Below are 63,461 nucleotides of genomic sequence, written 5' to 3' on the forward strand. Positions count from 1 at the left end.
TCCGGTCCCCCCTATTCCCCTCCCCCCCGCTTACCCCCCCTCCCCCCCTCTTCCCCCCTCTTCCCCCATCCCCCTCTTTCCCCCCTTCCCCCTCTTTCCCCCCGTCCCCCCCTTTTCTTCCCCCCGTCCCCCCCTCTTTCCTTTCCCCCCTCCCCCCCTCTTTCCCCCCTCCCCCCCTCTTCCCCCCTCCCCCCCCTCTTTCCCCATCCCCCCCTCTTTCCCCCCCTTCCCCCTCCCCCCCTCTTTCCCCCATCCCCCCTCTTTCCCCCCTTCCCCCCCTCTCCCCCCTCCCCCCTCTTCCCCCCCATCCCCCCCTCTTTCCCCCCATCCCCCCCTCTTTCCCCCCATCCCCCCCTCTTTCCCCCCATCCCCCCCTTCCCCATCCCTTCCTCTTTCCCCCATCCCCCGCTTTCCCCCCCCTCTTTCCCCATCCCTCCCTCTTTCCCCCCTCCCGTCCCCCTCTTCCCCCCTCCCCCCCACCCCCACCCCCCATCCCCCTCTCCCCCCATCCCCCCCACCCCCCCTCTTTCCCCCCACCCCCCCTCTTTCCCCCCACCCCCCCTCTTCCCCCCACCCCCCCTCTTTCCCCCCACCCCCCCTCTTTCCCCCCACCCCCCCCTCTTTCCCCCCAACCCCCCCCTTTCCCCCCAACCCCCCCTTTCCCCCCATCCCCCCCCCTTTCCCCCCAACCCCCCCCCTTTCCCCCCAACCCCCCCCTCTTCCCCCCACCCCCCCCTCTTTCCCCCCCACCCCACCCCTCTTTCCCCCCCACCCCACCCCTCTTTCCCCCCACCCCACCCCTCTTTCCCCCCACCCCACCCCTCTTTCCCCCACCCCACCCCTCTTTCCCCCCACCCCACCCCTCTTTCCCCCCACCCCACCCCTCTTTCCCCCCAACCCCCACCCCTCTTTCCCCCCACCCCACCCCTCTTTCCCCCCACCCCACCCTCTTCCCCCACCCCTCTTTCCCCCCACCCACCCCTCTTTCCCCCCCCACCCACCCACCCCTCTTTCCCCCCCACCCACCCCTCTCTCCCCCCCACCCACCCACCCCTCTTTCCCCCCCACCCACCCACCCCTCTTTCCCCCCCACCCACCCACCCCTCTTTCCCACCCACCCCTCTTTCCCCCCCACCCACCCACCCCTCTTTCCCCCCCACCCACCCACCCCTCTTTCCCCCCCACCCACCCACCCACCCCTCTTTCCCCCCCACCCACCCACCCACCCCTCTTTCCCCCCCACCCACCCACCCCTCTTTAGACCATAAGACCATAAGACATAGGAGCGGAAGTAAGGCCATTCGGCCCATCGAGTCCACTCCACCATTCAATCATGGTTGATTTCAACTCCATTTACCCGCTCTCTCCCCATAGCCCTTAATTTCCTCGAGAATCAAGAATTTATCAATTTATCAATTTTCCCCCCCACCCCACCCCTCTTTCCCCCCACCCCACCCTCTTCCCCCACCCCTCTTTCCCCCCACCCACCCCCTCTTTCCCCCCACCCACCCACCCCTCTTTCCCCCCCCACCCACCCACCCCTCTTTCCCCCCCACCCACCCACCCCTCTTTCCCCCCACCCACCCACCCCTCTTTCCCCCCCACCCACCCCTCTTTCCCACCCACCCACCCCTCTTTCCCCCCCACCCACCCACCCCTCTTTCCCCCCCACCCACCCACCCACCCCTCTTTCCCACCCACCCACCCACCCACCCCTCTTTCCCACCCACCCACCCACCCACCCCTCTTTCCCACCCACCCACCCACCCACCACCCACCCCTCTTTCCCACCCACCCACCCACCCACCCACCCCTCTTTCCCACCCACCCACCCCTTTCCCACCCACCCACCCACCCACCCCTCTTTCCCACCCACCCACCCACCCACCCCTCTTTCCCACCCACCCACCCACCCACCCACCCCTCTTTCCCACCCACCCACCCCTCTTTCCCACCCACCCACCCACCCCTCTTTCCCACCCACCCCTCTTTCCCCCCCACCCACCCACCCCTCTTTCCCACCCACCCACCCACCCACCCACCCACCCCTCTTTCCCACCCACCCACCCACCCACCCACCCCTCTTTCCCCCTCACCCACCCACCCACCCCTCTTTCCCCCCCACCCACCCACCCACCCCTCTTTCCCCCCCACCCACCCACCCCTCTTTCCCCCCCACCCACCCACCCCTCTTTCCCACCCACCCACCCCTCTTTCCCCCCCACCCACCCACCCCTCTTTCCCCCCCACCCACCCCCCCCTCTTCCACCCCCCCTCTTCCCCATAAATGCATGTAACAAGATCAGCCATTGATAGAGGACATAACTGCATAAATGTATTTACTCTATATACAATGATGTGATAACTGTCAATGTCTGTACTTATCTATGTATAACGATGTTAACTGTCGATGTCCGTACCTGTTTACTCAACTTGTAACGATGTGCTAACGGCTAATGTCCGTACTGTCTATTATCTAAAAAGTATAAAACATGCTCAACTACCATTGTGTAGTTGAGAAGGTGACTGCCTGTACTGCAGAGTGCCAGCACTTCTCCCAAAGATTTGTCCGAATAAAACTGTTTGTTGAACCTCCAAGTCTAACTCTGAAGTGGTGAATTTCCAACAACATTACCAATGTCTTATACAACTTCAACAAGACGTCCCAACTCCTGTATTCAATGTTCTGACCGATGAAAACAAGCATGCCGAATGCCTTCTTCACCACTCTGTCCACCTGTGACTCCACTTTCAAGGAGCTATGAACATGTACCCCATGATCTCTTTGTTCTGTAACTCTCCCCAATGCCCTACCATTAACTGAGTAAGTCCTGCCCTGGTTCAATCTAGCAAAATGCATCACCTTGCATTTATCTAAATTAAACTCCATCTGCCATTCATCAGCCCTCTGGCCCAATTGATTAAGATCCCGTTACAATCCGAGATAACCTTCTTCGATGTCCACTATGCCACCAATCTTGGTGTCATCTGCAAACTTACTAACCATGCCTCCTATATTCTCATCCAAATCATTAATATAAATGACAAATAACTGTGGACTCAGCACTGATCCCTGAGGCACACCGCTGGTCACAGGTCTCCAGTTTGAAAAACAACCCTCTAAAACCACCCTCTGGCTTCTGTCATCAAGCCAATTTTATATCCATTTAGCTACCTCACCCTGGATCCCGTGAGATTTAACTTTATGCAACAACCTACCATGAGGTACCTTGTCAAAGGCCTTGCTAAAGTCCATGTAGACGACATCAACTGCACTGCCCTCATCTACCTTCTTGGTGACCCCTTCAAATAGCTCAATCAAATTTGTGAGACATGATTTTCCACTCACAAAGCTATGCTGACTGTCCCTAATCAGTCCTTGTCTCTCTAAATGTCTGTAGATCCTGTCTCTCAAAATACCTTCCAACAACTTACCCACACAGATGTGAGGCTCACTGGCCTGTAGTTCCCAGGCTTTTCCCTGCAGCCCTTTTTAAATAAAGGCACAACATTTGCCACCCTCCAATCTTCAGGCACCTCACCCGTGACTATCGATTATTCAAATATCCACACTAGAGGACCCACAATTTCCTCCCTAGCTCCCACAACATCCTGGGATACACTTCATCAGGCCCCGTGGATTTATCTACCTTGATGTGCTTTCAGACTTCCAGCGCCTCCTTCTCTGTAATATGTACACTCTTCAAGACATCACTATTTATTTCCCCAAGTTTTGCCCAAGTTTTACCAAAGTTTATTTAAGGATACAGTTAACATAGAAAGAAAATGAGCAAAAACTTTTACCAATTACAAACAAGAAAAAAAACCCATGTTATTGTATAAACATTAACAACCATATGAAATGTTCCAGCCAAACAAACTTCCCTATAAATATACCCCTGTCACAGGTTTATAATAGAAAACAAGGATGCTCAAGCGATGCTGGAACTTAGTCCTTTGGTTGGATTCTGCAACTTTCTTGACACACACACAGACAAGCTTGAAATCAGAACTGCTTCCCAAAACACCAGAGAGAGAGAGAGAGAGACACTCTAGTTACCAGCTCACAAACCACCAACAGCAGAAATTTCATTCCAGGAAGGCAAGAAGACCTGCTTCCAACTAGCCCGCAGAATTTACAATACCAGGGAGAGAGAGAGAGAGAGAACATTGCATTCAGCTTGAAGCGAAACCACCTTCTAACTAAAACAGCAGCCAGGTTTAACACAGAAAACAAGGATGGTGACAGGAATTCTTTCACTTCCAGTTTTGGATTACAGTTCAGTGACATTTTGCCACTGCCTCCTGTTATAATCCAGGTCAGAAACTCCATGCATCACATGAGCATCCTTGCTTTGTGTTAAACCTACCATCCCAGGAATCAGCCTGGTAAACCTTCGCTGCACTCCCTCTATAGCAAGGACATCCTTCCTCAGAAAAGGAAACCAAAACTGCACACAACACTGTGGCTTCACCAGTGGCCAATAAAATTGCGGTAAAACATCTCTATTCCTGTACTCATATCCTCTCGCTATGAAGGCCAACATACCATTTGCCTTCTTTACTGCCTGCTGTACCTGCGCGCTTACTTGCAGCAACTGATGCACAAGGATCTCGCTGAGTATTTACCTCTCTCCATTTATACCCATTCCAGTAATAATCTGCCTTCCTATTATTGCTACCAAAGTGGATGACCTCACATTGATCCACATTATACTTCATCTGCCATGCACATGCCCACTCACTCAGCCTGTCCAAATCACGCTGAGGGTCATTAGGGCTGCAGATAAAGACATTACTGAGTATGTATCGCAACACACCACACGCGGCAACTCGGTGCGCGCTGGCTTCATTGATGTTCAACCGAAAATTGAGAACCATGTTCGGCCTGCTGTGGCCAGAGGAGAGCCAAGAGGTGGCTGAATGGAATCAAGAGGGACGGATGGCCAGAAGTGCGAAGTCGAAGACTTTTCAGAGAGGGTGCTTGTTCTGGCCAGGAATTATACTTCTGGACAGAAGTGGGTGCTGACTAACATTATTGCACAACAGGACCTGTGCCCGAAGCAGGGATGGGCTAGTCTGGAGAAGACAAGAGGACCAGTTGGTCGCAACACCACATCAGAGATGGGAAGCCCCACAAATGATAGAACCCAGTGGGGTTGCCTAAACCTAGTATTTCAGAGTTGATCACCCCAAGGGAGGATACAGCATCCGTCAGAAAGGGACCCTCATGCTGAACAACAGGGTCTTCCAGAATCTTGGGAAACGACTCTGGAAGAGGTTCCAGCAACAAGGGAACAACCCAGATGAAACTGCCATCTCCCTGACAGTTGTCAGAAGGTACTTTACATTAGGGACTATGCTACTTTGCAATGCTCTGTATAAATAATAGTCATTATATGTAAATGTGTTCTTCCCTGTTTGTATATATATATATTTATATATGTTTTCAATTGGGAAGTTTTGGATTTAAGGGGGAGGGGTGTGATGTATAAAGTTTCAAGTTTATTTTATTCGTGTCACAAGTAGGCTTACATTAACACTGCAATGAAGTTACTGTGAAAATTCCCTAGTTGCCACACTTCGGCGTCTGTTTGGGTACACCGAGGGAGAACTTAGCATGGCCAATGCATCAAACCAGCACGTCTTTCGGACTGTGGGAGGAAGAAGTTTATTTATTAGTCACAAGTAGGCTTACAGTCACACTGGAATGAAGTTACTGTGAAAATCCTCTAGTTGCCACAGTCCGGCGCCTGTTCGGGTACACTGAGGGAGAATTTAGCAGGGCCAATGCACCTAACCTGCACATTTTTGGACTGTGGGAGGAAACAGAGAGCACACGGAGGAAACCCATGCACCCACGTGCAGACTCCATGCAGAAGTGACTCAAGCCGGGAATCGAACCCGGGTCCCTGGCGCTGTGAGGCAGCAGTGCTAACCACTGTACCAATTTTATCAGTTTCTATGAGATCCTCCCTCATTCTTCTGAACTCCAGCGAATACAATCCTAACCAACTCAATCTCTCCTTATACGTTAGTCCCACCACCCCAATCACTCTGGTGAACCTTTTCTGTACTCCCTCCAGAGCAAGAACATCCTTCCTCAGATAAGGAGACCAAAACTGCACACAATGCTCCAGATGTGGCCTCACCAAAACACTATAATTGCATCAAGACATCCCTACTCCTGTACTTGAATCCTGTCACTATGAAAGCCAACATACCATTTGCCTTTTTACATCTGCTGCACCTGCATGCTCACCTTCAGTGATTGGTGTGCGAGGACACCCAGGTCTCATTGCACATTTCCCCCTCTAAATTTATGGCCATTCAGATAGTAAGCTGCCTTCCTGTTTTTCCTACCAAAGTGGATAACCTCGCATGTATCCACATCATACTGCACCTTCCATTCATTTGCCTGCCAACTCATTTTGTCCAAATCACCGCATCCTCCTCAGAGCTGACCCTCCCCTCAGCTTTGTATCATCTGCAAATTTGGAGGTATCAGATTTAGTTAGAATCATAGAATCCCTACAGTGCAGAAGGAAGCCCATCGAGCCTGCACCGACCACAATCCCACCCAGGCCTTATCCCCATAACCCCATGTATACTCTGCTAATCCCCCTGATACCAGGGCACAATTTAGCATGGTGAATCCACCTAATTTTTGGACTGTGGGAGGAAACTGGAGCATCCAGAAAAACCCACGCAGACACGGGGAGAACGTGCAAACTCCACACAGGCAATGGCCCGAGGCCGAAATTGAACCTGGGTCCCTGGCACTGAGAGGCAGCAGTGCTAACCATTGTGCCACACCATGAGTTCCCTCATTTAAATCATTAAAATACATTGTGAATAGTTGGGGTCCCAGCACTGATCCCTGCTGTACCCCACTAGTCAATGCCTGCCATTTGGAAAAAGACCCGCTTATTTCTCGTTTCCTGTCTGTCAACCAGTTTTCTATCCATCTCAATACACTACCCCCAATCCCATGCTAGAAATGTACACAAAACTCCAGCTGTGGCCTAACTCGTATTTTACATAATTTCAGCATTACATCCGTTTCTGTATTTAATAACTTGCTCATGTGTTCTTTCCCACTTTACCCACCTGTGCTGCCACCTTCAGGGACCTGTGGAAATGCACTTGAAAGTCTCACTTCCTCCACTCCTCTCAATATCTTCCCGTTTATTGCGTACTCCCCTGCTTTGTTTTCCTTCCCTAAATGCATTACCTCTCACTTTTTTGCATTGAATTCCATTTGTCGCTTTTACGCCCACTCGACTAAATCACTAATAGTTATGGACGCCAAAACGATATCCTTTTACTATCAATTACACAGCCAATTTTAGTGTCATCTGCAAATTTGCCACCCACGTTTAAGTCCAAATCATTTATACTCACCAGTTTTTAAAGTTTATTTATTCGTGTTACAAGTAGGTTTACACTAACACTGCAATGAAGTTACTGTGAAAATCCCCCAGTTGCCATGCTCCGACGCCTGTTCGGGTACACTGAGGGAGAATTCAGCATGGCTGATGCATCTAACCAGCACGTCTTTTGGACTGTGGGAGGAAACCAGAGCATCCGGAGGAAACCCACGCAGACGAGGGGAGAATGTGCAGACTCCGCACTGACAGTGACCCAAGTCAGGAATCGAACCAAGGTCCCTGGCGCTGTGAGGCAGCAGTGCTAACCACTGTGCCACCACAACAAAACAGCAATTTCCCTGTGGAACACCACTGGAAATCATTTTTCATTCGCAAAAACATCGATCATTACCCATTGTTTCCTGTTGCTGAACCAATTTTGGATCCAACTCGCCACATTCCCCTGTATCCCATGGGTTTTCACTTATAAACATAGAAACATAGAAAAACTACAGCACAAAACAGGCCCTTCGACCCCACAAATTGTGCTGAACATATCCCTACCTTTTAGGCCTACCTAATAGAAACACTTCTTTGACTAGTCAGCTATGTGGGACTTTGTTAAATGCCTCTCTAAAATCTATGTTGACAACATTCACTGCATTACTCTCAAGACAGGATGGGAGCTGCAAAGAGGCTGGCTTCCCAAAGAACTAGTTACTGTCCAGATAACCAGGAAATTAGGCAGAAATAATATCTTTAGATGACCAAAGTTAAGAGAACAGACCAAGGTATTGTTCAGAAGAATTCAGGAGTAAACAAAGTGTTCTGAATTAAACAGACAATTGCAGTAACCAGATTTAGAGTTGGAAAGCAGACTTCAGAAGTAATTCATAAGTTAGATTAGGGCGGCACGGTATTAATTCATAAGTTAGGGCGGCACGGTAGCACAGTGGTTAGCACTGCTGCTTCACAGGTTCGATTCCCGGCTTGGGTCACTGTCTGTGTGGAGTTTGCACATTCTCCTCATGTCTGCGTGGGTTTCCTCCGGGTGCTCCGGTTTCCTCCCACAGTCCAAAGATGTGCGGGTTAGGTTGATTGGCCATGGTAAAATTGCCCTTAGTGTCCTGAAATGCGTAGGTTAGAGGGATTAGTGGGTATGGGGGGTAGGGCCTGGGTGGGATTGTGGTCGGTGCAGACTTGATGGGCCGAATGGCCTTTTTCTGTGCTGTAGGGTTTCTATGATTAGGTGCCATTTTAAGAGCATCTGAGAATTATGAGTTAAAGTAATTGCGAACAGTTTGTACAGCAGTCAGGACAAAGAAATCCTAAAGGGGGTGGTGTAAAACCTGGATACTAGATTTGCTGTTAAAAGTGGAGCAGAAGCTTTGTTTAAAAGAATCAGTTGGAAAATCAGGACTGGATTTCAAAATTCAAGCCGCAAATGGAAAGCGTTATTGTGGAAAATAAGATTTTAAAGCGCACTCTGGGAATGTTTGGAAACTGTCACTTGACAATCATATTTGGGGGGAGGGGGAACCCACAAGCACAAACTTGGGTTCAGAGCAGAGTGTGTATTTTGACCACTGCAAATGTGTGTGCTTAAAGGGCCTCTGTATTACTGAGACCATTGTAGCTCAAGATGTACATTATAATACACATTAATCTTAAAACGTGTGTGCATGTGTTATCAGGGGCAGGGGGAGGTAAAGATATATTGTATAATTATCCAAATTTTCATGTTTAATAAATTATTTTTCACATTGTTAAAACAAATGAGTTGTCCTGTGACTCTGTTCCTCCACGTCTTGTTAAAAGCAAAAGTTATGGTCTTCTGAGCCAGAGTTCCATTCTGGGATCTTCATGCCCAGTTATAACACCAAGTGGGATTGTAACAGGATAGGTGCTAAGAGGATGTTTCCATTCTTGGGGAATCTAGAACTAGGGACAGTTGATGGAGGGGAGGAATTTCTTTTGTGAGGGGAGTTCTTCATCTTTGGAACTCTCTACCCAGGGAGGCATGGAGGTAGAGTTATTGAATATATTCAAAAGCAGAGTTATATGGACGTTTGATCTGTGAGGGAGGCAATGGTTATGGCAGGAAAGTGGAGTTAAGGCCACAATCAAATCAGCCATGATATAATCCAGCGGCGGAGCAGGCTTGAGGGGTCAAATGGCCTCAAATGTTCTCATTTCTTAAGTAGGGGAAGAAAAGGGAAATTTAGATTCCTTGGGGAAGCACATGTCTGAAAAGAGCAACATGGCTTCTGTTCCTTTTGGAGTTTGTTGTGTGACGAGATCATGGTTCCTTTATGTTGTGTTTTGTTCATGGAGCTCATTGTCGTACAGGAATGGATGCACTGATTATGAGTTGACTTATTCAGTTAGGAAAGTGGGTCCATTTCACATCAAACAGGAGATGCAAAAACCATCACACTATACAAACAGGCGACAGAGAAGACAGCAACAACCTACAGGGGGATCGGAGTGTCCCAGGCCAGGCCTTTGCTTGGGTCATACTTAAGAGACTTAAATTTGGGCAATTGTGTTTAAGAATTAAAAGTAAATAACTTTGCAGGCTAAAATTGAACCTTCTGAAGTTTTATAAAGCAACAATCTAATTCAAACCTGCATTTTACCAGATTCGCTAGGTTCTTTCTGTAACCATTCTTAATTCAATTTGAGTCATTTCTTTGGACAGCTTTCACAAGTCTACACAAGTGAATCTTCTGTGATGGCGCTCATGATAAAACTTAAAAAAAAATACAATCACAGAACCATATCAAAGATCCTTATATATGCTGTTGCTAAACTCTAGATGTGATTCCCTACAAGAATAGGTGTAGAAATATTACATTCTTGGAATTGTCTGTCAGTTACAGAGCTACATGTCATTCTTACTCTCAAAGGCAAGTGTCTGTTCCTTTAACAAGATTACTGTTAAGGTAACAATGATTTCATATGGAGCTTAATTAAGGGAGTTTGGAATGGGAGCAGGCCATTTAACTCCTCAAACAAGTTCGGCCATTCAACAAGATCATGGCAGGTCTGTAACCCCTAACTCCATCCGACAGATGCCAATGAAGAGATTCCAGATATCCTGAAATAAAAACAGAAAATGCTGGATACACCCAGTTCTTAAATGGACATTAGGTGGTGATTAAATGGCTAAAAACATTAGAAAGGTGGTTAAAAAGGCAGCACGGTGGCAGTGGTTGGCACTGCTGCCTCACAGTGCCAGGGACCTGGGATCAATTCCCAGCTTGGGTCACTATCTGTGTAGAATTTGCACCAGTTTCCTTCAGGTACTCCCACGGTCCAAAGATGTACAGGTTAGGTGCATTGGCCATATTAAATTCTTCCTCGGTGTACCTGAACAGGCACCGATGTGTGATGACCAGGGGATTTCCACAGTAACTTCATTCCAGTGTGAATGTAAGCCTACTTTGTGACTAATAAATAAACTTTTACTTTTAAAAGGGGAATAAAGGGAAAGAAGAACAGAAGAGGCCCCTGGGATTTGGGCTAGTGCTAGTGGAAGATAACCAACACCATGGAGTGGTTACGTTGAATAGCGTGTTACCATTTTGCAATTTCCACGGAAAGCCTTTATATTTATGAGAGAGAGAGATTATGATTTACAGAACAAAGTCTAATGCAAGAAAATACTTTTGACCAATGCAGTGTCTGTGTGATTATTCTATCATGGATGCTGGTTGCCAGTTAAAAAGTGCTCTGCTGGTTAAAGCAAAAAGGTATTGGTTATCTCAAATTCAAGAGCAGACAATGAAACAATCCCCATTCCACTTGCGCAATCATAGATACAACATAATTTAATTAACATGACCATTAAAATTTATTTAACAATATATTTACATGTATTTACATATTAATCAACAGGTAAATATTAAAATAAACAATTTACACTTTTAGAACTATAATTCAAAAAGCATTTGTGCTGAAAAAATAGGTTCTGCTGCAGATTTTTCTTCAGGGTGTGGGGAAAAGAAGGGAGAAGAACAGGACACTGAAGATAACCTGGTAATGCATGCATTGCATCGTAAGTGTAATCTCAAACAGTTGCTGCAATGTAAAAAAAGCAAACCCAAACACATGCCTAACAAACAAGGTCAAACCACAGCACACTACAATCAATATAAAACCAACTATCAATTGCAACTTTGGTCCATTGAAACATTAGACAATTAATGAGCTATACAATCAAAATAACTATATAATTTCTTTATACATACTTTAAACAATATTGTTAAATACAATGTTATTTACATCTGCGCAATGATATGTAAAAAATAACTTATTTTTAAAAAAAGACAAAATAATACATCTGTGCAGAATTTCCCCTGCCCCAAAAACAAAGACAATCTGTACAATATTTAAGATCAGAACAGATAACTGTGAAATGAAAAAGGTGGGACTATTCTTTTGTTACTAATTTGTCTATCCTTTCTAAAATTCAACTAAGTCTTTTTCAGAGTATAGTGCTTGCCTCTTCATGGCAGTAAAGCAACAAAAGCCCCAAGGTGTATTTTCTCAGGGTACAACTGCTCGGTGGGAAATATAACAGGGCCCAGCTATAATGTACTACTTGGGAGCCAGGCAAATAGGTTACAGTGAAGAACAATGTCAGCATGTCTACTAAGCTGCTTCTATATTGCTTTAGTTTGCTGGCAATGCCACTGACTCCTCATTTATCGATTGTGTACAACTGGTGGCAACATCAAAGCAAGCATATTGGATTAATTAAGGCCAATTAAAGAGAACACTTTTAATACCAGGCTCTTCCCAGTGGCCAGCCTTATCAAATGCAGTAAATTACTTTGGTGCTGGTGTTGGCTGCACAAAACGTATGCATTGGGAACTGGTGGTTCGACTTCAGTGTTAAATAAATGTAAAGGCAGCTTTAAAGAACCCCAGTCTTCTCTCTTCCAACCATTTCATTCTCTTTGACGAGAACAATACGGCTGACAAGAGATCAAGGCCACTCCTTCGTGAACTCAGTGAGGATAGTTTGAGCAGTATGGCAAGCTTGACACTTTGGTTCAGCTCTTCCCAGTCTTCTCAAGATTACCCAACTGAGAATGATAAACTCACATAGCTTCTCTAACCACCTTCAAACAGAAGCTGGAGTCAAGATCAGAACTTGAATTAGTGCCTTGCATTTAACAGGCATATGCTCTACCTTTAGTTATTGGGATAATATTTTTATAAAAATGATAGTGAGCAAAGTGGCAGAAGCAGAACAAGATACGGAAGAGAGCTGGGAGAAGTTTTTGTTTTAAAATCAGAGCCCTGCAACCATCATTGCAAAGTGAATTGGTGAACTGAGAAAATAATGAACATCTATAGCAGAGCAACTAGCTCAGGAAAGGTGCATCCAACCTGTAGTCCTCAGTCCACATATGGCTCCTGAGCCCCAGCAACTTAGTCCCATTTGTGATTTTTGGTGGTTGTACTGTCTGGAAGGTTGGAAGCCTGGACGTTTAGAAGGGATTGTTCTCAACAATGGCAGATGACTTGTAGATACAGTCTAACACTTGATCCGTTACCATCAGCATTTTGAGATTGGAGTAAATTAATCGCAACATGAATTTAAACTTCTTTTGAGCTTCCCCACCCAAGGTTCCTTCATATGAACCTACGTGGCCTACAAACACCTGGATAGCCCCCAAGATTAAGAGACATGGGAAAAAGATTGTTTTTTTAAGTAAGGTGATGAAAATAGTTTGAAGTGCTCAAAACAATAAGGTGAATAATTTTAACAAAGTGCAAGCATGTAAACAGAGAAAGTATTTAAATACCATTAATTTCTGAAACATTTACAAAACCAGCAAGTGCCTCTTAATGCAGTAGTTTTTGTTTTGAATTGAGAAAGATACAGTAAAGGATGGCATTTTCTTTGAAATTAGGTAAGACAAATTTGAGTTCTCGTTAAGAATGTTATCCAAAAACAGGTCTGTATATTTCAAGATGAAAAGTCTATGGTAGTTTTGAGCCATTGTGTATTATAAACGAGGCAGCACTCTACCCATGAGTGCCAATGTGAGGTTCTACTGTACCATGAATTCCTTCTTGGGGATAGAGTATCACTTGTCTACACCCCTATCACCTTGCAGCTGCCAGCGCTGCTGGTATGAACATAACATAGCATATGCAGCAAATGCCCCCATCTTGTAAACTTTAAAGTATAGGCAGATATTAAGAGTGAATGATACCTATATATCAGCTATGTATACTACTGAAATGTAGTAGTGGTTTCTGGTAAACAGCGATGGGAGGTCACAGTCCGTTAGTGCTGAATCTCACATCATTATGCAAGAATGATACTGCACCTTCGTTGCCACAAGCACCCATATCCTCAATTCTTCACTTATCTTCAAAGTGCTCTGGAGCCAAATATGCAAGCCTGTCTGTAACTGTCTTGTATCTTTCAGCAGTGACTGTAACCAAGTCATTTTATGCACTTGCTTAAAACCCCCAAAACACATGCACAATCATATTGGTGTCAAGTCAAAGTCATCATTGACATCAACAAGAGGGATGTAAAACTCAGGAATCTCAAAGATGCTCAAAGATTTGTGTGAAGAAGGATCAAGTTCTTGTAGTTTAAGCTGCCACTCTAATCTTTGCACTGCATTCATTGCTGCAGCTTCGTGCTGCTGTCTCATAAGAAGACATGTCTGTAATACATTAATGAGAAAATGTTAATTGCAAGGGGAAATTAAAAGGCATCATTTAAACTATTCAATTAACATTGTACTATTAGAAATAGGAGCAGTAGGTTCATTCGGTTTCTCGAACCTACTCCACCATTCTACAAAATCATGGCTGATCTTCTACCTCAATGGTATTTTCCTGTACTATCTTCATATCATTTAATGTCTTTAATAACTAGAAATCTATTCAAGCTACGTCTTGAATATACTCAATCATTGAGCCTCTGGGATGGAGGATTCCAAAGATTCACTACCTTTTGGGTGAAGAAATTCCTCTTCATCTCCGTGCTAAATGGCACTGTGTAAGACTGTGCCTCCTTGTTTTCGGCATCCCCCAAGTCGAGCACAACATGCTTCTTGCATCTACTCTGTTGAGCCCTATAAGAATTTTGTATGTTCCAATGAGATTGCCTCTCATTTTTCTAAACTCGAGAATACAGGTCCAGTCTCTTCAATCTCTCCTGAGAAGTCAATCCCACCATCACATGAATCTGGCAAAACTTTGTTGCACTTCCTCTATTGCAAGCATATCCGTCCATAGATAGAGACTAAACTGTTCACAATCCTCCAGGTGCAGTCTCACCAAGGGCCTATAGAATTGCTGCAAGTCATCTTTATTCCTGTACTCAGCAATAAAGGCCAACATGCCATTTACCTTCCTAATTGCTTTCTACACCTACATTAGCTTTTGCTGACTTATGAACATGGACACCCTTTGGATATTGACACATCCAACATCACACAAATTTGGAAATAGTCTGCATTTGTGTTTCTCGTACATGAGTGGACAATTTCACATTTTTCCACATTACATTCCATATGCCAAGTTCTCGCCCACTCACTTATCCTGCCTAAATCCTTCTTTGCATTCTCTTCACAATTCACATTCCCACCTAGTTTTGTATCATCAGCAAATGTGGAATAACCTTTGGTTCTCACATACAAGTTGAAATAGATTGCGAATAGGTTTTAAAAAAATTAATTCAAGGGATGTGGGCTTCACTTGCTAGGCCAGCATTCACTGTCGATCCCTAATTGCTCTTGAGAAGGTGGTGGCGAACTGTGTTCTATGCGGTGTTGGTACACTAGTGCTTTTAGGGAGGGAGTTCCAAGATTTTTACTCAGTGACAGTGAAGGAATAGGGATATATTTCCAATTCAGGATGGTCAGTGGCTTGGAGGGGAACTTCCAGATGGTGCTGTCCCCATGCATCTGCTGCTCTTGTCCTTTTAATTAGTAGTGGTTGAGTTTGGAAAGAGCTGTTGAAGGAGCCTTGGTTAATTCCCGCAGTGCATCTTGTAGATGGTACACACTGTTCCTATTGTTCTTATGATTCTTATAATTAGTAATGGTTTGAAGGGCTATGGTGAACAGGCAGGTAAGTGGAGTTGAGGCCGAGATGAGATCAGCCGTGATTGTATTAAATGGCGGAGCAGGGCTGAATTGCCTAGTCCTGGCTCCTAGTTATGATTATGATTCTTGTGTTGGTGGTAGAGGGATTGCATGTTTGTGGAATGGGTAGCGATCAAGTGGACTGCTTTGTCCTGGATGATGTCGAGCTACTTGAGTGTTGAGGATGTGATTGCAGCCCTAGCAAAACTGTAGTCAATGGGAATCAGGGGGAAAACCCATTGCTGACTCATACTTGGCAAAAAGGACGATGGTTGTGGTTGCTGGTGGGCAATCATCTCAGTCCCGAGACATCACTGCAAAAGTTCCTCAGGGTAGTGTCTTTGGTTCAACCATCTTCAACTGATTCATCAATAACCTTCCTTCCATCATAAGGTTAGAAGAGACGAAGTTCATGGAGACAATTTTCAGCACAATTCACGTCTCCTCAGACACTGAAGCAGTCCCTGTCCATATGTAGCAAGACCTGAATATTATTCAGGCCTGGGGTGATAAGTGACAAGTAACATTTGCTACACCGGAATAGATATTTCTTAAAGCTAAACATCTTTAGTGCTTACAACTCCTAAAAGCTGGTGCTTCACATATTGTCCCTCACACTACAACCTCCTTTGTTAGCTCTCCAAAGAATTCTAGCTGATTGACAAGTCAGGACTTTTGCTCCAATTCATGCTACTAGCCACGTGTTTTGTGCTTACATGAACAGCTCTCATAATAAGCAGCACTTTGTTATAGTGCATTTTTTCCACCTTATTTAAATACTTCTGGAAGAAAACTTACCTTTAATTTATCAAACTTATCATCTACATCCTGCAACCATGACATAAATTGGCGTGCATTGAATCGATCTCGCACTGATGTTTTGTTTTCATCACCCTAAAGCAAAGATTTTACAACATTAATTTGTAAAACGGCATTTTGGAGCATTTAATAAAAATATTCTTTCAATTATAGTTCAAAGCGAGAGACATCATTTTCCTCTTCACCTGAGGGTCCTGAGGCATATTGTAAACTTCGGCATCCAGAAGCACAGTACAGGCACTAAAAGGCAAAGTCTGATTTGCTAGTGTCCTTGCTGCACGGTAATGGACTCTCAGAACTTCCTGCTCATTTGACATAATGAGTTTCTCCTGAAATTAAACACAAAGAATATATTCAAATGTAGTACATTAACTGTGTATTTTGTATTACCAATAAGCTTTTAAACATTTTACTGTAGTGCAATTTCAACCAGCATTCAAGTAGTTAGTGCAAACATTTTGAACCAATCCAGCCTCTGACAAAAACAATTTACTCACAGGTTCGGCTAAAAATGTTGCGGTCCAGATTTTACTAAAGTAGTAACAGAGCTCACCACTAAGTGCGACCTGGACACCAAACTCTGGTGACTGCACATGTGCAGGTAAACATGGAAATCAAAAAGTTGCTCTCCAAGTTTCTCTGCACCTTCAAAGGTTGCACTATACTAGGATATCGTTGAGAGACTCAGCATTTAAACAGGTGTGAGAGAGACTGGAAGCCTGTGTCCAGTGGTGTACTGCAGAGATCGGTTTTTGCAGTGTACACTAATGATATAGACATGAACGTGGGAGTTATGATCAGTAAGTTTGCAGATGACATGAAAATTGGTGGTGTGCTAAATTGCGAGGAGGAAAGCCTTAGATTACAGGTGACATAGATGGGATGGTCAGGTGGGTAGTACAGTGGTAAATGGAATTTAACCCTGAATATTGTGAAGTGATACATTTTCGGAGGACTAACAAGACAAGGGAATAAACAATAATGATCGAACGCTAGGAAGTATAGAGGACCAGAGGGAACTTGGGGTGCATGTCCAAAGATCCCTGACAGCAGCAGGACAGGTAAATAAGGAGGTTAAGGCGGCATATCAGATATTTGCTTTTATTAGCCAAGAATATAAGAGCAGGGAGATTATGTTAGAGTTGTATAAAATATTTGTGAGGCTACGGGTAGAGTACTGTGTGTTGTTCTTGTCACCACATTGTAGGAAGGATGTGATTGCACTAGAAAAGGTGCAGAGGAGATTCTCCGGGATGTTGCCTGTGCAGGAGGGTTCTGCTATAAAAGAGGTTGGATAGGCTGGGGTTGTTTTACTTGGAGTAGGGAAGGCCGAGGGGGACCTCAATGAGGTGTAAAAAATTGAGGTGTAAAAAATTGAGGCAGAAAAAATTGAGGCATATAGATATGGTAGATAGAAAGAAACTTTTCTCCTTAGTAGATGGATCGATAACCAGGGGACATAGATTTAAGGTAAGGAGAAGGAGAATGAAGAAAAGCGTTTTCATCCAGAGGGTGGCGGGAATCTGGAACTCTCTGTCTGAAAGGGTGATAGAGGCAGGAACCCTCACAACATTTAAGAAGCATTTACACGAGCACTTGAAACGCCATAGCATACAAGGCAATGGATCAAGTGCTGGAAAATGAGATTAAAATAGATAGGCCCTTGATGGCCAGTGCAGACACGATGGGCTGAAAGGCCTCTTTCTGAACTGTAAAATTCTATCAAATTTGTAGGCATTACAAAGGCATGATTGTGCTGGATTGTGAGATGCAATGGCTTGATATTGCTGTAGTTGCAAGCTATTTATCAACTAACAATTGAAGAGAGGTTGTCAATGCTAAAAATTATTATTCATTTCAGGGATGTGGGCTTCACTGGCTAGGCCGATCCCTAATTGTCTTTGAAGGTGGTGGTGAGCTGCCTTCTTTTGTGGTGCAATAAGTCTTAATTATTGCCAAATGACCACACTGAAAATTAACTTCTCACTCCTTCAGCTTTTAATTACAGTTGGAGATTTAAAGGAATACTTGTTTTACTTTTTCTTTCAATACGCAGTCCTATATTCCTTACTCCCTCTTTGTTGTCAAATTTAAACAACGGCTGGTGCCATTCATTTCCTGCTGATTGCAAAATCCAGCCCCATCATACCTAACAAATTTGATAAAACTTTTCAAAAAAGGTGATCAAGTGTGTGGATGAGGGAAGTGCAGTTGATATAGTTTACATGGATTTTGGCAAAGCCTTTGACAAGGTCCCATATGGGAGACTGATTGAGAAGGTTGAAGCACATGGAATTCAGGGGAATCTGGCTAGATGGTTCCCAAACTGGCTTCATAATAGGACACAAAGGATGGTGGCAGAAGGTTGTTTGAATGACTGGAAGCCGGTGTCCAGTGGTGTACCACAAGGTTCAATGCTGGGTGCCTTTTTTGTTTATGTACATAAATGATATAGATGATAACATGGGGGGCATGATAAGCAAGATTGCAGATGACACCAAGATTGGTAGGGTGATTAATAGTGAAGAAGGTCGTAGGTTACAGGAAGATATAAATGGATTGGTCAAATGGGAAGAGCAGTGGCAGATAGTATTTAACCCTGTTAAGTGCAAAGTGATGCACCTTTGGAAGAAGTAAAAAGACAATGAGGTATTTGATGAATGGCAGGACATTAGGTAGCTTAGAGGAACAGATAGATCTTGGGGTACTTATTCACAGATCCCTGAAGTCGTGGAACACGTGAGTAGGATAGTTAAGACAACATATGGGACACTTGCTTTTATCAGTTGTGACATAGAGTATAAAAGCAAGGAGGTTATGTTGAAGCTGTACAAAACATTGGTTAGGCCACAGCTGGATTAGTGTGTGTAGTTCTGGTCACCTCACTATAGGAAGGATGTGATTGCACTAAAGGGGGTACAGAGGAGATTCACCAGGATGTTTCCTGGGATAGAGCATTTGAACTACAAGGAGAGACTGGACAGGCTTGGACTGTTTTCTTTAGAGCAGAGCAAGCTAGGGAGGATATGATTGAGATGTATAAGAATATGAGGGGTATGGGCAGGGTGAATAGGAAGCAACTGTTCCCATTGGTTGAGGGATGAATCACGAGGGGGCGTAGTTTTAGAATAAGGGGCAGGAGATTCAGAGGGGATTTGAGAAAAAAAAATTTCATTCAGAGGGTGGTAGGAATCTGGAATGCACTGCCTGGGAAAGTAGTGGAGGCTGGAAACCTTACAACCAAAGTATTTGGACGAGCACTTGAAACATCATAACAATCAAGGATATGGGACAAGTGCTGAAAAATGGCATTACTGCGACTTTAGTGGCAGTTATCATCAGTGCAGATTTGATGGGCCGAAGGGCCTTTTCTGCACTGTACAACTCTATAATGAGTCCACAATTTAGCCCAAATAATTCACAAGTTTACTGTTGGGCAGGTTTCAGCAGGTATAGTTTTACAGTTTCTAGCTCACTGACGGCATGTCAGAAGTTTAGAACACACTGACAATCTGTAAAAATGCTGTCATGTTTTAGAAAGACTTTTTACATTCAAGTTTAATGGACATGGTTCCAAGGGAATGTAGTTTATGGCTGGTTCTCAAAGCAAATTATAGTGGCGGGTTTCACTCTGAATCTTATAAGCCAAAAAGCTTCAATGTTCAAATTCATAGTCAGAAAAAGAAAGTACCCGTTCAATACTATGCTGTAATCGAAGCTTCATTCGTATGACTTCATGTTGCCTGAAGAGTTCTTTCAGTGCTTCAGACAATGATGGAGGAGGAGTTATCTAAAAAGACAGTGATCAGTATTAATGCAAAGTGCTGCAATTTAAAACCATTTTATTAGATTATGCTGGAAAAATCCACCAAAAGTGATGCATCTCGTTATTCTTCTCCTAATATGAAAAATCATATACACTCGAGGTTAAATCAGTCTCTTCACAATTTTGGTGTCATAGTTGACTCCAAGATGAGTTTTCAACCACAGTCATACCATCATCAAGACCACCTACTTTCACTTCCATATCATCTAACATCTGCTGCTGAAACGCTTATGCTTTCGTTACCTCCAGGCTTGACTATTTCAATGCACTCCCAGCTGGTTGTTCACATTTCACTCTCTGCAAATCTGAGGTCATCCAAAACACTGCTGACCATTTCTGAACTTGCACCAAGTCCCATTCCCCTATCACTCCTGTCCTTATTGGGATTGGAACCTGGTCAAGTAACGTCTTGATTTCAAAATTCTCATCCTGGCTTTCAAATCTAACTAGAGCCCTGCTCCCCTCACTAACTCTGTAATCACCAGCCTCTAAGATATATGCACTATCTAATTCTGATCTCTCAAGCATCACAATTTTATTGTCCCACCATTGGTGGCCATGTCTTCAACTGCTTAAGACCCAAACTCTGGAATTCCCACCTGACAACTACATTGTCCCCCCTCACTTTCCTCTTTTAAGATATTCCCTAAAACCTACCAAGCTTTTAATCACCTACCCTAATATCACCTCATTTAGCTTCACGTCACATTTTGTATTATAATGTTCCTCCTGTGAAGAGTTTTAGGATGTTTTGTTTTGCTAAACAGGCAATATACATCCAAATTGTTGTTGCTTCACATAACTATGAAAATTATAAAATGTATTATCTACTCCCATATCAGTGGCTTCCTGCTCGCCCATTGTAATATGATTTTCTTCTTAAAACTGCTCTATACATCCTGGGACCCAAGTTCCATAAAAGACCATGGAAGTGATTTCATGAAGTTCTATTCTAATAGCATCATTTAATGGAAGGGCTAAGTTGTTGACCAAACCCACCACTCAATGCCACTAAATATTGCCGTTCAAGTTACAAATATCATGCGATATTTTAGTACGATACATTAGATTTGTCCTTCATGCCCAACAGTTAAATTCTGGTAGTTGACTTCATGGTGACGATTCAGATACTATTAGTAAAACGTGACATTGGGCCTACTTTTTACTTTGAATAAACATCTCAAGAAACATCTTGTTTCTTTACTTCTGCCTGTCAAAACACTTCACAACTTTAAAGATCACTTTGGCCTTCTCTTTTATAGAGAAACGAGCCTAGCCTGCCCAATCTTGACTGAGATATAACCTTGCAGTTCTGATACTACCCTGGTAAAAGCTTTGCACTTTCTCCATTGCCTCAGTATGAACAGTGTACAGTACTCAGTCCGGTCTAATCAAGATTCTACAAAAGTTTCATAGCCATTCTTCTATTTAATTTTATTCCACTATAAAATGAACCTCAATCCTTTGGTTGTAATATAAAAACTAAAATTCAGAAGAATTTAGAAAAATTATTGACCCTCTGTCAAAGTATTTTAGTCCCTACTGCCTTCAATGTTCTACCCTAAATCATTCTCAAATACAACAAATCATGGCAGTTTATTATTTTACAAGCTTGAGCAGTTCTTTTCGAGCATCACAAGAGACCACTTACAAAGTGCAAACTTGAATAGCAAGGTATAGGGAGGGGGATTACTCAAATATGGCAACATCAGCAGCAAAACAGGAATCTGATATCTGCTGGTATCCACAAACATTGCCAGCAGAGGGTGCCTGCTCCCTCGGTATAAGTTGATGAAAGACAACTAACTCTCGCAACTGTGAAATTAACTAATTCAGTCCAGATCAGGTTTGGACTGGATACCTGCTAGGCTACAGTAGACAGTGCCCTGGAATTTTCTGTATTGCACTGCATCATTTAGCCACGTTAAGCACAGCATGTTTAAGAAAAGCAATAGTGCAGGTTTTTCTCTTTGAGGAAATAGGTTCTAATGAAAGCAATAGGAAGACCTGCGATTGATTATCTAGCACTTTTCAAGACCATCTATCACTAATTGCACCTTTGCTGTGTTGTATGCATATATAGGCGGTGGATCTGAAACAACGATAATTTGCAAAATGTCTACGATCAGATAATATACAAATAGCAGAATCAGCCCCAAAATCATTTTGGCTACATAATGAGATTTACAGTTTGAAAAAGAACAAAGAACAGTACAGCACAGGAAACAGGCCCTTCGGCCCTCCAAGCCTGTGCCGCTCCTTGGTCCAACTAGACCAATCGTTTGTATCCCTCCATTCCCAGGCTGCTCATGTGACTATCCAGGTAAGTCTTAAACGATGTCAGCGTGTCTGCTTCCACCACCCGACTTGGCAGCGCATTCCAGGCCCCCACCACCCTCTGTGTAAAAAACATCCCACTAATATCGGAGTTATACTTCGCCCCTCTCACCTTGAGCCCATAACCCCTCGTGATTGTCACTTCTGATCTGGGAAAAAGCTTCCCACCGTTCACCCTATCTATCCCCTTCATAATCTTGTACACCTCTATTAGATCTCCCCTCATTCTCCGTCTTTCCAGGGAGAACAACCCCAGTTTACCCAATCTCTCCTCATAGCTAAGACCCTCCATACCAGGCAACATCCTGGTAAACCTTCTCTGCACTCTCTCTAACACCTCCACGTCCTTCTGGTAGTGCGGCGACCAGAACTGGACGCAGTACTCCAAATGTGGCCTAACCAGCGTTCTATACAGCTGCAACATCAGACTCCAGCTTTTATACTCTATACCCCATCCTATAAAGGCAAGCATACCATATGTCTTCTTCACCACCTTCTCCACCTGTGTTGCCACCTTCAAGGATTTGTGGACTTGCACACCTAGGTCCCTCTGTGTTTCTATACTCTTGATGGCTCTGCCATTTATTGTGTAACTCCCTACATTATTTTTTCCAAAATGCATCACTTCGCATTTATCCGGATTAAATTCCATCTGCCACCTCTCCGCCCAATTTTCCAGCCTATCTATATCCTGCTGTATTGCCCGACAATGTCATTACTACTAGACTGACACAGGAAAGGTGCAATTTAGTGTTATAATGTTTATTCATCAGGTGATTTGAAGTAAGGAATTTTATGGCAAGAGAAGTCTAGAGCAGGAATGTTAACTGGGAATGGGATTTTGGGGAGTAAGGCAAGAACACAACCATAGTGGTTTAAACTCCCTGGCCTCATCTACATGCTGCTCACCAGGCACCCGGCAGCAGGAGTTTAACGTCAGGGCAGCAGCTAGCAATATTGGACAAGTAAAAATTTTCTCCAATTGATCATTGGGAAGACAATCATCAGTCCTTGGCATAAACTGCATTCCCAAATGGCGTCATCCCTTTCCCTGGGCTTGAGCTGAGTTTCTGACCTTTAATCCTCTCCATTTCCAGTACAGTGCATTTCTACCTTCATAAAATGACCCATCTCCACCCATCTCAGTTTTTCTGCTGCCGAAACCTTCATCCACGCATTTCCTGCTTCTAGACTTGACCATTCCAATGCTTTCCTGGCAGGCCTCCCCTATTCCATCATCTAAAACTCGCCAAAAGCTCTGCTACACAAATCCAACTTGTACCATGCACCTCTCTCTTTGATCAGTCTTTACAGTCACACCTGCCTTAGTACCTCTGTGTGTTGTCAAATTTTGAGTAACGCTCGTGAAACATTTTGCGACATTTGAAAATGCCAAATAAATGCAAATAGTTGAATTATGCACAAGAATATTCTACCCCATTGCCATCTGATTTCACTTACTAATTAAAAGGAGATTCTTAAAGCCATTCCTCACACCTTTACTAGTGTGTTCTCAAACCACATAACAGGTTTTATTTCACTTGTAACTTTGCATAGAGGTATAGCAAGTATTTTCCTATACCAATGGAAGGGAAGAATGTTATGTGAGGATGCTTCACATCTCTTAGGAGTTTTTAAGATTTCCCCTCAGGCTCTTTTAAGTTTTCAGAGGAACAATCCTTGCATCCCCCCCCACCAACCTCCAGGTGTTCCACTTACTGTCATATTAATGCAGCTAAATCACATTTATTCTCTGCACATCCCTCAACTGAGAAAAAAAACAGACTAGCACTACATTGGATTGCAAGTACAATTTCCAGTGAATGAAATGTTCATGCAGGATCTTCTCTGAAGTGCCTTAGGATGCTGGTGAAAAGATATGCAAATGTAGGTTTTCCTCCTTCCGTTAAAAGGCATCCTTCTTCCTTTATTATTATTTATTAGTGTCACAAAGTCGGCTTACTTTAACACTGCAATGAAGCTGCTGTGAAAATCCCCCCGTTGCCTGCTCAGGTACACCGAGGGAGAATTTGGCATGGTCAATGCACCCAACCAAGAAGCCTGCTTTATTACAAGAGCAGGTCTGAAGGTTTGAATGCTCCCAGTTTTATAGGCAGGGAATATGCTGCAATTGTTATTGTACGACAATAATGCAGAATGATAGCACTGCCTCATTATTTGCTCTCCAGTAAACTGTTGGAAAATTGGACACCCCACCAACTGACTGGGCATCCAATTTGCAGGTCAGCATCCGGTGCCTGCGAGACCCTATGCTGCCAGCTGGCGTTTGCAAGTAAAGGGCTACTGCATTCCATCATCAGAAAAATAAAGAAATGTACAATGAAACATTTATGACAATATTGCACTCTAATATGCTTCAATATTTATAACTACATAGCATCTTATGTCTCTTCTATATTGCTCTCACACCAATAGCAAAAGTGGCTTCAGAAGGAAATCTGTAATGTAACGATATTGCCGCCACATCATTATTAGCAATGTTCTTAATAACCGTTTCCCAATAGTAGCACATGATTGAGGCCAGCGTCTTGACGCCTGGCTCCAGGCAGAGAATGGTTTCAGTACAGGCAGATTGATTGGGTTTCAAGAAAACATAGAACATAGAACATAGAACATAGAAACCCTACAGTGCAGAAGGAGGCCATTCGGCCCATCGAGTCTGCACCGACCACAATCCCACCCAGGCCCTACCCCCACACATTTACCCGCTAATCCCTCTAACCTACGCATCTCAGGACTCTAAGGGGCAATTTTTAACCTGGCCAATCTACCTAACCTGCACATCTTTGGACTGTGGGAGGAAACCGGAGCACCCAGAGGAAACCCACGCAGACACGAGGAGAATGTGCAAACTCCACACAGACAGTGACCCGAGTCGGGAATCGAACCCGGGACCCTGGAGCTGTGAAGCAGCAGTGCTAACCACTGTGCTACCGTGCCGCCCCTGGTTAAATACAAAGCAAGAGGCTCCTTCAATTTGGCCCTTAAATTGGGGGTGGTCCACCTCAATTGCCTGATTAAAGTCATTACACAATCTTGAGGGCTGAGACAAAAAGCAATTACTCTTCAGATAATTACGGGAAGTAACTATCCACGGCAAAACGTCTACATTGTTGTTCCATCCCTCCCACCTCCAAACAATCTTCAGACCTACTTACCTACTCGCAGCTACAAACTGTACGGATTCCCTTCGATTGTATATTTCTTCCCAATGGAAGCAGTTGAATGCAAAACATTTATTAAAATTCTCCATTAAGGACTAAAGGGTTCACACTTTACTCGGGTACATTTTGAATAAATAATTCAAATGACATTCTTATAGACGGTATGCAAACTGAATAACTCCTTCGAGTCACTTAAATAACAAGCTCTATAAAATATTTTCATGGACAACCACTTACAGTTGGTATGCAAAGTTTGCTCAGAGGGTTTCCATCCAGCAGGTATGATCCAGTGAATGTAACAAATTCATCGTAAAACTGTGGTGCTTGAGGAGTGACACTACACAGCACTTTACGCTTCTCTTCTATCTTTTTTCTAATGTGGAGATATTCATAATAAGGGTTTGCCTTTTCTGAATGGTACGGTTGAATTTCTTCTAGTTTTAAAGAATCTACAATGGCTGCCAGTGATTGCTGAGTCTTTTCCTTAGCTTGCTGCAGTGTGGATTTTACTTGTGCAGGATGCGGAACTCGTGACATCTTTCGTTTATGTGGATGGTGCACTTGACCTTCCTCCTCCTCTGTAAACTTCGCCTTGCTTTTCACAGGTATGGAGGATTCTGTATCTTTGTCAGACACCTGTGCACAGTTGACAGCAGATTGTCTGCTTTGATTGGCTAGTAGGTTTGCTCTGTTACGAGTAATCCTCTGAGGAATATCTTGTTCTGTTCGGTCAGCTTCCATTTGCTCTTCCAGCTCCTCTTTTGACGACTCAGTGGACTGCCTTCGTTCATCAGGTGCTGCCTCATGCATCATTACAGCATCTTGAGTAGTAGTCGTAGAAAGTTGAGGAACTTCCATCTCCAATGAGGCATCTTGGCCTTGAGCCTTACTTTCCAAGGGCTGAGGCTCATCGCTTATGGAACTTGTGTGCACATGTTCAGTGGAAGGTGTTGCTTCAGGTAATTCTTCTGTTGGCTCAGACGGCATTTCATCAACTGTGGCTACCGGCACTTTGGCTAATGCTGAGCTCTCCTGATTACATGTTGGCTCCTGATCAGCTGAAGTGATATTTTGTGTATCCTCTTCGGTCTTTTCTTGAGATTCAGTTGATGTACTCTGTACAGGTCTTGTTTGGTCTACAAGGTTTTCATTCACATTATTGCATTCTGATAATGCTGTGGATGATGGAGAGAAATTTTCTTCCAAGTCCTGCATTTCATCTGATTTGCAATCATTGGAAGCATCTTCCACGGTCTTCTGACTAGCAAGGTCAGCAGTTGTTTCAACAGGAGGATATTTAGCATCCTTTTCATCAGCCATACCTACACTGTCCGAGTGTGGTTTGCATGGTAATGAAGTCTGATCTGTATTTTGCAAAGTTTGAGTTTGCGGTAGATCTTCTGGAGTTCCACATTTTGGCCAAAAGAGAACTCGAGGGGTAATATCATTATCTAATGATGACCTAATACAAGATGTATTGGAAGTATGTGTAGGTGAAAAATAAGACGGCGCTTCTTGGAGATTTGTCACTTGGGGAGGTTCACTGCAAGGTATCTGTGGAGACTTTGAGACCAATTCCGATGTCAACTGGTCTGAACATCCCCATTCTTGTGAAACATGTAATGGGCTAAAAATGCTTTTCTCACAAGCTGAAGATAAATACCCATCATTATTACTGTGCGAAGGAGGATCAAGCCTATCATAAGACACTTCCAATGGTTTATTTGGCTGAATGCTACCAATCACACAGTTTAGTTGTGGCTGTACCACAGTCATTTGCTGGGAAGTATTTTGAATTATGCTGCTGGGATTTGCATCCTGTGATAAATAATGAGTGCTGCTTGGCACAATGACAGCAGGTGGTGTGGAAACAGAAGGTTGTAAACAGGAATTACTATTAAATGTGCCCTCTTCAGTGCCACTGTCTGGAGTTGGTTCTGGTCGAGGAGAAGTACAGGCTTGATGTTGTACTGAGGGTGAAAAACTAAATTGTTTTTCACTTGAAAGTGGCAGGTTACCTTCAAGATGCTTGTGGGACAGTTTATCATGTTCACTTGCAGCAGCTGGTATACTGCATCTCCGAATATCACCTACCAACCGGCATTCGTTCTCATATCTAGCATTGTCAGCGGAGACTGATCGCAGGTAAGATCCTGGAAGTTTATTGGAGTACGGTGATTTAAGTCGATCTGGCAAATCAGCTAAAACATCAGAGTCTCGGTCATATACAGCAGGTGATTTGGCACTGGACAGAAATACTGATTGAGAAAAGGAAGACTGAGACTCAGAACCCTCGATAGTGAAATCTGAATCATAGTCTGTTAAAGGCCGCGGCGTCGCTACAGCTGAAGTTTGACAGGAATCTTCTGAACTCGCAACAGAAATCATCGATATAGATCTCGACGTTAGCCCTGCCCGATCACGTTCTTGTCTGGGAGATGCAGTTAAATTACTTTCACAACTTATGAAAGGTCTTGGTGTATCTGTCAAATTCTGTTTTGCATCAGTGGACAGTGATCGCATGTTGTTAACATCTTTCAGCTGCTTGTCTTTAGAGTGTGCCTCTGAAGGATCTGAACTTTTTGATCTAGTAAGTTCTTTGCTTGCTGTTGAACTCTTCAGTTTTTCTCGTTCTTTTATTTTTGTGAGCTCAATGCCAGATCGATGCCTCTGCCGTTCTTTTTCTTTAAGCTTTATCTTCTCTTTGTGCTTTTTGTGCCATTGTTCAATTTCTAGATCCTTTAGGCTTAGCATCCTTTCAAAACTAGTCTGCATCAAGTCATCATTTACTAACCTCTTCTCCTTTGGCCGCACATCCTTTGCCGAATTAGAGTCTTTCGACTTCAATTTTTCGGCTTCCACTTCTTTAAGCTTTGCTTTAACAGTGGCATTTACTGGTGTTCTTTCTTTTTGTCTGTCTTTTTCCTTCTTTTCTTTCTCTTTTGTTTCAGGAGTTTTAAGAAAGTCCTCCTTTATTTTATCCTTTGAGGAAAATAATTTATCGTGAGATGCTTTGCTACTCTCAATAGTGCTACGTTTCTTCTCATCTTGCAAGTGCTTGGAATTTGTTACGAGATCACCCTCTCTTTCCCTAGACTTTTCTTTCTTCTTCTCCTTTTCTGTATCTCGGTCTTTTTCTTTCACTTTGGCAGCTTTACTAGGAGTGACATCTTGCGAGTCTTTTTCTGATAATTTTACCTTCTTCTCCGCAGCATGCTTTTCTTTTTCCACTTTGTCCTTCATCCCACTAGAATGACGCTCCCTTTCACTTTTTTCTCTCTCGTGCTTTTTCTCCAATTTTTCCTTACTCTTTTCTTTCTCATCAGGTTTCCTAATTGAGAATATATTCTTCAATTTGTCATTTTCCCGGTGGATCTTCTCTGCAGGGGAATACAAGTTACTAGATCGATCTTTGTCTTTTGCTTTCTCTCCATGTTCTTGTAGTTTGCTAAATGTTTTTTCCTGTGTTTTCTCATGAAGCTCGGATTTATCTTTTTCCAACCTATTTTCATGCTTTACTTTTTTCTCTCTCTCAGAATATTTTTTCTCTAATTTTTCCAAGTCCCTCTCTTTGGTTGGGGACTTTTTTTCACTTTTCTCTTTGTTTTCCTTCTTCTCTCTATCTGGAGTGTCAGATTTGTCTCTCTCTTTCTCAAATAACTCAGTATGCTCTTTCTTCACAATGACACTTGAGTAAATTGAGTCATCTTTGTCTGCAAGCACAATTTCCTTTCTTTCTTCCAGATTGGTAAGTTTAATTTCTTTTTCTTCTTTAGAATGTTTTTCTCGTTTAGCCTTTTTAGACTTTTCCTTCTCTTTGTCCTCTTTGAAAGGTCTTTCTTCTTTAAAATATTTCTCCTTTGTTTTCTCTTCTTTAACTGGAGTTTTGTCTTTCAATGACTTTTCTGATGGGGCTAAATCAGAGTTTTCATCTTTGAACGTCTCATTAGTGTCATCATTTTTGAAAAAGTTCTCTTTCCAATATTCTCTATCAAACTCAGGATATACATCTTTCTCATTCTCTTTTTGTTTATGTTTCCCCCGTTCATTTTCATGTTCTTTTTTAATTTTGTTTTTCTCTTTATCTTTATGCTTTAGTTTATGCTTTTTAATAACTTTGCCATCCTTGTCGGTCTTCTTAAGCACTTCTTCCATGTTATCGAACACGCCCGCCTCCTCATCTTTGCTTCTCTGTCCAGACTTATCAACAAATTCCACGTGTAGATCCTTTTTGCGATTCTTAGTCTTTGCTTTGAACTTAAAAGATTTGTTGCTGGAACTCTCAGAGGTGTAGTCAGAGTCTGTAAGATGATCAAATCGCACAACTTCAGGTTGAAAAGACATTTCTGAGGCTCCTGAGGATGGGCCAGTTTTGGCATTTTCCTGTTTAAGTGGTTTTGCTCGTTTTTCACTTAATCCACAGGCATGTTTCGGTGACTTGGCAGTTGAAATGTGGAACTGATGACCTGAAGAGTCATCTTTCATACACAAAGACTTTCTGAACGAATCTTCCTCCTTCGTATGTTCTAATGAGTCCAAACCAGAGCAAGTGGAGAAAAGCATTAATTTAGCATTTTCCTTCTCTTCTTTCTCCTGTTTAAACTCTTGGTTCTCTTTGTTTTTACTTTGTTTCTTCATCTTTTTCTTCCCTTTTCCTTTCTCTTTCTGTTCAACGGCAATCAGATTTTCTTTCTTAGTCCTTACATCAGATTTGCTGCTATCTGGAACAACTTCCAGAGAGCTTGTTGAACAAGTTTTTTTCTCTTGATGTAGTTCGTCATCTGAACTTTCGGAGCTAGATGAAACAAGAACTCTTGCCGATTTTTGTTTTTTAATTTTGAACGGTTTCTGCAACTCTAGCTTTGGTGGTGTTAAGTAGCTGTTCTCTTTTATTACATTCTTTTTACTATCCTTTCTTCGAATCCTTTTCTGATCTACAAGCTTGCCTATTTCTTCCACTTCTTCATCTTCCTCGTCATCATCATCCTTGAATTCATATTCATCCAATGCAGATGATGCAATCGATTTGCAGGGTGTCAACTGCTGATTGGCATCAGTTTTTAATTCCTTTTCTGGTTCAGAATCATCCACATTTTCATCCACGCTAGATGGATTCACAGAAGGCAACTCTTCAGATTCTAGAAGAACGTACAAACAAAATGGAGTTGACATTTGGAACTGGTGCATTTTTCAAGTTCTGTTCCTACTCATACATAACAATATATGAAACAGAGAAAGGTCACAGCATTTCCCAGTTGGACATATTCCTATCTGGCAGTTTTACGAATGCCAATTTATATCGGAAAGCTACAACAAAAAAAAAGGAAAGTTTCCTTGGACTGGAAAGATGTATTGAAGCTAAAGTTTATTTATTAGTCACAAGTAAGGCTTACATTAACACTGCAATGAAGTTACTGTGAAATTCCCCTAGTCGCCACACAACGGCGCCTGTTCTGGTCAATGCACCCAACCAGCATATCTTTCAAACTGTGGGAGGAAACTGGAGCATCCGGAGGAAACCCACGCAGACATGGTGACAAAGTGCAAACTCCACAGAGACAGTGACCCAAGCTGGGAATTGAACCTGGGTCCCTGGCGGTGCGGCAGCAGTGCTAACCACTGTGCCACCCATATTGCTGTCCGTATTGTGCAGTGCCCAGTTTTCATTTACCATGAACTGCTCACAGGAATTGAGGGAACAAAATCAAAATTGGTTGATGATACTAAACTAGAGAATGGTAACCTGTTGAAGATTCATAGAATCTCTACAATGCAGAAGGAGGGCATTGGGCCTATCAAGCCTACACCAACAACAATCTCACCCAGACCTTATCCCCGTAATCCCACGTATTTACCCCACTCTTTCCACTGATACTAAGGGGCAATTTAGCATGGCCAATGCACCCAATCTGCACATCTTTGGATTGTGGGAGGAAACTGGAGCACCCGGAGGAAACCTATGCAGACACGGGGAAAACGCGGAAACTCCACACAGTCACCCAAGGCCAGAATTGAACCTAGGTTCCCCTGGTGCTGTGAGGCAGCAGTGCTAACCATTGTACTACCGTGCGGCACCTAGATTGTGAATCTAGAGATTGTTCTATCTAGAGATTGTGAAAGGAAGACAGAAAGAGAACTAGCAGGATGAGATAGCAGTGTTATTTGAAGCTCAAAAATATTAAGTATTTGAATAAGGAAAAGAAATACACCTTAAATAGTGAGACTTTAAATGGAAGCATCTTGGTGTCAAATTATCAACTAGCACCTTTAGTGTCTATGTAAAACCATAGAATTCATGTAATTATAGAAGCTGACAACTCCAAAACGTTTCTAAATATAAGCGTATGAAAAATAATTACTATAAGCACAGTGGGACATTGGCTGGTGGATATAACAATAATCACTGACCTATATTGAAGTAATAAAAGTGAAGAGAATTAACTGAGGTAGTGGGGAGTATACTAAAGATCACATAAAAAGCTGTGGGGGGGGGGGGGGGGGGGGGGAAACAGATGTTGGAAAGAGTTGTCAGCTTCTGTAATTATATGAATTCTATGGCTTTACACAGATACTAAAGGTGCTTCTTTTTCCCAGGGTGGAAGAGTCAATTACTAGGGGGCATAGGTTTAAGGTGGGAGGGGCAAGGTTTAAAGGAGATGTACGAGGCAGATTTTTTACACAGAGTAGTGGGTGCCTCGAACTCGTTGCTGGGGGAGGTAGTGGAAGCGGATACGGTAGTGACTTTTAAGGGGCGTCTTGACCAGTACATGAACAGGATGGGAATAGAGGGATATGGTCCCCGGAAGGGTAGGGGGTTTTAGTTCAGTCGGGCAGCATGGTCGGTGCAGGCTTGGAGGGCCGAAGAGCCTGTTCCTGTGCCGTAGTTTTCTTTGTTCTTGGAGGTGGCACGTGGTTAGCGCTGCTGCCTCACAGCATCAGGGACCCAGGTACAATTCCGGCCTTGGGTGACTGTCTGTGTGGAGTTTGCATATTCTCCCCATGTCTGCGTGGGTTTCCTCCGAGTGCTCCGGTTTCCTTCCACAGTCCAAAGATGTGCGGGTTAGGTTGATTGGCCATGCTAAATTGCCCTTTAGTATCCCAAGATATGTAGGTTAGGGGGACTAGCTGGGTAAATACTCGGGTTTACGGGGAACAGGTCTGGGTGGGATTGCCCCTTAGTGTCAGGGGGATTACATGGGACTACAAGGATAGGACTGGGTGGGATTGTTGTTGGTGCAGACTCGATGGACCGAATGGTCCTTCTGCACTGTAGGGATTCTACGATTCTAATTCTTGACCATAGAATTAGAGCACACAGTTCTGCAAATTGCAGCTGGTCTGATAAGTATAGGTCTACTGAAATACTGACATAAGGGGCAGGAGACTAAACATTTCTTAAATCAGCTCTGCTGACTTTTGGTGAACCTTCACAGGGAATAATGAAAAACTTAAATTCCGAAGCTATTTTGCTTCAGAAATGTTTTCCGTTAACCAAAGGAGACACTTAAGATTTGTGTTTTGTTTTACTGTCAACATTAAATAGCAATTAATGCATTTATGAAATATAATACATTTAACTGGAATATACAGTCACTTGATAGTATGAATGACTTGATTTATACTGTGCTTCTATCATGCCAAGACTGCCAGCAAGGCTAGCACGTTTATTTTAAAAAGGTTCTATCATAACCTGTACAACTGTCATCATCTTCGTCATCAGAAAGAGGCAGCTCTCCTTTCAGAAGCTGCTCCATTTCGTCTGAATCAGCGACATCCACAGGACGCTCTCCACGGTGATTCATTTGATAGGCATCCCCACCATTGCGCAAAAGTAGTTTCACAATCTAGAGAGAAAGATATCCAGGTTAGAAAGTTGAAAATTGTTGTCCATCCATACGAAATTTAGCAAAATTATGCTTTGAGCAAATGCGAGTACACCATAAAATTGGACAAGCTTTTAATTGTGGAAGTGGTTTGGGTCAGACATTCTCGTTTAAATGCATCATACTGATCACGACTGAAAGCAAGACAATAACGACTGGTGAACCACATAATAACCTATACACTTTTCTACATAGTTTTCTGATGCATTCACAACAAAGATCACAAGCACTTGGCAACTTGTATGCACACCATTTACTCCCAACAATGTGAAGGTCGAATAGTTCGGATGGGGCAGTTTTTGTGCAGTGTGTGCAGGAGGGGTTCCTGACACAATATGTGAATAAGCCGACAAGAGGTGGCGCCACATTGGATTTGGTACTGGGAAATGAGCCGGGCCAAGTGTTGGATTTGGTTGTGGGAGAGCACTTTGGAGATAGTGACCACAATTCGGTGTCTTTTGTTATTGCAATGGAGAGGGATAGGGCCGGACGGCAGGGCAAGGTTTACAATTGGGGGAGAGGTCATTATGATGCAATCAGGCGGGAATTAGGAAGCATAGGATGGGAACAAAAATTGTCAGGCAAAGGCACTAATGATAAGTGGAACTTTTTCAAGGAACAAATACTGCGTGTCCTTGATAGGTATGTCCCTGCCAGGCAGAGAGGAAATGGCCGAGTGAGGGAACCATGGTTCACAAAAGAGGTGGAATGTCTTGTCAAGAGGAAGAAGGAAGCGTATGTTAGGTTGAGAAAACAAGGTTCAGTTGGCTCAATGGAGGGTTACAAGTTAGCAAGAAATGAGCTGAAAAAGGGACTTAGGAGAGCTAGGAGGGGGCATGAGAAGTCCTTGGCGGGTCGGATCAAGTAAAACCCCAAGGCTTTTTACTCTTATGTGAGGAATAAAAGAATGACCAGGGTGAGGCTGGGGCCGGTCAAGGACGGCAGTGGGAATTTGTGCATGGAGTCAGAAGAGATAGGAGAGGTGATGAATGAATACTTTTCTTCGGTGTTCACCAAGGAGAGGGGCCATGTTTTTGAGGAAGAGATGGTGTCACAGGCTGATAGGCTGGAGGAAGTAGATGTTCGGAGGGAAGATGTACTAGCAATTTTGAATAAACTGAAAGTTGATAAGTCCCCTGGGCCTGATGAAATATATCCTATGATTCTTTGGGAGGCAAGGGATGAGATAGCAGAGCCTTTGGCATTGATCTTTGCGTCCTCACTGTCCATGGGGGTGGTGCCAGAGGACTGGAGAGTGGCGAATGTGGTTCCTCTGTTTAAGAAAGGGAATAGAAATTACCCTGGTAATTATAGGCCGGTTAGTCTTACTTCGGTGGTCGGTAAGTTGATGGGAAAAGGTCCTTAGGGATAGGATTTACGACCATTTAGAAAGATGCAGCTTAATCCGGGATAGTCAGCACGGATTTGTGAAGGGCAAGTCTTGCCTCACAAATTTGATAGAATTTTTTGAGGAGGGAACTAAGTGCGTAGATGAAGGTAGTGCAGTTGATGTCATATATGTGGATTTTAGTAAGGCGTTTGATAAAGTCCCCCACGGTCGGCTTATGAAGAAAGTAAGGATGTGTGGGATAGAGGGAAGTTTGGCCGATTGGATAGGTAACTGGCTATCTAACAGAAGACAGAGGGTGGTGGTGGATGAAAAATTTTCGGACTGGAAACCGGTTACCAGCGGAGTGCCACAGGGATCAGTGCTTGGTCCTCTGCTATTTGTAATTTTTATAAATGACTTGGAGGAGGGGGCTGAAGGGTGAATCAGTAAATTTGCTGATGACACCAAGATTGGTGGAGTAGTGGATGAGGTGGAGGGCTGTGGTAGGCTGCAAAGAGATATAGATAGGATGCAGAGCTGGGCTGAAAAATGGCAAATGGAGTTTAACCCTGACAAATGCGAGGTGGTTCATTTTGGTAGGACAAATTTAAATGTGGATTACAGGGTCAAAGGTAGGGTTCTGAAGAATGTGGAGGAACAGAGAGATCTTGGGGTTCATATCCATAGATCTCTGAAGGTTGCCACTCAAGTGGATAGAGCCGTGAAGAAGGCCTATAGTGTGTTGGCGTTCATTAACAGGGGGTTGGAGTTTAAGAGCCGTGGGGTTATGCTGCAACTGTACAGGACCTTGGTGAGACCACATTTGGAATATTGTGTGCAGTTCTGGTCACCTCACTACAAGGAGGATGTGGAGACACTGGAAAGAGTGCAAAGAAGATTTACCAGGATGCTGCCTGGTTTGGAGGGTAGGTCTTATGAGGAAAGGTTGAGGGAACTTGGGCTTTTCTCTTTGGAGCGGAGGAGGTTGAGAGGTGACTTGATAGAGGTTTATAAGATGATGAGGGGGATAGATAGAGTGAACGTTCAAAGACTATTTCCTCGGGTGAATGGAGCGGTAACTAGGGGGCATAACTATAGGGTTCATGGTGGGAGATATAGGAAGGATGTCCGAGGTAGGTTTTTTACTCAGAGTGGTTGGGGTGTGGAATGGACCGCCTGCAGGGATAGTGGAGTCAGAAACTTTAGGAACCTTTAAGAAGCTATTGGATAGGCACATGGAGTACTTCAGGATGATAGGGAGGAAATAGCTTGATCTGGGTTTCAGACAAAGCTCGGCACAACATCGTGGGTCAAAGGGCCTGTTCTGTGCTGCACTGTCCTATGTTCTATGAAGTGCATCATTCGTATATGTTATGTTGACTGTATAGTAAACACAAAAGATCCAATGTGGGATTTAGTGCAAAATGTTGACAAAAGTTGGGAAAAGCCTAACATCTCTAGTGGGTAAGTTGTTGGAAGGTATTCTGAGAGACAGGATCTACAGGCATTTAGAGAGGCAAGGACTGATTGGGGACAATCAGCATGGCTTTGAGAGTGAAAAAGCACGTCTCACAAATTTGATTGAGTTTTTTCAAGGGGTGACTAAGAAGGTAGATGAGGGCACTGCAGTCGATGTTGTCCACAGGGACTTTAGCAAGGCACTCAGGGGCAATTTAGCATGGCCAATCAACCTAACTCGCACATCTTTGGAGTGTGGGAGGAAACCAGGGGACCCGGAGAAAATCCACGCAGACACAGGGAGAACATGCAGACTCCGCAGAGAGTGATCCAAACCGGGATTTGAACCTGGGTCCCTAGCGCTGTGAGGCAGCAGTGCTAACCACTGCGCCACCGTGTCACCCACTGAAAATTGGAGGAAGAATGATTACTGGAGTGCCATCAATTCATTTGCACATAAAATTTTCCAATTTAATTCAATGCTTTTTAATTGAAAGTGCAGTGTTAGTTTCATGCAACATAACTCATAAATCATAGTACATACATCTCTGTGTCCATTGCTTGCAGCATCATGCAGTGGAGTATCATTGTCAAGTCCCTGGGTGTTCACATCTGCTCCTGCTAGTATTAGCTGTTTAGCAACTTCATAGTAACCCAAGTTGCAGGCTTCATGTAGTGGAGTCCACCCTAAACAAGAAGCGCAAAACAAAAAGCACAATTATTTACTTCTATCCACTGTAATGAAAATTCCTTGCCTCTCAGCTACTGACTTTTAGAATCTAGTGCTATGCATGAATGAACTCAAATTATTTAACTGAGAGCAACAGCAAAGATGACCAAAATTGACTTATCATTGAATTTTTTGGGTGAAAAGAAAAAGCTTAACATGTCGGATGTCATTTGGGCGGTTGCATCTGTGTCATATCAACCTCTTCAACTGGATCTGCCTACCCTAGTTCAATTTCCTTACCTTGCTCAAACCCTGATCTGTTCCCTTTCAAACGTTTACCCAACTTGATTTTAAATGCTGTTTGTAGGATCTGCCTCAATAGTTACTTGTGAAGCATTCCATTTTCTAATAAATCTTTGTGAAACAAGTCTGAGATCCTGGTGCTAATTCTCCAACCACAGAAATATCTTTTACTTGTTACACCATCATAACTATATCGGCAGTTCTTGCAGGACAATTCCTACTTTAAGTCACTGTTGCCCTAGATTTTGGCAAAGAATGCTCCATTGAGTGGGGAGCAAGTGAGAAGAATTGTGAAGGATACAGTTTCAGAATTTTTAAAAGCTTTCAACATCACAATATTAGCCACGTAACCATCTCCCAACTTGTATGTAAAGAAACAGATGAAGAAATTATAAAATGCTCTGTGGTCCATTCCTTCTGATGCATTGCTAGAATGGAAGTCTACAAATGTCAGCAGTCAATTGCTGAGATTCAGAATCTCAGACTTGTTACCAGGCATCTGTTGCTCTGGAATCAAAAGTCCCAAAGAAGAAATCAGTCACTGGCCAACAAAGTATATTCTTAATCGTTCCCCCAGGGTTCACATTACAACAAAACCATTTGGGTGAATGCTCCTCGGGCTTTTCCACTGGAGATTTGGCTATACCACCGATGATCAGAGGGGGCTGTGGAATAGTTCCAAATGGAATCATCAGCTGAACAAAAGTCTTCAGACATCTGCGCTCTCAATCTGCAAGTTGGATGACATCCACGTCGCATTGGGTCCTTGAGTAAACATTAAGAACTGGGAGAATTTAATTTTCCCAGAGCCTGTAGAGGGTGCAGTGGAGATGTCTAGGAAAGAAAGGAGGCCTAAAAGAGCTTCACATTTCCTTCAACAGAAATTCCAAGCCCATCTTAGCAATCGGTTTGTAGTGGAGATGCCTTGTTAGTTGTGCACCTACACCAAGCTTGGGAGAGCACCTGCTATTGGCTAATACCACCTGTTACCTGGATATTATGTGTGAGCGGTACCATGGCACAGTGGTTAGCACTCCTGCCTCATAGCGCCAGTGACCCGGGTTCGATTTGTGGCTTGGGTCACTATCTGTGCAGAGTCTGCACATTCCCGTGACTGCATGGGTTTCCTCCCACAGTCCAAAAGACGTGCTGGTTAGGTGCATTGGCCATGCCAAATTCTCCCTTAGTGCACCCACACAGGCGCCGGAGTGTGGCGACTAGGGGATTTTCACAGTAGCTTCATTGCAGTGTTAATGTAAGCCTATATGTGATGCTAAGTCAGGATGGTGAGTGACTTGGAGGGGAACTTCCCAGGTGCTGGTGTTCCCATGAGTCTGCTGCTCTTGTCCTTCGAGATGGCAACCGTGATGGGTTTGAAAGGTGCTTTCTCAGAATACTGGATGAGTTCCTGCAGGAGAGAATCTAACCAGTGCTCCCTTGACATTCAATGGTGTTACCATCACTGAATCCCCCCACTATCAACATCCTGGGGGATACCACTGACCAGAAACTGAACTGGACTAATCAAATAAATAGTGTGCCTACAAGAGCAGGTCAGAGGCTAGCAATTCTGCAGCGAGTACCTCATTTCCAGATTCCCCAAAGCTTGTCCACCACCTACAAGGCACAAGTCAGGAGTGTGGTGGAGTACTCTCCATTTGCCTGGATTAGTGCAGCTGCAATGACATTAAAGAAGCTCAACACCATCCAGGACAAACCAGCCCACTTGGCAGCCCATCCATAAACATTCACTCCCTCCACTATTGACGTACAGTGGCAACAGTGTGTACCATCTGCATGATGCACTGCAGGAACTCATCCAGTATTCTGAGACAGCACCTTTCAAACCCATCACGGTTGCCATCTCGAAGGACAAGAGCAGCAGACTCATGGGAACACCAGCACCTGGGAAGTTCCCCTCCAAGTCACTCACCATCCTGACTTGGAAAGGTATTCTTTCACTGAGTCAAAATCTTGGAACTCTCTTCCTTAACAACACTGTACATGTACCTACATCATGGACTGCATCAGCAGTTCAAGGCGGCAGCTCAGACCACCTTCTCAAGGACAATTAGGGAGGCAATAAATGCTGGCCTAGACAGCGATGCGCACATCCCACAAATCAATACGCAACAAAAACCAGAATGACAGCCTTTGAACTGCCACTGCAACAGCGCTCCTGCTAAAATGGATTGAGAAGTGGTCAGCGCCCCTGTGTAGCCTACTTCCACTACTGTAGAAACCCCATTTACAATTGGGGAAAGACAGTCGGCCCAAAAGAAAAGTGCCATCAATGGGTTGTGGGGTCCCCGGAAACTATTGCCCAATCAACCATTCAGGCCTATTCCATTGAAAATATGTGGGAATGGAGATTTTGTTTTAAATATTTAACATTTATAGTATAAGTTACATTAGTTTATACATTACTGACAAATATTAGAGAACCTGTGTCTTCCACATGTAACATCTCCATCCCATAATTTATAATATCTACAGCCCAAAGTAAATCTGGAAGATCAGCTCCACTTAATGCGTGATGGAGGAGTGGACCAAGGTATCTGGAAGACTGGTCCCTGTGGAATGCTGACAGGGGAGTGGGTGAGGGGAAGATGTGTTAAGCAGCAGAATCATGTTGGAGTTGGCGGAGTTTGGCAGACTGCCTTACCAGTAAAAACAACTCTGATCCTGTCCTTATCCATATGCTCTTTCCAGCCAGAATCTGTATCATGAGCAATGGCAACACCGGCCGATGTGTTTTTTGCTCCCTAACAAAGGGGCACCAAGATCAAATGCTACTCTGACTGAAGTCAGCTAATGCAACACAGATCCCAAGTTCAGTCTTGAGTCTTTCAGTCAGGCATGGCTCAGTTACTTCAGAAATAAACTCAGGCATCAAGCAATAAAGGACAAAAAAAAAAATCTTCACATCTCTAGCACTTATAAAATTAGAAAGTCAGATATCATCGACGTACCAGCAAAGTCTTTGACATTAACGTCGGCACCCTGACTGATGAGCTCTTTTACTTGCTTGGTTTCACCACGAATGGCTGCCATGTGTAATGGAGTTTCTCCTCGCTCATTTCGTTTATTAACCTTGTCCTTTTGTCTGGATGAGGAGCTTGGAGTCTTTTTTTGCCCTGGTGTTGCTTGAGATGGGTGGTTCGGAGTAGAATCTAGTAAGGAGAATAAATTAAAATGTCTGTTCAGTAATTTTGTAAAACTGTGATCATGTGTCAAACTGTCCAAATCTATGTTTATTCCAACAGACTGGTTTGACTTTATACACAATGCACAAAAATGTGAGCATGCAGCCTGTATAGTCATTTTCTTACACAAGGGTACAATTTTCTTGCTCCCCTTTCCTTCAAATTCCTTTGTCCCTACATTTGCAGTACCTCTGACCAAGAGGACGGGCAACCAAATTCCACCAACACTACTCAATTTATCTTCAGAGGGTTTCAGAATTCACTGAAATAATTCACATCTTAGAAAAACTGACAGTAACTATTCTGTGATACTACTTTTAAAAATAGTGGTGAGGGAGAATGTAAAGAATGGACTGAAACAGCTGCATGAAACTCAAAATTTTCCACTGGTCTTTCCAAAATCAAAAGACTTTTAAGGACTGATACTGTGCATCTGTTAAAGACCGAATATGGAAATCTAAAAGTGTGTATAATGTACAACCTCATGCATTGTTGGTTTGGATTTCAAAATGGCTATGTTACGAATACATAAAGAGAAAAAGAACGTGTAAATATTGGGGTGGGGGGGGCGGGGAGAGGGTACATGAAGAGAGAAGGGTAAGAGAAACAAAACTGAAGAACACAACAAATATAGAATGGCTTCTTCAAACATTGTCATTTTTGAAAACTGCTACAATCAGACACTGAATGGTATTGCAAGATAGAATATTATTCTGTCACTTCTCAAACCAGGCTCAAATCCAGCTCAGGATGATGGTATGAAAGTCTTCATTTTGTCTGACGTAAAGCTCTTTTGCAAAATAAGTTCGTGTAGTTTCTGGTTAACATACCATAGCATAAAACTTCTCAGTGAGCTTCCAGGATGGCTTCCTGAGCCGAAGTAGAAAGGTGCTGAGCTTACAAAGATGTAGTATTATTCATGGATACCATTCTCAATCACCATCTGGAAACCCAATTGGAAAAATATACATATGAAGATTGGTGAGGCTGTATTGGACTCAGTTGTGATCCTTGTAGTTCCTCACGTTGGCATGGCATGAACAGCCCCTGGCTTTAGAATTGGGGAAGGGTGGAGGAGAAGCAGAATTGCCCCATATTTAGTAATCTCATTGGGAGGAACCCCAATGATGGTTGACCTGGGAAATGGGAGCAAAGTGTGGTGAATTGTGATCTGCGACTGGGATAGGGTAAAGACAGCTTTACCATAACACCCATCGTTTGAACCTAAACTGCCTGATGTGGAAAGCTGTGGAAAAAAACATTCTAATTGTCAGCAATTGTACAATCCAAATATCATGAACATAATGGTCTACGTACTATTTAAAAGTAAAAGACCTGAAGCAATATCATCCCTTTTAAATGAGTTGCTAAAACACTGACACCAAAGAACATTCATTCATCAACCACCATGTTTTTGTAGCGACCATGATGTGTTGCATGTCCCAATTTAAAGCAGTACATTGCACTCGTCGTTATATTACCTCACTGAGAACCAACTGTGCGCATGAGCCTGGGCACAAGTCCTTATTAGGATATACTGTTAAATTCAGAATTATAGAAAATGATATTCTTAAATGTGAGTCCAAATGTTGGGAAAGATTGTTTCCTGAAACAAGAAATACAATTCTTCTATTTGACAGTCACTGCAAATCAGAGGTGAGAGCTTTTATCAACTCACTTGAGAGGCATCAGAGGTGAGTGTGAAATTAAACAGGTTTCATTTTCTGAATTTACTTTGCTGGGGCAGAAGACGCGAATCTGACTGAAGATTTTTGTATGCCACTTGCTGTGCTCTTCAACGTAAAAGTATCATAGAATCCATTGTAACAACAGCTCTGCAACACCAAATATTTACACATCAGTGTTTATCAGAGGGCAAGTTAAAAGGCGCCCTGCCATAGGCTAATTCATATTGATGCCATTTCTTACTACTGCAGCTGTAAATCTTGCTTCACACCAGAAAAGCACTATTTTGTTCACTTGAGGATTTATTTTACTAAAGTTTATTTACGTCAAGCATCTATTCATTTTGATACCATTTTAGTGAAAAAGCAAGAGAATTAAAAAGTCATTCTAGTGAGTAAAGCTTTGACTGCCCCCACATTCGATCAAAGGAGAAAGGAAGCACTCATTTTCTGGTCATGACACATTTTTTCCACAGATACTAAATGGCTCACTCAGTAAAGGGTTGCACTTTGTGGTTTAGCCTAAAGCCAGTAAAGTCTTGTTAAGACACGTCAAGATTAAATAATAATCAAGACAGAAAATTAAGTTTTGCCTCTGACACTAGAGGTTTTAATCCATTTATTGATCATTCTGTGGAAGAACCTCCTGAAATCATTCAAATTTTGCCATTTAATTTGTCAGATTGGTTTTAAGCATCGATTTGGAGCTACATTTCTATCCATTTTGTTTTGCATACCTTAACAACAAAATCTTTCAGTTGCCTCTGTCAAAGCCGAGAGGCCCAAATCCTTCAATCTTTGCTTCCCCTCTCAATTGAATTCTTTTCATAGTGAGCAGGATTTGATTCTCAAAGAATGGTTGAGCAGAGAGCATGGTTCCCTTTAACTTTCTTTTGGACATATCGTTCAGCAATTTTGTTTTAGTCACTGCTACTTCAGTGATTGGCTGAATCTGGCAAAAACTTCATTTTCAGCTACTCTTGCACCAATCTTGAAGAGTTATACTGCTCATATCTGTTTGCAATATCTTCCAGTTGTTAATATTAAATTTTATTGGCCACTAGCATATTTTTGTTAGTTATTTTGTAGTTTCCAAATTATTGGGTCCTCCCAGTCTGGTATGGAGCGATGAAAGCTGTGTTTCGGAGTTCAAGCAGATGTGTAGCACCTCAACAGAATCGATCTCTTTGTTCTGTCCCTGAGCCCCTTTAGCTTATATTGCCACTTCTTCCTATCAAAATGGATAACTTCCCAATTCACCTGCCCTGTCTACCCTTTCCACCAGCCTGTCAACATTCTCTTGAAATCTATCGCTACCCTCCTCACAGTTCACAATATTTCCACATTTTGTACAATTTGCAAGTTTTGAAATTGCGGCCTGCACACCCAAATCTAGGTTTTTTTTATATAAAGTTTATTTATTAGTGCCACAAGTAGACTTACATTAACACTGCAATGAAGCTACTGTGACAAATCCCCTAGTCGCCACACTCTGGCGCCTGTTCAAGGAAAATGAGGGAAAATTTAGCATGACCAATACACCTAACCAGCATTTCTTTGGACTGTGGGAGGAAACCAGAGCATCCATGCAGATGTGGGGAGAACATGCAGACTCTGCACAGACATTGACCCAAGCCAGGAATTGAACCCAGGTCCCTGGCCCTGTGAGGCAGCAGTGCTAACCACTGTGCCACCGTGCTGCCCCTAGATCATTAATAGAGAGTTAATTGCAGATGGAAGGAGGCAATTCAGCTTAAGACAGCTCTCCATAGTGTAATTCCACCCCCCACAATCCCGTAGCCCTGCAAGATTATAATTCCTTCAAGTTCTCATCCAATTTCCTTTTGAAATTATCGATTGTTTCTGCTTCCACTATCCTTGTGTGCAGCAAATTCCAGGTCATTACTATTTGCTGCAGAACCCCCCCCCCCTCTTGTCCAAAACCTATGATCCATATTAACAAAAGCTGTGAAACAAGGAATCACCCATGGGAACTCCACCGCAAAGCTGCATATTATAAGTCTGCTCATTATCACTACTCTTCGTCACTATTTGGTAGCCTATATGATATGCCCAGTAGTGGCAATATAAGCTAAAAAGGGGCAATGACAGAACGACTAGGAGGCCAATGTGCACAAGTTGTTGAAGATGAAAAGGTTGGTTGAAAAGCTGTTAAAGGGTCTCCGGGATCTTGGGCTTCATAAAGCAGAGTGCAGAAACAAGGAAATGATAAACCTTAATAAAATACTGATCTGACCTCCACTACTGTGCCTAATTCTGATTGGCACACTTTTGGAAGGATGCTAAGGTTTTAAAAAGGGGCACTGAAAGATTTATGAGAATGGTTCCAAGGATGAGAGCCTTAGGTGGATAGACTGGAGAAGCCGGAGTTGTTCTCCTTGGAGAACAGGGGAAACTTGATGGAGGTGTTCAAAATCATGATGGGTCCAGACAGAGTAGATAGAGAGAAACTTCTGTTTGGCAGAGGGTTTGGAAAACTGTTTACACCTCTCTACATTGCTTTTCTTCTTTAATTCACTCCTTAAAACCTAAACACTTTGACCAAGCTTTTGGTTAACTAACCTAATATGTTCTCAAATGGTTCGGTGTCATCCTTTGTTTTATATTGCTCCTGTGAAGTATTTTGGCATATTTCATTTCATGGATTCTATGTCAAGTTGTTATTTTAAGTACCTCAACTGCTGCCTCTCATGCTGATTTTGTATTCAGTGACACAGAAAAGCAGGCTGCAAGTTACTGCTTGATGGAAGAGAGACCAGCTACTGACAGAAGCGATACCAGCCTATCATTAGAATGCAGAACCAAGAGCGGCATATATTGTTTCTTCTGCAGATACAGTGAATGTTTCTTCGTCATTAGACACCTGGGCTATGATCACAGGTTCTAGTTTTATCAGTGCTCAAAGGTGTATATAAAAAATGTTATGCATTAATTAGACACTGTTCGCAGAACTGCTAATTTTGCTTCTATACTCAGAATACAATTCTGCAATCATTTTGGCAATTAGAACTAAATGTCCTGCATTTTTCCAGATAGCCTGAAGAATCATAGAAACCCTACAGTGCAGAAAGAGGCCATCTGGCCCACCGAGTCTGCACCAACCACAATCCCACCCAGGCTCTATCCCCATATCCCGACACATTTACCCGCTAATCCGTCTAACCTACGCATCTCAGGACACTAAGGGGCAATTTTGCATGGCTAATCAACCTAACCCGCACATCTTTGGACTGTGGGAGGAAACCGGAGCACCCGGAGGAAACCCACGCAGACACGAGGAGAATGTGCAAACTCCACACAGACAGTGACCCAAGCTGGGAATCGAACCCAGGTCCCTGGAGCTGTGAAGCAGCAGTGCCAACCACTGTGCTACTGTGCCGCCCACTTATGCTCGTACACTGGAGAAATAAATTCCTTAAACTTGAGAAAATTAAAAGACAGACTACTTCTGTATGTGGAAAAACGAGAAGTGTGACAGCATCAAGACAAAAAAGACTGATTAAAATAATTTTGCTTAGATTATCAAAGGATACCAGTAAACAACAGCAGTGAGGACAGTCTAAACGGGAGTCAGACAAAATCAACCACCTGTGAAGTTTAATCTTCCTCTGTTATACCTTCATATACAAAGGGGAATTTACTGAAAACTATTATTTTGGGGTGGGAGCGGCAATGTGGAGACACAAAATATCACCATTAGGGATAATCTCCTTTCTAAATTTCACACTTAAAGTAACAGCCCTGTAAGCGGTGTTGATTCTTGACCTTATTTACACGGCAACAGTTAAAGATGTTCAAGCTGACTGACAGCACTAGCCTGACCTGGTCCATTAAACTTGACCTTTACCAACATGACGCAACTTAGATACACCATCAGACCATTTTAAGACAAACTATGGGAAATTCTTCTGATAAATTGTTGATTTAACCAATAGTGTAATCACAATGCCAAGTTATCTTAATTTGTAAATAAATACAAAAGTTGATCAAATCAAACACTACAGCTGGTGTATGACATCAGAAAGAGACTAACATTGGTCTTCTATAAACTTCGTATGTGAAGTTTCATCAGACAACGAGCAAGATTATACCTCTGGTTAGTAATCTGGAGTTCTTCCTTGTTTATTTAATTAAATCTTGGAAAAAGAGGAAGTATACCACAATTGTATGTAATACTTGAACAGAGTTTCCAGTATTACTGAACAACTTGAGGACAACAGACAGCTGGAGCTGACACTGAGTAGATTAATCAGAAAAATAATGCTCTGAAAAGACATGAACACTCTTCCTGGAGCCATTCTTGGTGGAAACTATCCTATTGGATCACCAATGTATACCCAATGTATATAATCCAAGTCAAGTAGATGCTTTCAAGAGCAAACTTCAGATTTATGAGCTGAGCTGGCTTTATCTGCAAATAATCAGGGAAGCTTAATTGATTCACCTTTAAGTAAGCTGTTTGTGAAGCTGTACAGAACGACAATAATTCCTACTGATCTCCTACCAGATCCCACAAATAAAATAAGTTTTTGGTTTGATTTGCTGTCACATATATTGGGATACAGTGAAAAGTATTGTTTTACATGTGCTATACAGACAAAGCACATTGTTTGTAGAGTACATTGGGGAGAAGGAAAGGAGAGGGTGCAGAATGTGTTACAGTCATTGCTAGGATGTAGAGAAAGATCAACGTAATATAGGGTAGGTCCATTCAAAACTCTGATGGCAGCAGGGAAGCTGTTTTTGAGTCAGTTGGTACATGATCTCAGGCTTTTGTTTCTTTTTCCCAACAGAAGAAGGTGGAAGAGTGTATGCCTGGGGTCCTTGATTATGCTGGCTGCTTTTCTGAGGCAGCGGGAAGTGTAGACGGAGTCAATGAATGGGAGGCTGGTTTGTGTGATGGACTGGGCTACATTCACATTGTTTCTTGTAGTCTTGGTCAGAATAGGAGCCATACCAAGCTGTGATACATCCAGAAAGGGTACTCTCTATGGTGCATTTGTAACAAATCAGTGAGAGCCATAGCAGTCATGCTCAATTTCCTTAGCCTCCTGAGAAAGTAGAGGTGTTGGTGGACTCTCTTAACTACAGCATCGGCGTGGACGGACCATGATAAGTTGATGATGATCTGGACACCTAGAAACCTGAAGCTCTTGACCATTTCCACTTCATCCCCATTGATATAGACAGGGGCAAGTTCTCCACTATGCTTCCTGAAGTTGATGACCATCTTCTTCGTTTTACTGACGAGGGAGAGATTATTGTCAATGCACCATTTCACCAGATTCTCTATCTCGTTCCTGTACTCGCTCATCATTGTTTGAGATAAACAAATAAACATGGCGGCGCCGGGGCAAGCCGACTTCTTGCAAGCTGTCTCCAGCATATCCTCTCATTCTTTTACCCGCGTTCTATGCTTTTTAAAATAAGTTTGGAGGGGAAATACAAGAGGTGGCTGGCTGGCCATCTCAATGTTTAGACATATACAGATATTGATTAATCCGTGTGGGCATTCATACTAATACGTCAGGTGGAACAGAGCTGTGGTAGTGAAAATTAAGCTCGTCACCTGGACACCCTCTACTGGCATGTTGGATGACAGTGCTCAAGTTGATACTGCGCATTGATTGCTCCTGATTCTAAGGCTCACCCAAAAACTGAGGCACATCACACTAACCAAATGTTGGAGAAGGTTGCTTTCGCTGTTGTAATACTTCTTCCCCCACCAAACAAGTTTTTGTGGAATGGGAACAAAATTTAGTGTAGTATTCCAAGAATATTTAATCTCCTATTGCTCTGTGCTGGAAGCAGTCTGCACCAGGTTTCCCTGCACCTGGATATTGGACACATTAAAGATTATAATTCCTTTTCAGTAAATTTGATGAGCTCGGTGACCACTGTAATTGAATTCTGAACAAATGTGATGAGTTAAAATTGTAAATGAATCAAAGAAACCAGGACAACTTTGCAGATTCCCAGTACCAGAAAGATTCTGTGACAATGTAAGCAGATAATGAAGCCTCTATTGGTTTGAGGCCAAAAAAAAAACAAATCTACATTACCACATAGGTGCAATATAGGATATTGACTTGCAGTCCTTAAAAAAAAAGGTAAAGAAAATCACAGAGAACAATATAAAAATTAAAGACACTGCAGTGAGAAAACAAACTCAATTCAAAATCACTGTAGGAATGTTCACATTTTATTCCTTTGTAGAGCAAAACAGGATACTATTTGTTATGAGATGGAGGTTTAAAGAACTTGCATTCCACATACAAATTAGGCTGAGATTCAACAAAGCAGAGAGCTTGCTTTGAAATCTGAAAATACAGAAGGACACAGATCCTGCCCAAAAATGATGACATTCAAGTGTTAGAGAGAATTCCAATCTGTACACGGATGCTGACTGACTGAAGAACATGTACTATTGGAAGAGATAAAAGAACAGCAGGAAATATGAAGGTGTATAAAAAAGCCATCTTTATTTTTCCAGTTCTGCAAGACACAGGCAAAGTGGTAATGATTAAATAGGAGCCTAGATTATTCTCCCAAATAACACTGGATTTTTGTAATAATGGAGTAGGCGGTTGGGTCAGCCTGTTGTCCATTTCAAAAAATTGCCAGTGGCATGTTTTTCTGTCCGTCCTGCTGTGTGCAAATGTCCCATTTGTCAGTCATCACCTCATCTTCCCCAGGAATAACGTCTATCAAAAAGGTTTGAAATCTTTTGGTGGCAGCAGCTAGGTTGAAAGCATTGCAACATTTAAATTCTCCTTCAGTTGTAGGCCTTTCCCACCGCTGTTCCCTCTCGGGAGATTATTCAAAGTGAGCACCTGCTGTGATCTCTCCCTGACACTTGCGACTCTGCCGTTGCAGCTCCAGCAGCTGTGGGGTGACAGGGCCCAGGAGCATGTAATCAGCAAGGGGTTCAACAGAGTCCTGGGCTCTGGCATCCTTCAGAGTGCCTGTTCCCTTGTATGTCCCTGCCTCTGTCTGCTGTGGATCTTCAGCTGTGAGGTGCTCACCAGTGAGTGACCCAGAAACCTGCCTACTTATTGAAACCACCGAGGTGAGTATTTGCGCTGGTGCCGGGTGCGGCACAGCAGGTGTTAAGGATTCTCATGTTTCTCTGTGGCCCTCCACTTTGCCAGCAGTGCAGGCACACTCTTCCTCCTCCTCCTAGGCCAGGTCGAAGGCTCGCTCCTGAAAATGCGTGAGGGTCCTCAGCTTGGTGAGGAGTCCAGCTGGTTTTGCTTGCTCACACCTGTTGTGGTTGAGTTTGTCCTGCAATGACAGACAGGAAGAGTGCAGATGGGAGCGCTGATATTTAAGATGGTGATGAGGTGTGGCAGGCGTGAGGCTTGCATGGGAGCTGGAGTGTGAGGAGCATAGCAGCTACAGGGTGATTGTGGGAGGAAGGAGAGAATCTGGTCCCTGGTTTTGGCAAAGGTCTGTGTAGCTCAATGAGAGAAAGGGCTGGGGGTGCGAGGGGGTCTAGTAGGAGATTGAGTGTCATTCACTTATCCCGGTTGAGCGAAGATGATCATTAGTCTTCTTCCAACACTGCTGCCCTCTTCTGGAATATGCTTGCACTGACCAGGGCTGCCACTGCATCCCATGATGTGGAGATGCTGGCGTTGGACTGGGGTAAGCACAGTAAGTCGTCTCACAACACCAGGTTAAAGTCCAACAGGTTAAAGTCCAACAGGTGCTACCAAATAAACCTGTTGGACTTTAATCTGGTGTTGTGAGACTTCTTACCGCATCCCAAGCAGGGGTTGTGACTCTGCTGGAAGGTTGTCTGCTGGAGCATGGGTAGAGGATGCCCAGTTTCTGCTCCACTCCAGACTGGTGTGGCACACCCCGCACCCAATGCACAAAAGCACAATGCTGCCTTCTTGCCTGCCATCATCTGCAGTTGTTGTGGAACAAGTGCTAGGGAGCCGTTTATATGAAGCTTCCCAGTGCTTGCTGCAGTTAATTCGTTGCGGGGCGGGAAAATCAGGGGGAACATGTCATTCTCATGGGCATAAAAACTATTACTAATGAGGCATAAGATTCAGCCCAAAAACACACCAGCACCATCAGCGGGAATCACTCCATTTTACACGCCTGAATCAATACTCTGCCAATTTTTCTTAATATTTTGCCCAATAAGTTTCAGCCACCAATTCAATCATGATAAACTGAAGAAATTGCTGCCTATGGAATAGTGAGGGGAATCAGCATCTTCAGAACAGATGGGAAGAAAGTTGGACAAAAATTAAATCAAGAGAACATGGGCGATTTCTTTTCTCACACAGGTTTGCCATGTTCATGTGTTAAGATACAACACAATAAAAGCAAAATAGTGGATGCTGAAAATCTGAAATCAAAACAGAAAATGCTGGAAAACACAGCAGGTGTAGGTAGCAGCAACTGTGGAGAGGGGACATTAACTCAGTGCTGCCACACTTGCTGAGTTTTTCCAATGTTTCCATTTTCGTTAAGATACAGGATACCTGTACAATGCCCATTTAGCGGGTTTGCCGCCTTATAATGGAAAACCTCATATTGTGTACCTGGATGGAGGATCACTTAAGAGTTTTACATGTTTTCACAGCACTTCACATCAATCTCAAATAGTGTGATTAAGTTTGCAATATTATTCACTATTCTGCACGATCAAAGAACTTTAAAACAAAAACTAACAGTTCATTTAGGAGCTCATAAGTATTACATAGTTATACAATTTAATAAAAAAATATGGTTGGTATGACCTGGACTGTTATCTCTTGCTGTCATCTGCATCACTAGAGCCATCTGCTGACGTTCCGATAGTGGATACCCGATAAGTATGCCGCCAAGCGTGGCTTTGCAAACGGGAACTGATTTTTTGTTTCCAGGCTCCTTTTTCATTTTCTTTTTCTCAGGACCTTCCTTTTCTGAAATTAAAAAAAAAATCTTAATTTACTGTTTTAAAAATCATCTATTTCTAAAAACCATTTCTTCAGCTCGCCTCGGTACAATAATGTATTAATAATGCATTATCTACCTATAATAATAATAATGCATGAAAACATATGAGAAACACTCAACAATTCAGAATAATCCGTCCCAAACAGTTTGTTTATATTTGAAGGGGGTTGGATTACAAAAGGGGAGGAAATTATCCTTCAGCGTACTAAACCTTGGTCAGATCTCATCTGGAGTACTTCATTCAGTTCTACACACACTACCACAAAAGGTATAGGAGTGGGTGCAGTACAGCTTCACCAAAATTATACCAAGGCTTAAAAGGTTAAATTGAGGACAGGTTGCATAAACATGGATTTAATTCCTTTGAAGAATTTGATTCTGATTGAGGTATTAAAATGTTAAAAGGATTTATACAGAGAAATTATTTCCTCATCTGAAAATCAAAAATGAGGGGGAATAATTTTAAAATTAGAGCTAGGCTATTTAGGCTAAAAATGTTGCCCCTTAATGCCCCAAGATGTGTAGGATAGGAGGATCAGTGGGGTTACAGGGATAAGGTAGGATGCTCTCAGAGAGTCTGTGCTGACTCAATGGGTCGAATGGCCTCCTTTGGCACTGTAGGGATTCTATAACATCTTTGTCAATAGAACAAAGAACAAAGAACAGTACAGCACAGGAAACAGGCCCTTCGACCCTCCAAGCCTGTGCCGCTCCTTGGTCCAACTAGACCAATCGTTTGTATCCCTCCATTCCCAGGCTGCTCATGTGACTATCCAGGTAAGTCTTAAACGATGTCAGCGTGCCCGCCTCCACCACCCTACTTGGCAGCGCATTCCAGGCCCCCACCACCCTCTGTGTAAAAAACGTCCCTCTGATGTCTGAGTTATACTTCGCCCCTCTCAGCTTGAGCCCGTGACCCCTCGTGATCGTCACCTCCGACCTGGGAAAAAGCTTCCCACTGTTCACCCTATCTATACCCTTCATAATCTTGTATACCTCTATTAGATCTCCCCTCATTCTCCGTCTTTCCAAGGAGAACAACCCCAGTCTACCCAATCTCTCCTCATAGCTAAGACCCTCCATACCAGGCAACATCCTGGTAAACCTTCTCTGCACTCTCTCCAATGCGCCCACTTCACCCCAACATAAATCTCATCCTATTTTCTATTGTCTTCAGCTCTGACGAAGAGTCAGACTCAAAACATTAGCTCTATTTCCTCTCCTGTTGTGAGACTTGCTGAGATTTTCCAGCTTTTTGTTTTGGTTAAGGAGAGTAAAGTTAGTCTACACCATCAGCCTACATATAATTAATTTTACTAGGCATTTCATTAGAACGGCAATATGTATTTTGAGGCATAACGTGTAGGTATTAAAGGTGGCAGAAATTAAAAATGACTGAGTTAGGATAACTTGACATGAGCAAAATGAATCATGGGTTAAACAGCAGAGAGAGAAGGTATAGCATGCACTGCAATCATCTCTTTGCCGAACAGAAAGCCTGAGCTGAGAGAGATAAGACAGCTGGCGGAGTGATTAACTGTATTTCTGCAGACATAATAGACCCTTAAATGAGTGTCAAATCACAAGACTTTGAGTGTAGCACTGATTGTACCAGTTGACTTTAGGAATGTTTAAGCTTAAAATAGTTAAGTGAGATTACCATGGATACAGAAGTGTAATGGAAGAATGGAGAAACCTTGAAGAGATGAGGCCTACAGTCTGTACAATAGAACGAAACAATGTTGGTTTCAGTAATTTCTTAGACAAGTAGAATAGCACACGGAGCAGCAGTTACCTGCATCTTGTGACCAAAGTAGTTGTGTTAAAGAAGATGGCATAAATAGAGAATCCACTAGTGTTGTGGCCAGCTGAAGCATAAGAGTTCAAGCTCAACGTGCCCAAGGTTCTGCCCAGTAGGCAGTTAAATGCAAATATACATGAAGGTGATACATACCTGTATGATGATTGATAGATCATAAAATAGGACAGAAGCTACCCTTGTATTTCTTAAAGTATTAAACGTTACTGAAACTGGACACTCAGTTATTAATTAATGAAGTTACCTGGAGCAGCTAGATTCTTGCACAACTCACTTAAAAATCATGAGGGACCAGAACAGAGTAGATGAGGAGAAACTGGTCCCACTTTTGAAAGGATCGAGAATGAGGGGGCACGAATTAAAAAGTAATTGGCAAAAGCAATAAAAATGACTTGAGAAAAAAAACCTTTCCACTCAATGAACGCACTGCCCCAGAGTGTGGTGGAAGCAGGTTCAATCGAAGCACAGAGAAGAGAATTAGACCATTGTCCAAAAAGGAAGATCATGCAAAGTTATGGGGAGAAGTTGGGTGATTGGCACTAAGTGAATTGCCAATTCAGACAGTCAGCGCAGACATGATAGACTGAATGGCCTCCTTTTGTGTTGTAACAATTATGATTTTGTGAAATCTGTTTTCATGACAGACCTGCAAGTTAAACCAGAGGAGTTTTTTTTGCATTTTCAATGGTAGAACGCAATTAAATAGGTTAAGTAGCAAGTGTGATTAGCTAGTGTGCTGTCAGATTGTAGCATACCTCACACACCAATGAGAAGTCAAAAAGATAAACTGTCACCAACCATTAAATAACAACCTGGAATTAGACATCATTTTCAAGTAACAATTATCTGAACGGGAAAAAGACGCTTTCGCAAAAGTTAACAGCATTTACCAGAGTATGGCCTATAAGGTGGTATTAATCGTTCTCCCCAGGTTTCACTCGAGTGTCCTGGATCTGAATCTAAAGACCAAGAGAAATAGAAAATGCAGAGTAAGGAAAATATTTAACATTGACGTACTTTGTTAGCAAATGAAATCCTGTATTTAATAAGCTAGGATAACGGCAGTCTGTTCAAAACCTGTTTGCCTCAAGACATTGAACAATTTTGTGATCTTTTAAATGGAGACTGCATACGCACATTTGCAAATGACCACGCCCAAGCATTGCCAAAAAAAAACCCTTTTCCCACTGTGAACACTGACCAAAATGGCTCGAAAATTTGCCAAGGAAAAGTTGACATAATCTGAGGAACAAGATTCAGCATTGATCAATGAGTAAAATATCAAAGATGTGACTCTTTTATTTGTTGAAGGATAAAGTTCAAAATCCCACAATTTACTAGGCTGAAATAAAGAAAAACAAGCTTGCGCAGTATTTTTCATCAGCCTGGAACTCTTTCCTTCTCAAGGTCAAAATACATTGTTTAAAAACATGTGTGCTCCTGTGAAGTCTATTTTTAGATCCTTTCAAACCAACATTTCAGAAACTAAATTTCCAATCATGTGAATCTGGTGAAGTGGAATGTTCGTAGCTAGCCAATCAAATAATACATTTAAGTCATGTGACTCAAAACTAAACTAAAAGGGACTTTCCTTTCTGTATTTATAACGTGTGTAACTGAACTGGGAACGGTAGCAATGTGATAATGTTACTGGACTCTCAATTCCGACAGCAGACTCATGACCTGGAGACCCGAGCTCCAATCCCACCAAGACTGCTGATGGAATTGAAATTTGATTAATAAGTCTGGAACATAGAAACTAGAAGCAGGAGGCGGCCATTCGGCTCTTTGCGCCTTCTCTGCCATTCATTATCAAATTCAATATCCTGATGCCCCTCCCCCCCATATCCCTTTATCCCCAAGTGCTATATCTAATTTCTTGAAATCAGGTAACCTTTTGGCCTCAACTACTTCCTGTTGTAGTGAATTTCACCACCCTCTGGGTGAAGAAAATTCTCCTCATCTCAGTTCTAAAAGGTTTACCCCTTATCCTCAAACTATAACCCCTAGTTATGGACTCCCGGCCATTTGGGAACATTCTTTCTGAATCCACGCAATCTAACCCTGTTAGAATTTTATAAGTTTCTACGAGATCCCCTCTCACTCTTCTAAACTCCAACGAATATAATACTAACTGACTTAGTCTCTCTAAAAACCATTCTCAGGAACAAAAGACCATTTCTCAGTATTGGTGAAAATGAAGCTACTGGATTGTTGTAAAACCCATCCAGTTCACTATTATCCTTTAAGGAAATCTGTCTCATAGAAACTCTACAGTGCAGGAGGCGGCCATTTGGCACAACGAGTCTGTACCGATTCACCAATAGAGCATCTTATTCAGCCCTATCCCTGGAGTCCCACATATTTACCCCATTAATCCCTCTAACCTGTTCATCTTTGGACACTAAGGGACAATTTAGCATGTCAATCCACTTAGCCTGCACATCTTTGGAGTGTGGGAGGAAACTGGAGCACCCGGAGGAAACCCACACAGACATGGGAGAATTCATTCAAGGCTGGAATTGAATCCAGATCCCTGGCGCTGTGAGGCAGCAGTGCTAACCACTGTGATGCCCATGTGTCCTTACCTGGTCTGATCTAGATCTGATACCAGACCTACAACAATGTTTTAACTCTGAAATGGACAAGCCACTATGTTGTATCAAACCGCTACAGGAAAGTTAAATAACATTAAAACCAACAGCCTGACTGTCACACTCAGAATCATGCCACACAGCCAATGTCCTAGGCTCGCCCATCACCATCCCTGAATTTGTCCTGCCCATCAACAGGACATACCCAGAGGAACAGTAGTATACAGTCGAGACCAAAAGGCCTTGGTAGCCCCCAACATTAACTCTGGATCCCATGAAGTCTTGTGACATCAGGTTTAAGGTGCTGGGGGGTAGGTACAGAGGAGATGTCAGGGGTAAGTTTTTCACTCAGAGGGTGGTGGGTGAGTGGAATCGGCTGACGTCGGTGGTGGTGGAGGCAAACTCGTTGGGGTCTTTTAAGAGACTTCTGGATGGGTACATGGGATTTAATGGGATTGAGGGCTATAGATAGGCCTAGAGGTAGGGATATGATCAGCGCAACTTGTGGGCCGAAGGGCCTGTTTGTGCTGTGGCTTTCTATGTTCTACATCAGGTCAAACGTGGGCAAGGAAACAAAGCTGTTTCCTTGCCTGATTACAAACTGTCATCTGCCCAATACTCATGAATCAGTCCTCCTCCATGTTAAACACCCCTTGCTAAAATCATTGTGGGAAGGCCGCAAGGGCACAAAATGAATTGTGGGAGGGGGCTTCAATTTCCATCACCAACAATGGCTAGGTAGCATCACTACTGGCAAGCAGGCAGAGTCCTGAATGGTAAAATAGGGCGAAGTCAGTGTGGTTTCATCAAGTGGATGCCATGCATAACAAATCTGTTAGAATTCTTTGAGGAGGTAACGAGCAAAGGAGAGCCAGTGGATGTTATCTACATGGATTTCCAGAAAGCCTTTGACAAGGTGCTGCACAGGAGGCTGCTGAGTAAAATAAGAGCCCATGTATTAGAGGCAAGGTACTAGCATGATAGAAGATTGGCTGACTGGCAGAAGGCACAGAGAGGGGATAAAAGGATTCCTTTCAAGATGGCAGCCGGTGACTTGTGGAGTACTGCAGGGGTCAGCATTGGGGCCACAACTTTTCATTTTATACATCAATGATCTGGATAAAGGAACTGAGGGCATTGTGGTTAAATGTACAGATGATACAGGGATCATTGGAGGGATAGTAGTACTGAGGAGGCAGGGAGGCTGCAGAAGGACTTGGACAGGTTAGGAGAGTGGGCAAAGAAATGGCAAATGGAACACAACATGGGAGGAATAGAGGCGTAGGCTATTTTCTAAATGGGAGAGAATTCAGAAATCGGAAGTGCAGAGAGATTTGGGAGTCCTAGCTCAGGATTCTCTTAAGGTTAACTTGCAGATAGTTAGAGAGGCAAATGCAATGTTAGCATTCATTTCGGGAGGACTAGAATATAAAAGCAAGGATGTATTGCTAAGGCTTTATAAGGCACTGCTGAGACTACATTCAGAATATTGCGAACAATTTTGGTCACTGTATCTAAGGATGTGCTGGTCTTGGAGAGGGTCCAGAGCAGGGTCATGAGAATGAAGTATGAGGAGCATTTGAGGACTCTGGGTCTGTGCTCGATGGAGTTTAAAATTATGAGGGGGGATCTCATTGAAACTTGCAGAATACTGAAAGGCCAGGATAGAGTGGACGTGGGGAAGATGTTTCCATTAGCAGGGTTCGAGGGCACAGCCTCAGGGTAAAAGGGACAACCCTTTAGAACCAAGATGAGAAGGAATTTCTTCAGCCTGAGGGTGGTGAATCTATGGAATTCATTGCCACAGAAGGCTGTGGAGGCCAGGTCATTGAGTGTATTTAAGACAGAGATAGATAGGTACCTGATTGGTAAGGGGATCGAAGGTTACGGGGAAAAGGCAGGAGAATGGAGTTGAAAAACTTAGCCATGATTGAATGGCGGAACAGGCTCGATGGGCCGAATGGCTTAATTCTGCTCCCATATCTTATGATCTTATGAAACATCTACTAAACTGGGCCTGCAGCAAGTGGCGAGAGAACCAACAAAACGGGAAAAGTCAAATTGACTTCAACCTCATCAGTCTACTCAATGCAGATACACCAGTCCCCAACAACTTTGGTATGTGAGGCCAGTGCACAGTCCTCATGGAGACAAATCCCATCTTTACATTGAGGACACCCTCCATCCTATTGTGTGGCACCACCACTGTACTAAATGAATAGACTCAACAGGTCTAGCAGCTCATCTGGATATCTACTCAAGAGCACAAGAAATAGGAACAGGAGCAGACACCATGGCTAATCAAGCCAGCTCAGCCATTTAATACGATCACAGCTGATCTGGGCTTCAACTCAATTTTTCCAACCACTCTCCATATCCCTTAGCTCCCCGAGTTACCAAAAATCTGTCTATCCCAGCCTTAAATGTTTTCAACAATGAAACATTCCTGGGGTAGAGAATTCTAAAGATTCACAAACCTTTGAATAAAGTGACTCCAAATCTCAAATGATCGGTCCCTTATTCTGAGACTGTATTCCAGTGTTTTAGACTCCCCAAACAGCTGAAACAAGTCCAGTGTTCACCCTATGAAGCCCCTTAAGAACTTTGTAAGTTTCAATGAGATCATTTTTGATTCTTCTAAAATCCAGAGAATGTAAGCCCAATTTACTCAGCCTATCATAAGACAAGCCCCTCATCCCAGGGGCCAATTTAGTGAACCTTTGATGTACTACCTCCAATGGAAGTATATCCTTTCTTAAATGTGGCCTCCAAAACTTGACACAGAATTCCAGATGCGGTCTCACCAAAACCCTGTGTATTGTAGCAAAATTTCTTTATTCTTGTACTCCAAGTCCCTTTCAATAAAGGCCAACATACCATCTGCCTTCCTAATTGCTTGCTGCACCTGTACGCTAAGTTTGTGCTTCTTGTATGAGCACACCCAGTCTCTTTTGAACATGTACACTTGCATGTTTCTCACCTTAAAAAAAAATGCAGTTTTTTATTCTTACATTCTTTTAAATGTTCGGAATAAGAGACTTCATCAGCAATAACCTGTTTACCGATGTTCAGTTTGTGTTCTGTCAGGGCTGCTCAACTCCAGTCTTGGTCCAAAAAATGAATAACTTCAAACTTCCCTATATTTTACTTAATCTCCCATCATGTTGCCTACCCACTTAGCCTGTCTATATCTGTTTTCACCCTTTGTGCCCTTCCCACGGTTTATCTTTCCACATAGTTTGGTATCCAACAGACCATCAGCAGCAGCAAAATTGTATTAAATCACCATCTGTCATCAAGTCAGAGTATCAACTCTGGCTCACTGGAGAGTGCAGGAGAACATGCAAAGAGCAGTATCAGTTATACCTAAAAATGAGCGAACAACCTGGGGAAACTACAACACAGGGCTACATACACACTAATCAAAGGAAGTGACATGTGACAGTGAAGTGACCTACTACCAAAGGAGTAGATCAAAACTTGCTAGTCCTGCCACACCCAACTGTGAATGATGACAGACAATTAAAGAACTAACAATGGAGGCAGCTCCACACAACATTCTCACCCTCACTTATGTGAAAGCCCAGCACATCAGCTCAAAAGATAAGTATCTGTGACCATCTTCAACCAGGGGTGCCAAGTAGATGATCTATCTCTGGCTCCTACAACCAAGTAAGGAGTCTAACAACACCAGGTTAAAGTCCAACAGGTTTATTTGGTAGCAAATGCCACTAGTTTTCGGAGCGTTGCTCCTTCGTCAGGTGACTCACCTGACGAAGGAGTAGCGCTCTGAAAGCTAGTGGCTGGTGTTGTTAGACTCCTTACTGTATTTACCCCAGTCCAATGCCGGCATCTCCACACCATCTTACAACCAACACAGATGCCAGTCTTCAGCCAATTTGATTCACTACACGTGATATCACAAAACAGCTGAAGGCACTGGATAGAGCAAAGGCTGTGTGCCATAAAAAGATTCCAGCTGTAGTACTGAATGCCTGTGCTCTGGTAATAGTCGTGCTCCTAGCCAAGCTGTTCCAGTACAACTACATCCCTAGCATCTGTCTGACAATTGCCCAGGTATGCCTTCTCCACAAAAAGCAGGATCAATCCAATATGGCCAAATACCAGCCCATCAGGCTACTCTCAAATCATCAGCAGAATAATGGGAGGTGCCATTGACAATGCGATCAAATAGCAGTTTTACAGTCTTTTCAATATGCAGTCCCTCAGATAAGATACCTTTTAAATGTCCTGAATGTGAGAAGACTTCATCAGCAATAACCTGCTTACCAACATTCAGTTTATGCTCTGTCAAGGCTGTTCAACTCCAGACTTCATTACAGCCTTGGTCCAAAAGAAAGGTACAAGTTACTCCCCTCGACATCAAGGCAGCTTTTGACCAAGTGTGGCACAATGGAGCCTGAGTAAAACTGAAGTCAATGGAGCCAGGAGGAAAACTCTCCAACTGGCTGGAATCATGCCTGGCACAAAGGTTGTGGTTGTTGGAGGCCAGTCATCTCAGTCCCAGGACTATATTGCAAGAGCTCCTCAGGATAGTGTCCCAGGCCTACCCAACTTCAAATGTCCTCCCTCCATCATACGGTCAAAAGAGGGAATGTTCACCGTTTATTGCACTTCATTTGTGAATACTGAAGCAATCCTTACCCACATGTAGCAAGACCTGGATATCATTCAGGGTGGGTTTATAGCTGGCAAGTAACAGTCACACCACACAATTAGTGGGCAATATATTTACAAACATGGAGCAGGAATAGGCCATTTGGCCCCTTGAGCCTGTTCGGCCATTTATTAAGATCATGGCTGATTTGATAGCAACCTCAAATCTGCATCCCCCCCACCCTGATAACCTTCCACTCCCATGCTCAACAAGAATCTCCCCACCTCAGCCTTAAAAATATTAAAAGACTCTGCTTCCACAGTCTTTTCAGGAAGGCAGTTCCAAAGACTCATGACCTCAAAGTTTTTTGCATTGCCTTATTTTTAAACTAGTTCTAGATTCTCCCACAGGAGGAAACATCTTCTCCACAGTCACCCTGTCTCGACCTCCTCAGGATTGTGTGTTTCAAACAAGTCGCCTTTTACTTTTCTAAACTCCAGCAGCTACAAGCCCAGCCTGTCCAACCTTTCATCATTAGACAACCCATCCATTCCAGTATTAGTCTGGCAAACCTTCTCAACCTCTGCCAATGCATTTACATCCTTCTTTAAGTGACTGATAATGTACAGTACTGCAGATATGATCTTACTAGTGTTCTATATAACTGAAGCATAACCTCTGTCTTTGTTTTCAATCTCGAATGACCATCTCCTGCAAGAGACAGGACCTAACCAGCTCCATTACTATCACTGAAATCCACAGCAACAACATTCTGGGGGCTTACCATTGACCAGAAACTGAACTGGAGCAGCCATATAGAATGCTGTGGCTATAAATTCAGGCCAGATTCTAGAAACTCTGATGTAACTCGCTTCACTGTCTACCTTCTATAAGACACAAGATATAAGTGTGATGGAATACACTTGCCTGGACGAGTGCACCTCAAACATTCAAGAAACTTGACAGCACCCACCAAACCTCTACTACCTAGAAGGGCAATGGCAGCAGGTGCATGGGAATACCACCACTTGCAAGTTCCGTTCCAAGCCACGTACCTTCCCAACTTGCAAATATAAAATTGCCCTTTGCCATCATTTGGTCAAAATCCTGGAACTACTTCCCTAACAGCACTGTTGGTGCAGCTACACCACATGATTTAAAAGATGGCTCCCCATCATCTCCTCAATAGGAATTTGGGATGGACAACAAATGGTGGCCTTAGCAGTGATGCGCATATCCCATGAACAAACAAAGAAAATATGTTTGGAAGGTCTAAAAGATGACATGTACAGACTGTCTGCACCTTACTATGGATGAAAATCAACTCAACTATGGTAGCACCTGATAATGGCACCTAACAAAATTACCAATTCTCTTGAAGCAGTTCTGGAATAGTCTTTCAGCCCTTGACTGATTTGGTAGTTCTTATAGGTGTAGGGAAACTGGAATTTTATGGATACTTGTGTTCCTATGCAGATGTCCAACTATACCACAGGCCATCCATGAGCACAGACATTGTAGTTGCATGTCATTTTAAATTTAAATTTGAAGATTGCAAGTTTGAGCTCCTAATGAAGTGACACATTAGTATAGTATTGAGGGAGTGTTGCTTTGCCATAAGTGAAGTCTTTCATAGCTGTTAATAGAACTTTCACTTGTTCTTTCCATTTTCTCCTGTAACGCAAAGTGTCAAAAGTTTCCAAAGCAAGTACAAAGGACAATCACCATGCAATGCAATTTAATCCACGGAACATGTTTCATCAGGGGCTCTCCCAAATAATCTCGCCAAGATGATAAAACCCTCAACGTTATTCTAAAGATGTCTCCCCTTCACGATGTTCAAATATCACGCTGTCTGACGCTAAACTAGAATGTTTGCAGCTTTGGTGTCCTATTCATTCATTGGCTCCCAATGAAGCAATGCCTACAATTTAGTTTTCATTCCTGCAGTCAAATCCCTCTGTGACCTTGTCCTCTCCTTTTATTTCCAATTTTTTCCAGCCCCACAACCCTGATACTTGCACTTCTCTAACTCTAGCCTCTTGTGCATTCTTAATTTTAAATCTGAGTGGTGGCTTTGCTTTCAGCTGCCTAAGTTCCAAGCTTTGGAATACCCTCCCTACAACTCACCTCCCTCCACTATCACTATCACTAAAAACATTCCTCTTTGACCAAGTGTTTCGTCACCTAATTTGTATCTTGTGGTTTAGTGTCACATTTCGTTTTATAATATGCGGAGCCTTGGGATGTTTTATTATGTTTATATAGCACCTTTAATGTAGGTTATTGCTTTTTGTTCTTTTATTATTGGGATAATTTTAACAATTTTCCAGCTCTCGGGTACTATACTCATTTATGGAACTCCTAAAAACATTAACCACTTACTCATTTCTTTAAAAGAAACATCTCCTCTAATCAAAATGTAATGTTTACATTCATAGCAACTCAAAGCACTCTGTAAATCTGTTTATACCTGCTTTCAACCTAATACAAAGGCTCTCCATGTGTAAGAAAATGTCTAGTAGGAGGAGAAAGTTATTTTGAAAGAGGTGCCTGAAGGCAGGGCAATGTGGTTTTAGCAGACTTTCCAAAGAGTTGGTGCAAAGTGATTAAGACTTGCAAAGATGACACAGTGGGAACAGCCGAATATAAAGCGATCCATGGCAGAGCGGGAGGGAGAGAGAGAGAGAGCGGGAGGAGAGAGAGAGAGAGAGAGAGAGAGAGAGAGAGAGAGTGGCAGGGAGGGAGAGAGAGAGAGAGAGCGGCAGGGAGAGAGAGGGAGAGAGAGAGAGAGAGCGGCAGGGAGGGAGAGGGAGAGAGAGAGAGAGAGAGCTGCAGGGAGGGAGAGAGAGAGAGAGAGAGAGAGCGCGAGCGGCAGGGAGGGAGAGAGAGAGAGAGAGAGCGAGCGGCAGGGAGGGAGAGAGAGAGAGCGAGCGGCAGGGAGGGAGAGAGAGAGAGCGAGCGGCAGAGAGGGAGAGAGAGAGAGAGAGAGAGAGCGAGCGGCAGGGAGGGAGAGAGAGAGAGCGAGCGGCAGGGAGGGAGAGAGAGAGAGAGAGAGAGCGAGCGGCAGAGAGGGAGAGAGAGAGAGAGAGAGCGAGCGGCAGGGAGAGAGAGAGAGAGAGAGCGAGCGGCAGGGAGGGAGAGAGTGAGCGAGCGGCAGGGAGGGAGAGAGAGAGAGAGAGAGAGCGAGCGGCAGGGAGGGAGAGAGAGAGAGAGAGAGAGCGAGCGGCAGGGAGGGAGAGAGAGAGAGAGA

General features: G+C 43.2%; 1 protein-coding gene across 1 annotated transcript; it reads right to left on the reverse strand.

The window, feature by feature from the left end:
* Positions 1-11,202: 11,202 nt before the first annotated feature.
* Positions 11,203-54,252, reverse strand: ankrd12 (ankyrin repeat domain 12; the record flags this gene model as incomplete). Its single annotated transcript, XM_078207248.1, has 11 exons — positions 11,203-14,068; positions 16,295-16,390; positions 16,501-16,644; positions 20,007-20,105; positions 25,901-30,801; positions 33,354-33,507; positions 36,879-37,021; positions 40,280-40,480; positions 50,979-51,143; positions 53,887-53,955; positions 54,198-54,252. Coding segments are annotated over 11 exons (6,213 nt in total), but the record flags the coding sequence as incomplete, so codon positions are not given.
* Positions 54,253-63,461: the final 9,209 nt, after the last annotated feature.

This window comes from Mustelus asterias, unplaced genomic scaffold (assembly GCF_964213995.1).
Source record: "Mustelus asterias unplaced genomic scaffold, sMusAst1.hap1.1 HAP1_SCAFFOLD_2156, whole genome shotgun sequence".
NCBI lineage: Eukaryota > Metazoa > Chordata > Chondrichthyes > Carcharhiniformes > Triakidae > Mustelus > Mustelus asterias.